The sequence below is a fragment of the Helianthus annuus genome, chromosome 8, assembly GCF_002127325.2.
Source record: "Helianthus annuus cultivar XRQ/B chromosome 8, HanXRQr2.0-SUNRISE, whole genome shotgun sequence".
In the NCBI taxonomy this organism is placed as follows: Eukaryota; Viridiplantae; Streptophyta; class Magnoliopsida; order Asterales; family Asteraceae; genus Helianthus; species Helianthus annuus.
In genome coordinates this window covers 124,557,420-124,629,508 of record NC_035440.2, presented here as the reverse complement: position 1 = coordinate 124,629,508, position 72,089 = coordinate 124,557,420, and the positions used below count along the sequence as shown (strand labels likewise).

Below are 72,089 nucleotides of genomic sequence, written 5' to 3'. Positions count from 1 at the left end.
GGCAAATCGGGGACCAAGATCGGTGTATGTTCACCGCACAAGAAATTGCACAAGGATCGAGATTTTAACGTTGGGCAACGGTCAAATGTTTAAAAAAAAATTCAATTTTAACCAATATAAATAGGGTAATGCTAGACAAAAAACCCTAAAATTCTTAGAAAACTCTGGAAACCCAAATCTCCCCCCATTTTTACCCAACCTCCCGACATTTTTTTTTTTTGAAAAAAATTACACATGTAATATACATGTTTTAGAGTGTTTTGGGCCAAAAAAAACAAAAAAGCGCCGAAGGGATTTTTTTAAAAAAAATAAACAAAATTCAGTGCCTAACATGTGTTAGACAAAAATGCTGAAAGTTGCTGAAATTTTTTTTTTAAATTATCCCTTTGGCGCTTTTTTGATTTTTTTGGCCCAAAACTCTTAAAAACATGTATATTACATGTGTTATTTTTTTCAAAAAAAAAATGTCGGGAGGTTGGGTTTTCTAGGGTTTTTTATATAGATAGGGTTTTCTATCTAGCCCTACCCTATAAATAACCAACTTCAATCTAATTTTTTACCACACCCATTCTCAAACTTATACTCTAAAAATCTATCAAATACAACCCAAAGCCAAACCGAGCAATGGAGAACCAACCCCGCGAAGCCAAGAAAAAATCTAAGGGACGCGGCTCGCAACCGTCTCGTGGTGGTTCGAGCGGTGCAACTGCACAACCACAACCCCCTTTCGGATATACTTCACAACCCCCGTTTTTTTACCAACAACCTTCACACCCCTCCTTTTACAACACCCAACCACAACCCACTTTCGGCTATTTTCAAAATTTGTTATCAATGGATCCTCAAACCCCCGCCTTCGACACGTATGGTTTTCGTTCCCCACAAGTTCCATCTCCACGAGAAAATGTTGAACGTCCTCTACCTATTCACGAGGACGAGGAAGTAGTGCCCGAAACTCAAAATTTGGGCGACTATGAAGATGACACCGGCGATGATGAATATAATGTGGATGAAGACGCCGGCAACGAAGAAGATGACACTCGGGATAAAAAAGGGAAAAATGGAGCGCCAAAATTGGACAAAAGTCCAAGAAGAGGCGTTGGCGAAGGCGCGAGTACATTGCTCTACCAACAAAAAGAAGGGCAATCAACAAACCCTCGATGGTTTTTGGCGTAGGATTTTAGATCATTATAACGCCAGCGTTGGTGGAAGTAACCGGACCATGCATCAAGTACGGTCTAAATGGGGCCCGATGATGACGAAAATAAACTTTTTCAACGGCCTATACCAACAAGCGGTAAAAATTATATTTTTTAACGTTGTATATTTTTTTAATTTTGTGTACTAAGTTCATATTTTTTTAACACTTGTTATTTTATAATATGTAGGATCGCACACGAGGAAGCGGGTGTAGCGATCTCAACGTGATGAAAGTCGCTTTAAAGGAATTTAAAGATAAATATCCGAGCGGTTTTCAACATGTCAAGGCATGGGAGGTCGTTCGAAAACACGACAAATGGGCCCAAGTCCCATTGTTGGGTGAGGAAGGGGAAGGTTCGACACAAAAAAGAAAGCCCATTGACGTGGACCCTTCCATACCCTATATGAACGAAGACCCCTCGCCACAAAGAACACAACGGTGAGACAAGCGTCAAGCGACATCGTCCGAGGGCTCGGCCGAGTTGGCGGCACAATTCAAAGAGTACACCGCCATGAAAGAAGCGAAGCACGCGATGGAATTGGAGGCGATTGAATTGAGGAAGAAAAGAGAGTCGGAGGCTCGCGAGCTCATAACGGAACAACGCGAGACGATGAGAAACTACGCATACGATCGAGATATGAAAACATTCCTCAAGCCGCACGACGATGCTCCGCCAGAAATGTTGCCGTTCATCCTCGCCCGAAAGCGCGACATCGCTAACAAGTACGGGTGGCCGTGCAATTTCTAAAATTTTTATGTAGTATTGCGATGTAATTTTTATTTTATTAAATGAAATGTAGTTTTTTATTTTATGCAATTATGTTTTACTTTTTATAAAAATATTTTCTTAATTAAAAAAATAAAAAAACAAGTCCCCCAAGAGAGGAGTGCCGCCATCAAATTGAGGGTGTGAGGGAAGTTAAGAGGGGAGTTGACATGACGCGTGCTAATTGGGTGTGTAAGAGAGGGGACTCCCCTAAGAGAGAAGTGCCCCTTACACCCTAAGGTGACAAATGGTATTTAAACTCACAAGCTTCATATCACTGCCACACACAATGAACATGAGACAGATGATCAACAATCGTATCAGTTTCACTTATTTTATTTCTTGATCATGAATCAAACTTCATATCTCTTCCCTTTTCACTTATATACATGTTTTTGTTTTTATTTTGTATAAATAGTTTAACAATCCAACTTTTATCTAATGAATTCTCCAATCTTTCTCATAAAGCACGAACTTGATAAATGTTATTGAATAGAGTTAACTTCGTTTATGCTTTATGTGGTTTGATCATTTTAACGCTTTTGCTCCAGTTGTTTAAAAACAACCATTTTCCTCCCTGATGTTTTCATTTTATTGCCAATTTGCTCCTAGGCTTTAACTCAGTTAAAAATCTCAGTTAAAAGTAAGGGTATTTTGGTAAATTTTATATAGATGTTCAATTTCGTTAAATTCTTAAATCTAGTTGTCTTTTATTGATATTAAAAATAAAAATAAATATAATTTAAATCTATTAAGTCATTTATCAATATAATGATCAACCAATTAGTCCATCACCATTCATTGACCAGCAACCTCTCCCCTCCTTCTGCTGTTAATCGACCACCATCACCATCCCGCCGCCACCACCTGCCATCACCACCATCCTCCACCACTTAATTTTCTGTTTCTTATTAACCTAAATATTCATCTTTATCTACCTAATATCCATTCCTTCCTATCCACAAACCACCCCACCTCCACACCACCACGAAATCGACGCTAGAACCATTACACAACACCGCCTGCCACTATAAATTAACTGGCGCCACCACACATCGACCATGTCGTGAGTTATTTCATCTACCTACTACCTCCGGCTCTACCATTTTCCGGCTACCATTTTCGTTTTGTCGGATCTATAGTCCCAGCTAGATTTAGGGTATTTTTAGAGTGGGAGGCGATGGGGAGTTAACATCGGATTTGGGTCTAGAACTTTTGGATCTAAACGTTCAAACTCTAGCCGTTCGATTAGGGTTTCAAACACGATGGCGATGAAGGTTCTTATCGAGAGTTGAGTGGTTGGTTTGAAGCAGATAGGGGTTTCAAAACAGCAGGTGGTTGTGGTTGTTGGTAGTCGACGACAAGTGGTTGTGGTTGTTGGTAGTCGGCGGAAAGTGGTGGTGCTGGCGGAAGTGAAGGTTGTGGTGGCGGAGGTGCTGGTTGCAGGTTATGGTGTGTGTGAAGTGGCGGGTGGTGACTGGTGGTGGTTGGTGGTGGAGTAGAGAAGAGAGAGGAGAAGGTTTGTGAGAATCTGTCATGTGTATATATAATAATAATAATAATAATAATAATAATAATAATAATACTTTTGCATGTAAATTACCATAATACCCTAGGTTTATTCTTGAAATTATCAAAATACCTTTCTAGTTAACTGCTATTTTAGATGGGGTTAGGGCCAAGGAGTTGATTGGAAAAAATTACCTAACATCAGGGAGGAAAATGAGTGTTTTTAAACTATTGAGACAAAAACGTTAAAATGATTAAACCATAGGGAGCAAAAACGAAGTTAACTCTTTTGAATAAATGACATAACTTTTAAAACAATCAAGTTTAATATAAATAACTTGACTTTTAAAACAATCAAGTTTAATAAAAGTACGTTTGAAATGTGTAAAAATATCAAAGAGAACAGTTTAATCATATGAATGTTTTAAATATTTTAATTTAAGGTGGTTAATTTAGAAAGCTGTAATTGTTTCAGCAAAACCAATTCTAAATTACATTCATGTATAAACAATAAAAGATTTTAAAATGAGTTTAATTAATTTTAAATCTAAATAAACAACTTTTATAAGACTATAATAAATAAATAAATAAAATATAAAAACAACTAATCTGAATTTATCTTAAATATTAAATACATGAAGTGAGAGAAATAAAGACTATAATTAATGAGCTAATCTATACTTTCTATAAAAGGAGAAACTGAGCTGATATAAGAAAAGCTGATGTGGCAGCAATAGAGGTTGTCCAACAATGCCTTTCTTTTGTCATTATTGCATCATAAGTCTTAATATATAAAATCACTTTAAAATACATTTAAAACTCTGCCATCAAAACCTCTGCCCATATTGATGTATTCATGTATACAAAATTCAAACATCTGTCATTAAAATCTTTTTCTAGATTCAAAATTCAAAATCCTGGCTCTAGGTTCAAAATTCAAACCATATACATATACATATATAACATACATGATTCTAACTCCACATTCAAATTTCAATTCATCTCTCCCACTCATATCCGTGAGCAATCTCTCTCTCTCAAATGCAGAGCTCCCATATTCAGCCGGTTAATCTCCGATTACAGATCTTTGTACTTCACATAATTGTTCCAACATCGTCGAAAGTATGTTTTTTTTGTAATTTTGAATTTTAAATTTTGAACTGATCTGCTCTAATTCTCGCTTTATATTTCAGCCTAATCAGAGTTGTTTGAAATTCATATAATTGTCTGCGGGTCATTTTAGGTTTGTGGATTTTTTTTAAAGTGTTGATAATGTTGATAATTTTTATTTTAAAGTGTTGATATATTTCAGCTCTCTTTTCTTCGAGTGCCCAGTGGTAGAAGCATCTGTTTGCCATCTAGATGTTAGAATATGTTAATATGGATATTGATAGTATTAAATTAAAATAAATTAGATACAAAGAAAGATTACACGCTACAATTAACACTTGCTAGGATTTCGTAGACTCTCGCCTTTTTCCATGCAATTTCATTCTTTCTTTTGTTTTGCAGAACCGCTAGCATGTCGCAGATTTTCTGATTCTGTTTCAGCATTTGTGTGATATACTCTTCTGCATTATTCTTGAAGTCTGATGTAGGAGCATGGAGGACTTCATCAAGCAATCCGATGCTGCTCCAGGTTTTCTTATAATTATTATCACTGATGATGCCGATTTTTCTGTTTAGTTCTTCATCAGCTCTGTTTTCTTCGAGCGACCATTTAGAGAATTGCATTTTAACATCGTTGGTGTCTGACCAATGGTAGAAGCATCTGTTTGCCATATAGAGTATTGTTGGTGTTGCTGATTTTGATTTGGTTTCAGACAGTTTTTTAAAAGACAATTTGTTGATGTTTTGAATCAAACTAATGATCAGTCTTTCATAGCGTTTAAATGTATCTTTATGGTAAACAAAGAGGTTAATCATAATTATGATAACCTGTTTTTTATTTTTTTTGAAGGTTTCAAATTTGTCCTTTTGGTTTCTTGACATTTAATTTTATAGTTTTCTCATAAAAACTTATTTTTGACAAGTTTTGCATTAAAGGGTTGATGTTTTTAAATACAGATTTATATGTTTATATTAACTGTACACGTTTTTCCCTCCTAGATTATTAAATGTACAATGAATTTAAATCTGACATTTGGGCTGTTACAATATTTCACTATATAATATCATTGACAGTTCACCTGTTTTTCATCACGTTTTACTACCAACATATCCTTCCTTCACATCACTTGAGTAATATATAACTTAAAATGTCATCATACATTTCTGCAGAGTCTGATGATTTAAAGCAGCGCTTTATCAAGCAAGTTAAGGATTAAGTATATGAGTATAGGGCTACTCTTCGAGAGCTGAAGAGACGTTTTGATGGACTGCATCTTGGTTTTTTCACGAGAGACCAGGTTTCTAGAAACCTGATGGCGATGCCTTCGACTTCCGTTCGTGACCTTTGTGTTGTCAGTAATATAGAGTGCGGTGATAGAGACGTGGAGTTCATGGCGATGCTCAAGGATATACATCGAGAGGTTTAGCACTCGATGGAGTTGAAGCTAAAATTTCTTAATTCTTGCTTTAGATTCTTAAATTTCTGGTTATTGTTAGATTTTAAAGTTTTGTTGTTCACTACTCGATGTAATTGTTGATCTTTTAATGTCATAAATAAATTCTAATCCTACTAATCTTTGTGGAGCATTTTACTTTTACTTATTTTAGCAAGCATAAGTATTATTATATAGTTTTTAATATCATATGAGGATTGCAGATCGATATTGATGTAGATGTGAAATTGTCTCTAAGTTTGATTTAGATTATGTTGATGTTGAATTATGCCTGAACAGATGTTTGGTAAGTCAACAGAGGTTTAAATCTCTCAGGTTGGTTTAAGACTGAACAGATGATTGCAAAGCCAAAATATTCTAGAATATCTGATCATGAATAACAGTTTTTTTTTGAAGAATTTGCTCCTCCAAATTAGAAAGAATCAATATCTGATACTGTAAAGGTCTGTCAAAGCTAAAGTCAGCCAAAAGAGAACATCTGCTTGAAGTGATCGTCTGCTGATGAAGAAAGTCTGAAAAAGCAAATGTCTGCTATGGGTCAAAAGATGTTAAAGAACAACAGATGATACTCAACATATGCTGCTCAACAGAGGTTTTCATACTAACAGTGCTTAGGCTAATAGCAGATGTTTGGAGTTTGTTAGGCTAATAGCAGGTTTTCATTGTAATTGCAAACTTCGTAAAAGCATGGTGATGAAAGCATTAAAATGTCTTCGGAACATCAAAAGTCCATTTTTAAAAAATAGCTATTTTTGAAAACTTTTTCAAAAATCCTTAAAAGTCTGTTGAAAACAATTGTTTTCGAAACCTCTGTTTGGCTAAAAATTCATCCGCTGCTGAAAGGTATCGTCTGTTCTCATAAGTTCTGTTTATCCTAACGACTGTTGACTTACCACTGTTCCCAACCTCTGTTGTTGCCCAACAGAGGTTTCCAAACAACTGTCATCCATTATCACAACAGAGGTTCTGACGTGGACAAATGTTAGCCATCAGATCTTTGTAACTTCTACCACACCAGCATTCACTTTTTCATTTTATAAAACCATGTTTCATCCTCAAACAGAGCTTTGAGAAATTAGGAAGTACTAACACAAGGGAAGTGGATAGAGCCTGTTAAGATTTTCAAATACCATTTATGCCTCCTCACCCCATATGAAAGATTCTTTCTTCAACAAGTTAGTTAATGGCTTAGCTATACCCCCAAAAGCTTTGATAAACCTTCTATAATATCCTGACAACCTAAGGAATCCTCTTAGCTATTTAATTGTTTTTGGTGTTGGCCAAGAAATAATAACTGCTATCTAAGATGGGTCAGTAACTACTAGTACAACATGAGATACAAAAGAACTGGTACTTTCTCTAGTGTCTAACAGTTCATGTGTCATGTTTACAATAACATCTTTTTGAGCTGAAATCAATAAGGTTTCCATGTAATAGGTTGAGTAACTTCTTTCAAGATTATCTTATGATCACACTGCCTTTCCGGTGGCAGTATAGTAGGAATAACAAACACATCTTTATACTTTATTTATATCAATTTCTCCACTTCATCTTTTGTACTTCCAGGAATAACATCTGGAGTATGTTGTTGTACATTACTATCATTAGGTTGCAGACTAAACGATTGAGCCGAAGCTACTTGATTACTCATAAATAACAATTCATGACGTTTCTCAGCTGAGCACATAGTGACACCTTTATTTTTTTCCCCTTTTTAACTCAAAAATCACTCCATTAACTAGGAATTTCATAGTTAAATTCCTAAAGTTCCATGTAATATCATTCAGACTATGTAACCATTGAATGCCTTACACCATATCATGATTGGATAAGGATATTAAAAACACATCAGTCTTAAACCGATCACCTTGCATTGCCCATTGTAAGTTGTCACACATCTTGTTAAATTTCATTTGATCTCGATCAGCCACTATGATATCCATTGCTTTAATATCCTTAGTGTTGAGACCTAACTTTAGGGCAAGTTTTTCATCTAAAAAATTATGAGTAGACCCTAAATTAATCAAGATCTGTAAGGGTTTGGTTCCAATAGATCCTATGACTTTCATAGTTGAGTATGAGGTATTCCCATGATTGCATTCAATGAAATTTGGTTCTTGAATTTCCTTTGACTTATCATTTTCAAACTCATTGCCCAACTCATGTTATTCTTCCAAATCTAGTAATTTAATAGAAAATAAGTGTTTGTTTTTACACTGATTAGTGGTGAAAATCTTTCATTACAACCAAATCAATTTCTTTAGGACTCAATCTTCTAATTGGTTTAGCCTTAATAGGTGGAGTAGGTAATAGTGATAAACTGGAAGAACCGCTACTGTTAATACTTTCTTGACCATATTCACTGCTTTTCTAAGGAAAACCGGAACCATAAGATCTACTATATTTACCATTGTTTTAAAAACCGGGATTTTAGATCCTGTCGGATTGGGCTTAAAGATGGTTCAACCAGTTGACTAGCTAACTATATAATTCCATAAATTACAACATCAACTCAAAAAATAATCCAAACATGCATGATTACATATTAAAAGATAATCCAAAATTATATAAACATACTACATAACAATTAACAACACTCCTACATCATTTATATAAACATATCGTGTTACTATCTTTTCTAAAAATTACAAATAAATAATTTGTACATTAAATACGAGTATAAAAATCACCATCAACCTAATAATTCAATCCTAGGAGATGAAATGATGATGCTTTTGAATTTTGATTGCTCATCGATGGGTTTTACGTGAGGTAAGACTGAAAGGCGTTTTAGCCTCCTAAACGGTTTAGGGTTAAAAATCCAAAGTTTCAAACTATAAAATTACCTTAGGCCAGTATCGGTATTACGATACAAACCGGTATACCGGATTTTGCCGTCGGTATAACACTTGTGCCGTTTCACTAATTTACTGGGATGTTTCGTATCGGAGTTACATCCAGTACCGGTGTTACCGGACGGTATTTACCAGCTTTTAAAACATTGATATTTACTACCATTAGCAGCCTGAATTGCCATATTAGATTCATCATGTAGTCTAGCTAACATATAAGCCTCAAGTATGTTTCTTGGCCTTAACAATCTAATAGGATACCCAATTTCAGGCTTCACAGTCCTCAAGAACAAACTCACAACATATTCATCACATATTGTTATCTTTGTCAGGGCCAACTCAAACTGTTGACACAAATCATGTAAGGAACCTATTTGTTTTGAAGCTAGGGCCCCCATTGCATCTTGTATCATCACTTCTGCAAACCTTGTAGAAATGAAGTTCTTGTAATCTTCCCATAACATGCCCTCAATTAAACCACCCCTTGACATGACAAAGGACTGATGCCAAAGCAAAACAACATTTTCAAGATGGAAAATGACATATTTAACCTTCAATCTTCTGGAGTTCCATCCAATGAAAAGTAGTGTTCCACTCGACAAAACCAACCCTCAACATTTGTGCCATTAAATTTAGAGAAATCCATCTTTGTCAGCCTGTTATTACTCATGTGATACAATTATCTTCTAACTCATCACCGCTGGTACTGGTTTTGTATCCATTTGTGTTCAATTGATTGTTCTCAGTACTTGTAAATTCTTCAGAATTTTGGCTAATTGCGATCTCATCTCTTTCATATCGGCTGCATTCTTAGTGGTAGCAGACTTAATGAACTCTAATTCTGTCAAATTTTTACCCGTTGCTATTTCTAAAGAAAGTAATGAAGCATCATGATCCTGAACTCTTTGTTCTAGAGTTTGATTTTTGGTTGTCATGCTGAATCGATCGAATAATGATCAGGTCGTAAGTGAAATGAAATCGGAAGGAATTTGTCCGAAAAAAGATCAAATTCAATGAAAAGGGATCGATTGTTGTTTGAATGAACTGGAAATTCGAGTGTGTGCCGAGAATCGACAGCTCTGATGCCACTTGAGAGAAAGAAACAAGTGTTGGGTTTCCATGGTGATCGGTCAAAATTTTATTTATCAAAAACCCGGTTCAATAAACGGTTAATTAATTAAGCGAGTTAATTAATAAAACACAACGGAAAAATAAACAAGTGATCAACAAAACGAAACCCGAAAGGATCCGGTTACATGCAAATACGAGCACAATGAAAAAGTATATTTAACTACCGATGAGAAAGATATACCACGGTTAATGACTAACCGGTTGAGACACCGAGTTTCAACGAACAAGTGCTAGTGATACGAATTAACGAATGCGAGTGCGAACCCGTATAGCGGCGGTGGTGACCGGTGGCGGCAGACGGGCGGTGGTGAGCGGCGGCAGCAGGCGGGCGGCGGCGTCTGACAGCGGCAGAGGCGGCGATGGCGGCCCGTGGTGGTGGCGGTTGTGTCCGGTTGTGGATGTGGGTGCTTTGAGAGTTTTTGCAAAATCTTCCAACTTCACAAAGCTTGTCCATACACTCCTTTAAATAATATATGGAGATCCATGCATGTGCGACAAATGGCGGGCATGCATATGGAAGATGGACAAGTGTCGAGAAGCTTATTCATGTCCAACAAGTGGCCATGCAAGATTGCACGCGCGAGAAGTGGCGGTAGGTTGGTGCATGTGCGAAGCAAAGGTGTATGCGCGACAAGTGGCGTAGGATGAGTATACTCGTCTCACCCGGTCCATGTACCTGTCTCTCAGTTAATACCCGCAACAAGTTTATCAGTTAAGATAAACAATTATATTATTAATAACGAGTATTAATAATATAAATCCGCTCATGATCATAAATATAATTATGATCTGTTTCATATCCTTCGTAATTACCAGTTAAACCAGTTAAGTGGATTTTAGTTCGTTGCCCAAGGTGTAACTCTTACGGGTCAAGACCCGGTCGGCAACGTTGACTTATCGAACCGGACATAATATCCAACAGCTCGCACTTGGACGGTCTCTGATAAGATCTCAATGCAGACAGCCAGCGGTGCTCTAGCAACACATAGCTGCCCCCAACAGGTCATGACACTTTAAAGTCATTAACCAAGGTATCTTCTCTTTAGCAACGACTTGCTACATGAAGACAGTAGACTTATGGCAATCTTCGTCATCTATCCTTTTTGTAAAAGACATCAATTGAACAATGAGACATGGATCAAATTCAATCTCACATGGCGTTCAATCATTATCATTCTCGTTCATAGAATCAAAGTGGTCCAATCAAACACATAGTAAGTTTGGGTAAGGCCTTACACTTCACTAGTTTGAATCAATGAGGGCGCCCCGATGTCTAACTGTTACATATAATGTAAGAGTACAGAATTCCATCTTGACTACATACAACTCCCATTGAACTTCAGAACCACTTCCAACCAATGCCTTTATGACTGGCAGTTATGCGACAATGTTTGACATTGATCAAAGAATAGTGTTTGGACCCAGTATGGCCTAAACAACTTCTTTTCACGTACAAGACCTACAGAATTATCAAGTTTATATCACTTTGAAACAAAATAGTTTACAAGGTGATTGTAAGATTATTATCTAATACAAATGAATCTTGAATTATGTGGGTGAGAAGGGCAATGGAATTTGTGTATTATATAGGAATGCTAAGCTTCAAACTCAATTTTCTTCTGCTGGTTGAGCCTTCTATTTATAGAAGGTTGGGTACATGAATAAACAATAGTTTATTCATGCAATAAGTCCTGCAAAAAGTAGCAATTTGACATATTCATTGAATCCAACGTTCAAGTTGCCTTTGTAATCATGATATCCAATAATATCAACTTGCTTCGGTCATTGTGGCAAGATAGAGTTGAGTTTTAGACAAGTGGGGTATTCATCAGAATTTCTGATAAACCACTTCATCAGAAATTCTGGTGAAAAAATCATCAGAAAATCTGATGATCAGAATCGTCAGAAACTGATGATATTTCATCAGAAATATCATCAGATCAATCAGAAATGACCTTCTCTGATAATCCAAATCAGCTCTTGATCAACTTGTGATTTTTTGAAGTAGATGTTGTGCATTTCAGTTGTCCTATCTGATCTTCTTTTTCTTCTTGTGATCTTCAGGACTGTTATCTCTTCATAGATCCAGTTGATTGTGATTTTCTTCAACTTACAAATAAAGTTTCCTAACAAATAGTCTTTAGTAAACAAAAGTTCTAGTATGTATCTCAGGTCAGAGGATACTAAATGAGTATACCTAAATCAACTACATCTTATGACCAAGATCCATGAAGATGATTTGACGCGAGTTACATCCAACATCACTTACAATGAGGTTTGTGAGTTTGGAAGTCAACCCAATAACATAAATACATGGGCAAGGCCCAATAGCATAAAAGACATAGGCAAGGCACAATGATATAAAAGACATGGGCAATGCCCAATAACATAAAGATATGGGCAAGGCCCAATAACATAAAAGACATGGGCAAGGCCCAATAACATAAAGACATGGGCAAGGCCTAATAACGGACACTCAACTGTGTTGTAGTGGCCGCACCACAGATCTCCAGTGACGGAACAAAAGATGTGCTTGTGGAAGAGGAGATAGGGAGAGTTAACACTGTGGGTTACGACTAGACAGAGGAATGGTACCCTCTATATTTAACTAAAGATGTCCCGGATGATGCGCCTTTGGGTTTGATTGTTTTTTATTAACAAGTTGTCTTGTATCGTGATAGGAATGGAGACCTTCAGTGTTATGAGGATCGTTGTCCTCACAGGTGGTAATTTTATTAGTTGATGTTAGTGATGGGCGTGAAGTGTGTATATATTTTAGGTGTATATTTTAAGCCCTTTTTACACTTTTTAGCCAAGTTTTAAATTTATAAACACGATATTCACTAACACTAAACACACATATGGGCAAGTGCACCCATCGTGGACGTAGTATAGTGTTGGTTAGATATCGAGGTCGTCCAAGGACACAAGAGCTTTTAGTACCGGTTTATCCTCAACGTCTAATCAAATCAAAATGTTAGAAAAAGGTTTTTTAAATAGAAAAATAAAATTAACTAAAATGCTGAAAATAAAAATAAAAATAAAAATAAAAACAAATAGACAAGATGAATCACTTGGATCCGACTCGTGTGTAGTGTAACCTTTGATTATTTTCACACTTTTGCACTTGTTTAAGAGATTATCTTAGTTATTGTAGTAGGCCAATCTTTTGAAGGTGACGTTACCCTCAACCCAGTAGTTTGAGTCAGCAAGGATACAATCCTAAAAGGTCGGATTATTGAAAGATAATTAATTAAGTTATTAATGCATAATGTGGTAGGCCCCTCTTTTGAAGGCGACGTTACCCTCGGCTAAGTAGTCTGAGTCAGCAGGGATACAGTCCTAAGTAGCTGGGTTAAAGTTTTAATAGTAGTTTGACTTATGAGGGGATCAAAGAGTTTGGACCCCCGCCATCCAATACCGGTGGGTATTAAAGGAGGTCCTACTAAATTTGACCCAGGTCCTTTGCAGGATCTATACACTGAACAATGGCAAGACTCTTACCAAACCGTTCCCTTAACCCCCGACCAGGTAGCCAACATACCTCCATATAGACCGTGGAGATATGAATGGTGAAAATCTTTTATTTTATATAGACAGTAAAATAATGCCAAGACACCACAGACAAACGATAAGGAAGAATCACCTTCAACATAAGAAACTAGTAATTAAAGTCATTAATACATAACCAATTAAAAAGTGCAAAAGACTAAAAAATAAAAGTATTACACTAAACACTTGTCTTCACCAAGTGATGTAAGAGACTTAGGCAAACATGGCCTTTGATTGTCAAGAACTCTTACGATCAATCTTGGATCCCGAGACGACTCACACACTCTATGATGGACAGTGGATGATGGTGGTGGATGATGGTGTTGTGATGGTGGTGGGTGGTTGTAACACCTTGAAAATTTGTGTCCAATAAAGTATAAACACGTGTCATAAGCTCTGAACGTGAAAAGAATACTTTGGAGGGACTAAAGTTGACAAACGGGGAAACTATGTGAATATAAGGGTCCAAAGTGTCAACAATGGATAAATATATTCTAAAATAGCCCTACATAATGTTTATACCTTCCAACGAATAAATCATGGATCATATGAAGCGAAACATAAAGGAAAGTGAGGAATTACAAACTACAGAGGCTAAAAGTGTCAACATGTGCAAAGTATACCTCTGAGTGACCTTTTGGCAGACCCGAAGCTTTGTAACGATAAAATATACTCACTAGAATATGTGGTTAAAATTTCATAAAGTTTCGTTATCGTATGAGAAAGTTATGATCAAATTCGCGTTCGAGGGGTTAAAAGCGTCAACTTTGAATTCTATGGCCTTATGAGTGGTTACAAGGTTAGTCAAGGACTTAACCAAGTTAGTAAATGTCCCAAGGCCCTTAAAAATCAAGTTTGGAGGCTGAGATGGCAATTTAGAAGCTCAAAACCACGTTACAAAGGACCAGGGACCAAAAGTGCAAACTTTGAAAACATGTTGACTGATCAGACAGGTCAGGTGGCCCGCGTGAGAATCCCTGGTAACCCCAGGCGGGCCGCATCAGGCTCCCAGTAACAGAAACTCGTGGACAGCTGCCATTCAGGCCTGTTAACCGACTTAGTAAGCTTGTTTTATATACCAGGGGCTGCCCCAATGGTATTTCATGCATAGGGGGCACTTGGACTCATCTGGGATCACCTATAGACTTGTTTGGCACCATCTTGTTGCATCAAAACATCTATATAAGAGCCACTAGTTGTAACCATTTGTGCATTCATTTGCAAGTGTTCACAACCCAACTCCTGGAGCTCTCTGGACAGCAAGCACTCTTCCTTAGGCTCTCTAATCTCAATTAGGACTCTTGTAAGTGTCCTTAACCCTTCCTAGTTCGTTTTAGCTTAGTTAATTAGCTAAAAGTCAAACCGTCGTAATTAAGGTTTGACTTCGTGATTAATTAAAATGTGCTCTGTCAAATCACGAATTAAAAGTACCTTTAAGTAGGTAATTATGTGGGTAACAAACCCTTAAAAGGGTATTTTCAGATTCCCACTCTAACTATGTTAATTGTCGAGTCAAAGCTTATTATAAAAAGTCAACAGAAAGGTTATTTGCGAATTAATACATAATTAGCAATGTAGGATGCATGCAACCTGTTTAATCATTAAAATAACTTGGTAATTAATGTAAGAACATGTTCCAACATGTTCAACTCGACAATTTTCAGTTTAGGCTCGGTTTGGAACCGAAAGTCGCAAAGTTTGACTTCTGCTTTGACTTTCAGTTCTGACCCGTTTAAGCCAAGATTAGGATTGCCTTAGAGCTTCTTTTGAACCTATTTACATGTTAGTATAACTCTCTGAGATTATACAACTTGGTTCATTAGATATCCTATTCACATGCATGTTTCCGTTAATCGCTTATATGTTGACCATTATGCCCATTTGACCTTAAAACGGGATTTTTGAAAATGTAAAAGGGTAAGCACCTTAGCTACTGATTTACAAACTTGCAACCAAAATTTGAAGTCAGTTTGAGGTCTAGATTAAGAGTTATGCTCAATAGCGTAATTAAGGGCTTCTTTGATAATTAAACGGCGTAAATTATGTATAGCCTATCAAAACCCAAATTTTTATACCAAACTTTTTACCCACTGTTATAAAATAACATTTTGGGATTTTTGGTGATTTTTATTTATTTTTATGCTAAGCATAACTTAGTGTTCTAAGATTATTTCGGTTTATGCCGGTTTTGCCCTTTTTAGCCATAAAATGAGTTTTACAAATCCTTTTGACCTCAAACCGATTTCTAATGATTTGTTATGATAAATAAATTATTTTGAGCCTTCTGGAATATTAAAAATATCAGCTTTTTACAGAAAACCCGGAAATGGCTCCAAATCGCCTTTTTAGGCATTTTTATCGCATAAGTGTGCACTAGAACCTTATTAAGCATAAGGGTTTGAACCTATTGATGAAATTAGTAACTTTTTATACTCTAAACAGTAGGCAAATGTTTTGAACTCAAAATTCCAGAATTGACCTTTTAGGCACATGTGAAATTACCAAAATGCCCCTATGGTGCATAGTAAGGTTAAAGATAATAAATTTCACATAAATTGGATACCCTACTGTTATAACTTAGTAAATTAAACATATTTACTAATTAAATCAGACCTGTAACTCAGGTTATCCTTTTAACCCTTTTACACCTTATAAAATGACCAAAACGCCCTTATGAGGCATAGTTTTGGTTTAAAATCATTTGGGGCATAATGGAAGATATCATTCTGATATCACAACATATTTTAAGCATATTGACTTCAGAAACTTGTATTTGACTCTTATGGTTACTCGTTACGCATTATACGCGTTCGGATCGGCTTAAGTGACTAGTTTGGCCATTTTAGCCGAAACGGGTCAAACCATATCTTTTCGGTCTCAAAATCCAGAATGTGATTATGTTACCCATATAAAACAAGTGCGCAAGCTTGTTGGGACAAAACCACATTCTAAAACGGTTTTCGCCTTATTGTGCGTTTAAAACCGTAATCTTTATATAAAACTAACCGGTCTAAGCTTAAGACTCGTTAGGATTCTAATAGGTTATTAAAACCTTAATTTCCAGATCTAGGAGCCCAGTAAAAGCTACTTGCACTCGTTATATTTGGTTTATACTTGCTCAGGTAAATACGTTTAACTTATTTTCCCTATACGGGCTTGGGGTACGGTATATAAAATACCGCTTGGTCGGGAAATTGACCATAACCGGTCTTGGTTATGTGCAGTCAAATGAACCCGTTTGAAAATGCTGTTTTGTTTGTTAAACGCCTTTGGGGGCTTAATGACCGTGTCCCGGATATCCTTGGCATCATTCAAAGAATGGCCACGACCTTAGCACTCGGGTGTAGGCGTACACCCGTAGCGCTGTATAACATGTATAATCGTCGGTACGAGAGAAGTCTCGCGGCGGAATTATATTAAGTGGTGTGTCTATTAATCCTTAACCCGGAACGAACCCGGGCTACTGAACGCAGAATGAACATGTAATTCTTTTACAAGATTATTAAGCAAATAATTATCCCAAGTTATAAAAAGTTTTATGCCACGTGCATTTAAATCAATTTTAAACATTTTCAAAATGAGTCAGTTAAATTGTATTTACCAGTGTAAACTGACGTATTTTCCAAAAAGACTAAGTGCAGGTACTACGCGTAATAGGCTGGTCACTCCTTAAGCATCCATAGAAGTCTCGCAAGCTTAGGATGCATGAAGTCTGTTGAAATGAAGTTTCCTGTTTATTTGATTCTGCATGTGGATTCTATTTCGACATTTTGTGATACTCGAATATTACAATAATTTAAGTTGAAATGAATCTATCTTTGCTTCCGCTGTGCATTATAATTTGTGTTGTTTGACTATGATGATATCAACTACGTCACGTTAATCCCCCACCGGTGACACGTGGAAATTAGGGGTGTGACAGGTTGGTATCAGAGCCAACACTGAGTGAATTAAACACTAGCCTTTTGTGTTTAGTCTCAGTGCACGAATTGTACATTCTTCGAGTTCCGAGTCTAGAAAAAGAACATAGGACAAATTCTGTTTTTTGTTTTATTTTATTTTTGGGGTCTTATTATTATATGTTGTTGTTATCTAAAACTTGTATGCAGGTCAACATGCCACCAAGATTTCTTCGTGGTCGAGGCAAAGGACCAGTCACGGTTCACGATCACGAAGCCGGGCCTTCGCACCGGCGTACCCCGTCCATCACCATGAGCACTAGTCCACAAGAGCCGTGGAGGCTCTATGTTGAACCCGGGAGACGGTCAGTTTCCCTCAGCTCTTCACCTTCTTACCAGCACTCCTTTGAGCCCCAATCGGAAAATGAGCCCAACGAACAACCACCCTCTTTCATACCTTTGCAGAGATCCAACTCTCACCACTCCTTTGGTGACCCAACCCCAACCTTCCAGAGCCGGTTCAACCCGGCAAATATCTTTCCAGAACTCGTGGGTCATAACCCACTAGGGCCTGAGGATCACTTCCCAGGTGACCACGCTGATGACATGGACGAAGACACGGACCCCGTGGAGCCCGCGTCTGGAACACCCAACCACCCGATAGAGATCTCTGACGGGTCATCTTTTCACGGATCGCCTTATCGCGGTCCAGACAGCTACGAGGAGAGGTTCCGGAACATCGACTGGTATTTTACTCCCTCACACCACTCCTCTCCATATCAGCAGCAGCAGCAGCAGCAACAGCAACAGGATCCTTCTCAGGATTCTCGTTTTGTGGCAGTTACTCCGCCACCACCACCACCAGTGGAACAGCAGCCGCCTCCGGAGCCACTGAGGCGGAGGAGGTCAAACGCACGGATGTCCGTGCGAGGGGATGTCCGCATCAGCACCCCCAACCATCAAGTGGCAGCCATTATCCGCCACTTCAGGAGGAAGAAGAAGAACCACAGATGGGGGTTCCATCAAACCCCATTCCAGATGTCAACTCAGTGCCTGGGGCGCCTCCGTTGGGTTTTGACAACCCAATTCCTGCTTATTCTGCGGCATACAACCCGTTTGAAATGCCGGGCCACAACAGCTTTAATTATGCGGAGGTCGGTCCATATCAAGTGGCTCGGGACTACAATGCTCTTCACCCTGAAGGGCCATACGGAGGACCATGGACCACTGTTTACCCAACTTATGGGTACCAGCATCCACCTATGTACCAGCCGCCGCAGCCACAGCTTATCCCGCCGGAGCGTCAGCAGGAGGTTCTTGATAGATTGAACCAGGTCGAACGAGAAGTTCGAGAAGACCGTAGAGAGCGGTAAGGCTTCTTCAAGGGTCTGTCAGACTTGCTAAAGGGGAAGTCCAAGAGGAGGGGTCACTGAAGACCTTGATGTTTGTTGCTTAGTTGTAATCAGTCCCTGCGTGGACTTGTTGTTTCTGTATTCAGCTCATGCGCGAGTTTTTTTTTTTTTTTTTTTTTGTATTCTGCCCCTGCGTGGGCATGTCTTTCAGTTAACCCCTGCGTGGGGTTGTTTTGTTTATTGTTTGATTGTATTTCGCCCCTGCGTGGGCATGTTATTTGTAGAAGTCCCGTTTAGGGCAAGTATTGTACTGTTGAATCTTTATTAGTGAAATGTTGCATTTAAATTTTCATGATTGTTGTTATAAATAAGTATATAAACTTAAAATAAAAAGGTAAAAATGAAAATAACATTTCCTAAATTAAAGAAGACCTACCATTAACATATAATGGCAAAATCTAAAAAGGGACAAGACCTAGCCACATGTCATTTTAAGACAAGGCCAAGATGGTATCTCCATAATTAGATTCAGGTCCATAATTAACGTCTCAACTTAGGATTGATCTGCGTTATAAAGAGAATCTAAGGGGTAAAACCTAGCCACGTGTCGTTGCAGACATGGCTAAAATGGTAGAACCTGTCTAGAAGATTCCAAATTCTGTTAACATCTGTAAGTATGTTAACATACTGGGCAAATTGTGACACAGTAAAAGTCACATAAGCCATCATTGAAAATTGGGTTAATTTAAAATTCCCTGTAAGTAAATGTCCATTCCTTGAGAATGAAGTGCCTACGGGTAATAATTAGTGTCCTAGGGACTAAGAGACAGTTTGAGTCTGCAACTCACTGTCTAGAATAAGGTAATGAACTGTGATTCAGACCCTAATACCTTGATTCTATAAGAATCCGGGTTATAAACTAACACTGTCCTTGTGACTAAGTTAAATGTTAATTCTTAACTATAATATAGGATTATAATACAGATCCTGAATTATTATTTGATTAATAAATTAACCTGCAATGGCTATTTAAAACCATGGTTAATAAAATATACAAAATACTGTATTAGCTATTAAATAAAACCTTGCCCATTATTGTTATTATGTAGCAATTGAAGCTACATGGCGGGGTCGGATGAAGTGAATAGTCGTCCGGTGGAGAACCACGATAATGCAAAGATACAGTTAACTGGTGCGGAGTTGAAAGCACTGGTGGATGATGCGGTTACAAAGGCATTAGAAAGACAGTACAGTGAGTACAGTGGGACACACAGTAGAACCCTGTCTACACCGCATAATAAGTCTAAAACTCATTCTGAGGCTCACAGCAAGCCACCTTCTGTCCAACCCAAGTCTAAAAAGGAGGAATCCAAGAAGGAGGATGATAGACACTCTTCGAATGAAAATGATAATCATTCCAAGAAGATTGTGCTTTATGATGCTCCACGTGCCAAGGGTTGCACGTATAAATACTTTGTGTCTTGTAAACCCCGGGATTTCACTGGGGAGAAGGGGGCAGTGGACTGTAGGACTTGGCTTGATGAGATGGAGACAGTAGTGGATATAAGTGGCTGTGCTGAAAAAGATATTGTGAAGTTTGTGACACAATCTTTTAAAGGTGATGCACTGCAATGGTGGAAGTCGCTGATTCAAGCCACCGGAAAGATACCGCTATACAACATGTCTTGGGAACAATTTGTTGCCCTAATCAAAGAGAATTACTGTCCCCAGCACGAGGTCGAAGGAATAGAGTCTGATTTTCTGTCTTTGGTGATGAAGAACCTGGACTGCCAGGCTTGCCTCACAACCTTCAATAACTTGTCAAGGCTAGTTCCCTACCTTGTAACACCTGAACCAAAAAGGATAGCCCGTTTCATTGGGGGTCTGGCCCCAGAAATTAAAGCAAGCGTCAAGGCCTCTCGGCCCACTACTTTTCGATCTGTGGCTGGCATATCTATGTCCCTTACAAAAGACGCAGTTAGACAGAGATCACTGAGAGCCGCAGATGCCGAGAAACGAAAACGCGAAGATGATGGTTCGCGACGCTCGGATAAGAAGCGTAAGGGCAATGACGACCACAAGAAAGGGCCGGGATTCAAGAAGGGAGATCATCAGTCGGGTGAAAAGCCTAGGTGCAAAGTTTGTAAGAAGCACCATTTCGGGAAATGCAGGCAGGAGTCTAGATCCCAATCTCAGCAGAAACTATGTGGGATTTGCAAGTCCCCGTATCATAAGGCATTAGACTGCAAGAAGCTTAAGGATGCCACCTGCTACAATTGTAATGAAAAGGGACATATTAGACCCAACTGCCCGAAGCTTGCCAAGAAAACGGAAGAGGGAAAGAAGACTAATGCAAGAGTCTTCCGCATGGATGCAAAGGAAGCTATTCAGGACGATAATGTCATAACAGGTACTTTTCTCATTAATGATATCTACGCAAGGGTATTATTTGACTCAGGGGCGGATAGGTCCTTTGTAGATAATAAGTTCTGTGAACTGTTGAAATTACCTGTTAAAGTTCTAAGTATGAAATATGAAGTGGAATTAGCTGATGGATCGATAGAAACAGTTTCGACTGTATTAGATGGATGTGTCCTATCCATTAGGAACCACTCTTTTCCTTTGTCCTTGTTACCCTTTAAGCTAGCCGGTGTCACACCCCGACCACGTAAAACAACAAAACGTGGCGGAAACGTCGGGGAGTGTTGTAACAGAATCATTGTTTCACAACCATGGAATAAATAGTTTCGTTTTATTGAATTATTGAACTAAATGTTTTGATACAAATTAGATAAATACAACTATTATCCTCCAAGTTTTAAAGTCGCTAAGGCCTTGTCCATTCCTATGTGAGAATACACCAATATCATCATCAAGCATCATCAACTATTGTACCTGAAACACATGTGAAAATAGGTACGTCAGCATAAAAATGCCGGCGAGTACATAGGTTTTGTATGAGTTTCAGATTCATGGCTCGTTTTACATGTTGCAATACTTATTTAAAAACCTTGTTTTGAAAAGTATAGTATTGCGACACAATTAACCAATTCAAATCAAATTGGTTACAGTTTATAAAATCTCGTAGCCATGATTCTTAACCCCAAAACATTTGTTTAATTAAATCCAGATTTCTAAATCGTTTTTGGAATAAAAACTCGAATAGTATAATATATTGTTGGAAAACCTTGTATTACAACTTTGTTTTGTTTACCATTGCCCAAGTGATCTAGATAACGCAACGATATATAATGTATTAAAAGCACTTATATATAGGAAGTACCAGCGGCGTATTCACCATGCTTTTAACACATTACACCCGCCCCGTTACCTAATCACTTCCCTAACCCAACGGTTCAAACAGATTTCAAACGGTTCATGTCAATCAGCGATTACAAACGGTTCACATAGTCAAGTAGTCACAAACGGTTCACATAATCAAACGGTTACTAACGGTTCACATAATCAAGTAGTCACAAACGGTTCACATAATCAAGTAGTCACAAACGGTTCACAGGATCAAACGGTTACAACGGTTCACAGGATCAAACAGTTACAACGGTTCAAAATGTAAAACAATGTGTCCATATGCTGGATGAGCATATGCGACAAAATGTAATATACGGAAATCAATATGCTAGCATATTAAGTGAACATACATAGCAAAACGTAATAAAATCATGTACTAATAGTGTACTATTGAACATAGTAATTATATGATACAAAAACATGGGAAACATGAAAGTATCAAGTAGGCACCTGTGTTCCACCCCAAAACAGTTTGAAAACAGTAAAAGAGGGGACTATGTACTCACCTGAGGGTGCTTAGAAGTCTTGAACAACAACCAATCTAAGCTAGAGGGATCACGGAATCAAACGGCATCCTATATAGGTAACTATGTAAATAACCGGACCTAAATCGGGAGATAGGATAGAATGAGGTTCTATAAATCAAACGAGTAATTAAACTCATATGGTATGATTTAATAGACCTTACATTCTGATTGGAAAGTCTACCTAAGTGCTTTTGACCCGTTTCGACACATTATGGTAACATAAGCTACTATAAGGCGTCGTTAGCATAAAACTATGTTCGGATGGTTAACTATGTGCTATGCCAAGTCTTACATGCCCAATTACCCTTAAACATGTTACTAAATCAGATTATATGTCAAAAATTAAGTTCACATAGGCAAAATACGGATTTTAGCTTCAAAAGGGTATTTTGGTCATTTCCTATGGGCATACAAGCTAACTAGCAAATGACTAACCAATCCTATGTGATCATAAGGTATAACCTCAGTGGTTATTCCCTAAGCAACTATGATCACTAACTAAGCTTGGTCGGATCCTAAAGATCGACCAAACGGGTCGGGTTCGAAAGTCTAAGCGGTTGTTTAGACCGCTTACCTTACGACCCTAAACAAGCACTAAACTAATAGTGTCGAGTTAAACATGTCAAAACATGTTTAACCTACTGATTTGGTATCAAAACAAAGTGTTTTGATACCCTAAAGTAGTTCCGTTGCAAAATGCGTGCTAAAACGCATTTTGACTGAAACTTTGACTCGACACTACACCTAGCGAACGTGGTAATCAGCGGGTATAATCACTAAGGATTATAACCAACGTGATTACAATCACGTTGCAAAGTTCAACCGAACTTTGCATTGACCAAAGGCTGGTCAAACTGAAAGTCAAAGACTGTTTGACTTTTTAAACAAGAAAGTAATAAAAAGAATGAAAGAGAGCTCACTGAAGTCCTTGCTATCTTTTCTACAAAGAAGACAAGTCCCAAATCAGCTTGAGAGAAATCCATAGCAGATAAGAGAGGAGAAATGAGGGAATGAGCAAGTGAATGAGGAAGTGTGGCATGCTATTTATAGTTGTAGCAAAGCTACAAGATCATGCCAAGTTTTGTGTGGCCAACAAGCATTAAATCATGGCCCTACATGTGTTAAAGACTGATTTGTAGCCTTGGTGATCACACAAACTTGCTCAACACACAAGAAATTTGCATAAACAGCCCCTGAAGTTCAATCAGAATGCTAAATTTCATTTTCTAGTCGCTGGGCACTTCACGCGGCCCGCGTAAGGATAGGGAGGATCCTTACGCGCCCCGCCTGAGGAAATTTTGGCAGAAATGTCAAAATAGGTCCCTGCACTTCAGAAACTTGGATTTCGGCTGATTTTTGACACGTTTAAGCCCCGTTAACCTCATTTCAAGGCTCCAAAATAAAGTTAAAGTATTGGGAACTCAAAACATGCTCAAAAATATCTCGGATGTCGGTTCGTTTGGTCGTACGGTTGCGTTGTTCGGTTAATTACGACGGAAGTCGTAACGAACACAAAAACGATCCAAATTGAGCGACAAATGGAATTTTATCATGCCAATCACTAAAATATAATATTTTAATGATAACATAAATTTTTGGGTGTCCGGATATATTCAGAACGTAAGATATGCGCGAAAATGCAAACTTGTGCATTTTTCGACGCTTTTAGTCCCTGAATGAGCATAAAGTTTATTTTAGCACACCGAACCCCTCAAAGCCTATTTCTAAGCTATTAAGGTGTGTTTAACTTATGGTAAAGTTCCGGATTGTTCATTACAGTACAAATCGACATACTTTCGCAGTTTGTCGAATTTAGTCCCTGTAAGCGAATAAACTTGATTTCGGCATACCAAACCATCCAAAACTTATTTCTAAGTTATGTAAAGGTTATTTAAGGTATGTTAGGCCTATGTCACTATTCCGGAGTGTTTGTTGCATTAAACTGGTTATTTTTACACATCAGATTGCGTATAACCTTCAAGAAAGCGATTTAAAGCCCGAAATCGAACAAGAATTGATATGTGCAAATGATACACATATTTTCACAAATCCCAAGTATGAAACACAAAATTTCATTGGTTTGGCATTTGTTTAACGGTCACAGTGACACAGGTGTCACAGCCGGCTTTGATGTAGTATTAGGAATGGATTGGTTATCGCGCAACCAAGCCCAGATAATGTGCAACAAGAAGCAGGTAGTAATCAAGACCCCATCTGGTGAGCCACTCACTATTCAGGGAGATACTCAACACGGAGTGCCAGAGCGTGTGGCCATGCTTAAGGCATCTGGATGCACGAGTAGGGGTTGTGTCATTTATATGGCACGAGTGACCATTGACGAGAAGAAGCCCAGGATCGAAGACATACCGGTCATTTCTGACTATCCCGAGGTTTATCTGGAGGAGCTACCTGGTTTGCCACCACATAGGCAGGTGGAATTTAGGATTGACATCATCCCCGGAGCTGCACCAGTGGCCAGAGCACCATATAGATTAGCACCAACGGAGATGAAGGAATTAAGGACACAGCTAGATGATTTACTAGCTAAAGGTTTCATTAGACCTAGTTCATCTCCATGGGGAGCACCAATTCTGTTCGTCAAAAAGAAGGATGGATCAATGCGTCTATGCATTGATTACCGTGAGCTAAACAAGGTTACTATCAAGAACATATATCCTTTGCCTAGAATCGATGATCTATTCGACCAGCTACAGGGAGCAAGTTACTTTTCTAAGATTGATCTCAGGTCAGGCTATCATCAATTGAAAGTTAAGGAGGAGGATGTACATAAGACCGCGTTTAGGACTCGTTATGGTCACTACGAGTTCCTAGTGATGCCTTTTGGGCTCACTAACGCACCTGCCGCATTCATGGATCTCATGAATCGCGTATGCAAGCCTTATCTGGATAAATTTGTCATCGTCTTCATCGACGACATTCTCATCTATTCGAAGAACCAAGCTGACCATGAGAGGCATCTTTGGTGCATTCTTAAGCTGCTCCATCAAGAGAAGCTCTATGCCAAGTTTTCAAAGTGCGAATTTTGGCTTCGCGAGGTCCAATTCCTTGGACATGTTATGAGTGAACGTGGAATTCAAGTGGATCCCGCGAAGATAGAAGCTATTATGAACTGGCAAGAGCCAAAGACACCTTCAGAGATTCGTAGCTTCCTAGGTTTGGCTGGATACTATAGGCGTTTTATTGAAAACTTCTCAAGGATTGCTGCACCCTTAACGTCGTTAACACGTAAGAACGTTAAGTTTAATTGGGGGCCTAAGCAGCAAGAATCTTTTGATATCTTGAAGCAGAAGTTGAGTAACGCACCAGTGCTGACTCTACCTAAAGGCATTGAAGAATTTGTGGTGTATTGTGATGCATCACACACCGGAATGGGTTGTGTGTTAATGCAAAAAGGGAAGGTCATAGCCTACGCTTCACGTCAATTAAAGGTGCACGAAAAGAATTACACCACCCATGATTTGGAGTTGGGTGCCGTTGTATTTGCACTAAAGCTTTGGAGGCATTATTTGTATGGGACGAAGTGTGTGATCTATTCCGACCACAAGAGCCTTCAACACCTATTCAATCAGAAAGATCTGAACATGAGACAGCGACGATGGATGGAAACCTTGAACGATTATGATTGTGAAATAAGGTACCATCCAGGCAAGGCCAATGTAGTCGCAGATGCTTTGAGCAGGAAGGAAAGAGTGAAGCCGATAAGGATCAATGCCAAGAGCATTGAAATTAAGAGCGGTTTGAATGAAAGGTTGTTAGCTGCACAGAAGGAAGCTGTGTTGGAAGCTAACTATCCCGAGGAGAAATTAGGAGTAACTGAAGAACAGTTGTCCTACGACAAAGACGGAATGTTGAGGTTGAATGGACGAGTATGGGTTCCTGTATATGGAGGACTTCGGGATGTTATCCTCAAGGAAGCCCACAGTTCCAAGTATTCTGTCCATCCTGGAGCTGATAAGATGTACCAGGATTTAAAGGCAAATTATTGGTGGATAGGCTTGAAAAAGTCTATAGCTGCTTATGTAGCTAAATGCTTGACGTGTGCTAAAGTCAAAGCTGAACATCAGAAGCCGTCAGGTTTGCTGCAACAGCCTGAAATTCCCACTTGGAAATGGGAAATGGTAACGATGGACTTTATCACCAAATTGCCTAAGACGCCGAAGGGAAATGATACTATATGGGTCATAGTTGATAGACTGACTAAGTCAGCACATTTCCTGCCCATTAGAGAGACCTTCAGCTCTGACATGCTAGCCCAACTGTACGTGGATAAGGTTGTGGCCTTGCATGGCGTACCAGTATCTATTATCTCAGATCGGGATACTAGATATACATCTCATTTCTGGAAAAGTTTCCAACAGTCTCTGGGCACTCAATTGAATTTCCGTACGGCTTACCATCCTCAAACGGATGGGCAGAGTGAGCGTACCATTCAGACGTTGGAAGACATGCTGCGTGCATGTGTGATTGATCTAGGAGGAAGTTGGTACAGGCATTTACCGTTAGTCGAATTCTCCTACAATAATAGCTACTATACTAGCATTAAGGCTGCGCCTTTTGAGGCACTATATGGTAGAAAGTGCAGAACGCCCATTTGCTGGGCAGAAGTGGGAGATACGCAACTATCAGGTCCTGACTTAGTCTTCGAGACAACGGACAAGATTGTCCAAATTCGCGACCGCCTGAAAGCTGCTAGAGATAGGCAGAAGAGCTATGCGGATGAAAGGCGAAAACCTCTCAAGTTTGAGGTTGGCGATAAGGTTTTGCTCAAAGTATCACCTTGGAAAGGGGTGATGCGATTTGGCAAGAAAGGTAAGGTAAGCCCAAGGTATATAGGACCATTCGAGATCATCGAATGTGTAGGATCAGTGGCTTATAAGTTAAACTTACCTGAGGAGCTCGATGGTATTCATAATGTATTCCACGTCTGCAATCTGAAGAAATGTCTAGCTGACGAGTCGCTAGTCATACCACACACAGATGTGCATATAGACGAGAGCTTAAAATTTGTGGAAAAACCTGTGTCGATTGAGGATCGACAGGTAAAGAAGCTTCGGAGAAAGCTTGTGCCTATTGTTAAGGTGAAGTGGGACGCCCGCAGAGGTCCTGAATATACGTGGGAGCTAGAATCCTCAATGAAAGAGAAATACCCTCATCTATTTCCATAAATCTCGAGGACGAGATTTCTTTTAAGGGGGTGAGGATGTAACACCTTGAAAATTTGTGTCCAATAAAGTATAAACACGTGTCATAAGCTCTGAACGTGAGAAAGAATACTTTGGAGGGACTAAAGTTGACAAACGGGGAAACTATGTGAATATAAGGGTCCAAAGTGTCAAGAATGGATAAATATATTCTAAAATAGCCCTACATAATGTTTATACCTTCCAACGAATAAATCATGGATCATACGAAGCGAAACATAAAGGAAAGTGAGGAATTACAAACTACAAGGGCTAAAAGTGTCAACATGTGCAAAGTATACCTCTGAGTGACCTTTTGGCAGACCCAAAGCTTTGTAACGATAAAATATACTCACTAGAATATGTGGTTAAAATTTCGTAAAGTTTCGTTATCGTATGAAAAAGTTATGATCAAATTCGCGTTCGAGGGGTTAAAAGCGTCAACTTTGAATTCTATGGCCTTATGAGTGGTTACAAGGTTAGTCAAGGACTTAACCAAGTTAGTAAATGTCCCAAGGCCCTTAAAAATCAAGTTTGGAGGCAGAGATGGCAATTTAGAAGCTCAAAACCACGTTACAAAGGACCAGGGACCAAAAGTGCAAACTTTGAAAACATGTTGACTGATCAGACAGATCAGGCGGCCCGCGTGAGAATCCCTGGTAACCCCAGGCGGGCCGCATCAGGCTCCCAGTAGCAGAAACTCGTGGACAGCTGCCATTCAGGCCTGTTAACCGACTTAGTAAGCTTGTTTTATATACCAGGGGCTGCCCCAATGGTATTTCATGCATAGGGGGCACTTGGACTCATCTGGGATCACCTATAGACTTGTTTGGCACCATCTTGTTGCATCAAAACATCTATATAAGAGCCACTAGTTGTAACCATTTGTGCATTCATTTGCAAGTGTTCACAACCCAACTCCTGGAGCTCTCTGGACAGCAAGCACTCTTCCTTAGGCTCTCTAATCTCAATTAGGACTCTTGTAAGTGTCCTTAACCCTTCCTAATTCGTTTTAGCTTAGTTAATTAGCTAAAAGTCAAACCGTCGTAATTAAGGTTTGACTTCGTGATTAATTAAAATGTGCTCTGTCAAATCACGAATTAAAAGTACCTTTAAGTAGGTAATTATGTGGGTAACAAACCCTTAAAAGGGTATTTTCAGATTCCCACTCTAACTATGTTAATTGTCGAGTCAAAGCTTATTATAAAAAGTCAACAGAAAGGTTATTTGCGAATTAATACATAATTAGCAATGTAGGATGCATGCAACCTGTTTAATCATTAAAATAACTTGGTAATTAATGTAAGAACATGTTCCAACATGTTCAACTCGACAATTTTCAGTTTAGGCTCGGTTTGGAACCGAAAGTCGCAAAGTTTGACTTCTGCTTTGACTTTCAGTTCTGACCCGTTTAAGCCAAGATTAGGATTGCCTTAGAGCTTCTTTTGAACCTATTTACATGTTAGTATAACTCTCTGAGATTATACAACTTGGTTCATTAGATATCCTATTCACATGCATGTTTCCGTTAATCGCTTATATGTTGACCATTATGCCCATTTGACCTTAAAACGGGATTTTTGAAAATGTAAAAGGGTAAGCACCTTAGCTACTGATTTATAAACTTGCACCCAAAATTTGAAGTCAGTTTGAGGTCTAGATTAAGAGTTATGCTCAATAGCGTAATTAAGGGCTTCTTTGATAATTAAACGGCGTAAATTATGTATAGCCTATCAAAACCCAAATTTTTATACCAAACTTTTTACCCACTGTTATAAAATAATATTTTGGGATTTTTGGTGATTTTTATTTATTTTTAGGCTAAGCATAACTTAGTGTTCTAAGATTATTTCGGTTTATGCCGGTTTTGCCCTTTTTAGCCATAAAATGAGTTTTACAAATCCTTTTGACCTCAAACCAATTTCTACTGATTTGTTATGATAAGTAAATTATTTTGAGCCTTCTGGAATATTAAAAATATCAGCTTTTTACAGAATACCCGGAAATGGCTCCAAATCGCCTTTTTAGGCATTTTTATCGCATAAGTGTGCACTAGAACCTTATTAAGCATAAGGGTTTGAACCTACTGATGAAATTAGTAAATTTTTATACTCTAAACAGTAGGCAAATGTTTTGAACTCAGAATTCCAGAATTGACCTTTTAGGCACATGTGAAATTACCAAAATGCCCCTATGGTGCATAGTAAGGTTAAAGATAATAAATTTCACATAAATTGGATACCCTACTATTATAACTTAGTAAATTAAATATATTTACTAATTAAATCAGACCTGTAACTCAGGTTATCATTTTAACCCTTTTACACCTTATAAAATGACCAAAACGCCCTTATGAGGCATAGTTTTGGTTTAAAATCATTTGGGGCATAATGGAAGATATCATTCTGATATCACAACATATTTTAAGCATATTGACTTCAGAAACTTGTATTTGACTCTTATGGTTACTCGTTACGCATTATACGCGTTCGGATCGGCTTAAGTGACTAGTTTGGCCATTTTAGCCAAAACGGGTCAAACCATATCTTTTCGGTCTCAAAATCCAGAATGTGATTATGTTACCCATGTAAAACAAGTGTGCAAGCTTGTTGGGACAAAACCACATTCTAAAACGGTTTTCGCCTTATTGTGCGTTTAAAACCGTAATCTTTATATAAAACTAACCGGTCTAAGCTTAAGACTCGTTAGGATTCTAATAGGTTATTAAAACCTTAATTTCCAGATCTAGGAGCCCAGTAAAAGCTACTTGCACTCGTTATATTTGGTTTATACTTGCTCAGGTAAATAAGTTTAACTTATTTTCCCTATACGGGCTTGGGGTACGGTATATAAAATACCGCTTGGTCGGGAAATTGACCATAACCGGTCTTGGTTATGTGCAGTCAAATGAACCCGTTTGAAAATGCTGTTTTGTTTGTTTAACGCCTTTGGGGGCTTAATGACCATGTCCCGGATATCCTTGGCATCATTCAAAGAATGGCCACGACCTTAGCACTCGGGTGTAGGCGTACACCCGTAGCGCTGTATAACATGTATAATCGTCGGTACGAGAGAAGTCTCGCGGCGGAATTATATTAAGTGGTGTGTCTATTAATCCTTAACCCGGAACGAACCCGGGCTACTGAACGCAGAATGAACATGTAATTCTTTTACAAGATTATTAAGCAAATAATTATCCCAAGTTATAAAAAGTTTTATGCCACGTGCATTTAAATCAGTTAAATTGTATTTACCAGTGTAAACTGACGTATTTTCCAAAAAGACTAAGTGCAGGTACTACGCGTAATAGGCTGGTCACTCCTTAAGCATCCATAGAAGTCTCGCAAGCTTAGGATGCATGAAGTCTGTTGAAATGAAGTTTCCTGTTTATTTGATTCTGCCTGTGGATTCTATTTCGACATTTTGTGATACTCGAATATTACAATAATTTAAGTTGAAATGAATCTATCTTTGCTTCCACTGTGCATTATAATTTGTGTTGTTTGACTATGATGATATCAACTACGTCACGTTAATCCCCCACCGGGCCCACCGGTGACACGTGGAAATTAGGGGTGTGACAGTGGTGGGTGAAGTGTGAGAGAGGTGGTGTGCCAAGGGATGAGTTGCAAGAGCTCCAAGCACTCCTATTTATAGGCTGACCAGAAGCTCGGGCACGGCCCCGTGTCCATCCTCCTCTCTTTCTTCATTAAATGCAGTTTGTCTGCATTAGTTGACCACGCCCCCGTGTCCGCTGAGCACGTCCCCGTGTGCAGAAGCATATCTGTACTATCAAGATTTTCCTGGATTCCGCGAATCTTATAGTTGACCACGGCCCCGTGTCCGCTGAGCACGGCCCCGTGATGTGTCACAACCCCCGATCCCTAATCCCCGGGAACGGGCGGCCGTGATCCAGTTTCGGTGGTATCGGGTATTGTCTAATTTGGCAGCGGAAATTTTCATCAGAACCGTAGTTAGGAAATATGTTATCAGAGTAAACCACCATACTTTATAACATTAAACACATGGGTAAAGCCCAAGTTTTCAGTACACACATTTTCATAGGAATAAATACTATTTTGTTTAGTAAAAACATCTATTTTATTTTAGGTAACTTTATTGCCACTTTTCCAAGCCTTCAGTGCTCTCCAGCTGGCTTTTATTGGCTTCACACTAAGTTACCTGAAACACGTGTTTAAAACATTTTATCAGCAGGAAATACTGGTGAGTGAATCCCAATTTAATCAAGTTGAAATACCAATCATTTTACAGTATTGAGGGCACATCCGCAATTACATTTGTTTCCAAGAAATAACAATTAACATCAGTGGTACGGTCATACTCAACTTATGGGATGTTACCACGCCAGTAACCAATTTTGTATACAAAACCCCAACATACCCACTATAATTGTATTCTTTACAAATACTCAATAACTGCTTTTTATATATTTAATTTAGTGAGGTTTTGTAAAAACATTTAACAAAAAGAGGATTACTCACAAAAATGAGTATATAAAAAGAGGATTAACTCACAAAAAGATTTACACAAAAAGAAGGATCACTCACATTGCTATTATAGGGCTTTCCTTTGTGACTTCCTAGTTATAATCTAATTAAATATACAATGCACACGTGTTAGTATAATAACCCATTTTAACATTAGTAATACCCTCCCCGAGACGGCATTCCAACGACTACGTCGGGCAGAACCACGACAGCCGTTACAGAACCTTAGATCAATCAGGCAGAGTATCTAATACGTATCCAGGGGTTATGATACTTACAACGAGGCAGAGCTTCGCTAATTAGGGGGTATAATACCCGAGTATTATTTCTACTATTCAGAAATTGTGATTGAGAAACGAAGAATGAACGAATTCAAATGAAATCCGATGCGTTCTTTATATAGGTGCTGAAACTGGTTCCCACGCGGCCCGCGTAAAGAACAGGCAAGGCTTACGCGGCCCGCGTCAATGCTGGGTCAACGCGTAGCTTGTCCTGGTCATAATCTAGCCTCGCCACGATGATGACACGTGTCATCACCGGGCTGCGCCACCAATTGGGACACTCGCGGCCCGTGTAAACTAACGGTGTGGCTTTACGCGGCCCGCCTGAACTAAAGAAATGAACGAGATCAGGTTTCAACCCTCATACCGCCCGCGTAAGAATTGGGGTGGGTCTACGCGGCCCGCCTCAACTTACTTTTTCTTGCTATATTGTATTTCGGGCTTGGTTTTCACGTATGGGATGTATTTTAGAAAGTGTAGGGTGCCAGGGGTGTTTTAGGAGGGTTGTTATATTTTGGGTATCACTTCTGGGTTATTTAATAAAATATATAGTGCACTCACGTTAAGTATAGTGAGCCAATTTCACTTTATCCCTACGTCACGAGACAGAACCCCAACGGATTTAGGCAGAGCCTTAACATACGTTACGGGGCCCTACGTCAGTCGGACAAGGTATCAGTGATCAAGGGTTAAAACACTTAAATCGGGGCAGTACCTTTAGAGTATTAATAATTGAAAAGTTGATCATAAAAGGATTAGGGTATGCAAGAGAAAGCAAGGAATGATCAATTTTTCCTACGAATGAATGTTCCTATTTATATTAGAAATTGAAACTTGAAAACTAGTCTACCTGACTCCACGTACCCTGCTTTCATTAAATGTTAAATTTGATTCTATCTTTTCAAAAGTTGATATCTGTACATCAGGGCAAAAGTGTAATTTTTCAGGACTAATGAGCCAGTGTTATGCAGCTAGAGTTATGCGCCGCCTGCGTTGCAGGGCGCTAAACCGAGTATTTCTTAGGTTAATAAGATGTACGCCTTTATGTCGGTTAGTTATACATGCTATCTATAACACGATATCAAAAAAGATACATGAAGTTAACCAATTAAAGGAAAACAGTACTATAGTTATGATAAAAAAAATTAACTAAAACGATGACAAGCGTGTAATTTAGAGTTGGGGGCAAAACAATAATTTGTCAGGACCAATTAGCGAGTGCTAGGCAGCTGTTTGACATGAATAAAAACAAAATTAAGTGAACAAAGTAAAATAAAACACTACCATGGTTTTGCCAAAGGAAAAAAAACCATGGCAAGATTGCAATTTTTAGCGGAGGTAAAATCGTAATTTTAAAATGGAGGTAAAATAATATTTTGAACTGATGGCAAAAACAATTTTTTTTATTTTGAAATGGGGGCAAAATCGTAATATTTTAGCTGCGGGCAAAATCGTAATTTTTAGCTGGGGGCGAAATCGTAATTTTAAACTGGGAACCAAATCGTAATTTGGCAGGACTCTAACTGAGGGCATAATCATATTTTTATTTTGAACTGGAGGCAAAATTGTATTTTTTTCAGTGAGGGCAAAATCGTAAATTTAAGCAAGGGACAAAAACAAAATTTTATTTTGAATCGATGACGAAATCGTAATTTTACATCTGAGATAAAATTGTAATTTGGCATCACATATAAATCACTATTATATGAAAAAAGAAAAAGAAAAAAAAAACAAAAGTCGCCGCCCAAAAGTGGCCAACCGTTTACCAACACTATTCCTTGATAACGTAATCAATATGAAAATGTATATGTTCAAAATTAAGGTATACTTACGTATACATTACATAACATATGATTTCATATGTAATATTTTAAATATTATTTTATATATTATAATTAATTTAACTGCTTCACTTATTTGGTGCTTATAACTTCTAAAATATGATGTTTTATAAAATGATGAATATGTCATTAGGACGAGCATATTTTTATCTACATTTTGAACCAAGTTTCAATAAAAACAGAGTAGGTTCAAATATAATGTATTTTTATAATTTAATTATTAAATGGTTCCTGCGCTTGCCCAAAATACCTCATATTTCCCTTGGTCAATTACCCATGATGCATTCTTTTAATAACATAAGTTTTTATATATTTTATATAAATAAAATTTTGGGAATGTTACATCCTCCCCACCTTGTTTTAAATCTCGTCCTCGAGATTCCCTGAAATATGGATGAATACTTAGTTAGTTTAGTTTCTAGGTATATTCTGGTCTTTATTTTGAATTCCACTTTACTTTGACCGGACTATTTTCTATGCTTTGAGATTCTTACCTTTAATTTGTATGATCTTTTAATGGATTTAAATTCTTCATTTACCTCTATAACTTTGAAGAGGTACAACTAAAGATTTATTAGTTAGGTATGTATTCCTGTCATTTCAAATAAATTTAAGGTTTCCGAATGGTAAATCTTAGTAGAATTATAAGGAAAAAGAGTTCTTGTAAGTATATCTAGTCGTGGTTACTCTTATCTTCTCAAGAGGTAAAACGACTCTTTATAAGTTTTTAGATTTTTTGTGTCTTAGCACATCTTTTGGTTACAGGCTTCATAATGCATTAATAATCGCAAAGAGAAATCTTATACTTTCCATGGCGTCCCAACTTATAGGGTTCTCGTCGTTCATCTTGTCGTACGAGTTTCAAGACTGATGATCAAACGAAATAGTGTTTGATATCGGATGTATACGAGAGATTCCTGATAAATCTAAAATTACCATTGACACACTTTGTTTGTGATTTATCCCTAATTGTCAATCAATATGGTCTTTGGATTTTCTCATAGATATACATATCTATATAATCATATATTTCACATACTGTAATATATACACCATTCATCAGGTCAATGTATTTAACAGATTCATATTTCCAAAACAGGTCAGACATCAAGTCATGGTACTATTTAGGGAATTCCATTATCATAACATATACCCCATCTCACCCGGTTTCGCCGGAGAGGTACCCCCATCTTACCCGGACAAGCTAGAGAGTCTACCAGTCTTGCCGGAGAGGTAATTATCATTGTATTTCCCTTAAATAGAATTTCTCTCAAATCATGATTTTAAAAGCGCATCATTTATTTTGACTTATATCAAGAAACAAGGAAATTAGTATTCTCATGATGGATCATATTCTAAAACCGAGTAGTATCAATAAACAAGAAATAACAGTGGCCAAGTGTTATTGCTTATTTATCATACAGACACTGTTCTAGTCATCATCCTCACGGGATACCAATAACCATCACACTTTATCTACGCAAGTAATTGGCTTATCTCAAAGCTTTATACTAAGGCATGTTTCTTAGATTCAAGTCTAAATACTATCCTGGTTGTTACCAGTGAATATCAATATCCAATTTTTTCATTTAAGCATAGATATTATTATGGTTGTGGTTTTCTTTTGGTTGGAGAATGGAGTTTCAAATATATCATTGTCTCCATTGATACTATAACTAGGTTCAATGTAATAAATATGCTTACAGCCAACTCTATTCATGCTTATATATATTATGAGATTCCGATGCACGGAATATTTTATTGAAACAGATGGTATTTTAAAACATAATAGGTTTCATGATTTATTCTTATAATGACTTTATGTCTTTATAAGAATTACCAGTGCTATTTTCTCTTATCTTTATCTTCAGAAGATATTTGATTATTATATTGTGTATACCATCAACAGATTGTATATACATGTGTATATTTATTATTTAGAAACAAACGAAATTTTCAAATCTCCATTTAAACTTTCGAAATATATATACACACATATAAAATAATAACTATACATCACATGGTACCAATCATCAAGCTTATTTCCATGACTTTATTTTATCCTTTTATAAAAGTAGAATATTGAAATGAATTTCTTGTCAAATATACTATTTTGGAATTAAAAGTTTAGGGAAATAATTTACTCCAATTATAAATTTTCTGGACTCATAAGAACAATTTCATTTTTAACTAATGGGTTAAACTATACCAGGCTTACTATTTATATTACCTTAATAATTTCTCCTCAAGTAACCATCTATATATTTATTCCAATTATCACATTCCTACTTTTTTCCTTTTGAATCAATCATAATATACATTTAAGATTGAGAGGCATTATTTAGAAGAATATGTGCATATGTGACCCATGACATTGCAATTATGGGTTACCAAGAGATATATATACTATACATACATCACTTTCTGTAATTGAAACTTTAGTTATAAAATATTAATATATAGTATAAGCTTACATAACATTAATTTACGATTTTACCCTCTGTTCAAAAATGTGATTTTTTTTTTATATAGAAATCACACTTAGAAAGGGTGGACAATTAGCTAGAGCAGCGGGTAAACCTTTTGTAGCGTACTTTATCCCATACTATCAAAGTATGTCTATTTTATATTCAAAATATGTTAAGATTAATACTTTATTTCGTACATATTTGAGATCTATTTTTCAAGTATTTAATTAAATAGATCTTTTATAGATTCACGTAACTGACTTTATAAAATTTATTTGTGTCACGGTTACATCAATGGTATTTTATTACTACAGTTATTTTATGAGCATCTCCATCTCCATTATTTAACCAATCACAATTTAATCTCATCTCTTTTATCTTCATTATAATCTTTTTAAAGTATGAGAACTTCGAGATTACTTAAGGTAAATTTAACATCCAATTCATCAACTCAACTCATTTACTAATATTGTATTATTTAGCTATTATACATCAGCCAGCTGACTTGAATACTTTTCTTTATAATTTAGGATACACAATCCTATAACCAATATGACTGGTTAATCTTGTAATCGTATATTAATTATTTCCAAGCATAAGACCTATTCTGGACATACCTTAATATTAGAGATTTGTAGAAACGCTTTCAACGTTTAGTTAGGCCTTTCTACATAGTCTAACCAACTCAAATCTCAAAAAAAAAAAAAATTAAATGATTTTATTTAATCATGAATATCCATCATATTCATTTAACCATTTATTTTATCGTTAAGTATTTTGATAGAAATCTTTACAAGTAATCCCAACATCAGTTATTTCATAAAACTATGAAAGTATGAAGTCTTATGGTCAATTGGTTACAAACCAGAAGGGATAAAATGGAGTGGTAAATTGGTACACCTGGGTTTCAAAACTTGCTTTGGTTCAATCTACTAAAGCAATCTTTTAAATTTTATTAATTCTTAAAATCCTTTCGGTTAATTTAATAGCTTTGGTTTTTTTAAAATTAATTTGAAACAATATTATTAAAACCACAAAGTTTTAAAGCTTTATACCATATATTTCAATATCAAAGTAAATGATTGGTTTCAAAGAGAATAATAAACATGACTGCTTTGTTAATAACTAACTTAGTTTGATATATATTATAATATTATAATATTATTTGAGTAGGTGGTATTAATTATCACAGACAAAATTTCTAGTATAAACATTTAGGTACAATCATAAAAATAGATTGATTAAAAACGGCGAGCATTGCAACTTATATATATGTATTTATATATATAATTATTACAAGCTACAACTGGAATTCAAAACATACTAGTGATTATGCATCCGTGACTTATTTTAGTTTATCTAGGTTATAAAAGTATTATGCTCAACATGCCTGTAAGGTTTATTCTATTTTTTTTTAGGTTGTTTATTTAAAGGGGCAAAGTTTCTTTAATGTTTCTAGCTCATAGGTGGCATGGGTGCTGGTACTGGTTTGGCGGTTCAATTATTTAATATAAGTTAGCATTTACTGCTGTAGTGGCTAACATATGGAGATTTACCCATTGTTTATCTAATTCATCTTTCCATAGTAGGTCATAATGAATAATGGTACCTTTGATCATGAGGAGTATTCAATCATTGTATCATATAATTATATTCCACAATATAATTTTGGGTTTACCTACTATAGCTATAACTAGGGGATGTAATTTAATATTAACATCAAGTATCTATATGAGGGATATACCATTTTTATTTTGCATAACTGCAATATAGTGCGCTTAAAATAGTCACAAATAATTCAATAGTTTATATTGAAACAAAACTATATTTCATTTCTGTTTATGTTTTGTGTTAACTATTTATAAATTACAGATAGCTGTAACACTTCTATTTGATATCAAATAATTTAAGTTTGTATTCGTTGTTTTATAAGTAATTAAATAAAGTTTTATATCCCTAAACTGTGATATTTGAAATGTGGCTTTGACAGTATGATATATATATATATATATATTTCTAAAATATGGAATAAATGGTTTCTTATTAATTACTACAGTATCACGGTGCAATATTCAAAACTATTATTAAATTGATAGAAAAATTAGTTTTATTTATTTTGAATATCATTATATAAATGACCTCATGCTTTATGCATTGATGAACTCCCACATCTCTTCTCTAGTCTTCTTCCTAGGCATTGATGGCTACGAAGTCTCACACCGTCATTCATCTGCTAGTTACTATTATCGTATATATATATATATATATATATATATATATATATATATATATATATATATATTATATATATATATGTTTTTATGCGTGAATTTTATTTTTAATTACTAACAAAATTTCAACTTATAAATATATTATGTAAATTGAGGCACTTACCTACTTAGGGAAAAATGACGATTGTAAACTTAATGCAATTTATCAGTACGGCATTCCTATTAGAGACTTAATACATCTGCCTATGTAGCCTATGGGTACATTTAATCATATCGATTACTCATACTGTAGACTAACAAATAGTCAAATAACATAAAGCACATAATTACATAAGTTATTTCCTAACACATAATTTAAAACTTAAGTGTCAGCAGAACACTTCTTTGACTTGAACCAGTGGCATAGCTCTGATACCACCTTCTGTCAAAACCCCCAATCCCTAATCCCCGGGAACGGGCGGCCGTGATCCAGTTTCGGTGGTATCGGGTATTGTCTAATTTGGCAGCGGAAATTTTCATCAGGACCGTAGTTAGGAAATATGTTATCAGAGTAAACCACCATACTTTATAACATTAAACACATGGGTAAAGCCCAAGTTTTCAGTACACACATTTTCATAGGAATAAATCCTATTTTGTTTAGTAAAAACATCTATTTTATTTTAGGTAACTTTATTGCCACTTTTCCAAGCCTTCAGTGCTCTCCAGCTGGCTTTTATTGGCTTCACACTAAGTTACCTGAAACACGTGTTTAAAACATTTTATCAGCAGGAAATACTGGTGAGTGAATCCCAGTTTAATCAAGTTGAAATACCAATCATTTTACAGTATTGAGGGCACATCCGCAATTACATTTGTTTCCAAGAAATAACAATTAACATCAGTGGTACGGTCATACTCAACTTATGGGATGTTACCACGCCAGTAACCAATTTTGTATACAAAACCCCAACATACCCACTATAATTGTATTCTTTACAAATACTCAATAACTGCTTTTTATATATTTAATTTAGTGAGGTTTTGTAAAAACATTTAACAAAAAGAGGATTACTCACAAAAATGAGTATATAAAAAGAGGATTAACTCACAAAAAGATTTACACAAAAAGATTTACACAAAAAGAAGGATCACTCACATTGCTATTATAGGGCTTTCCTTTGTGACTTCCTGGTTATAATCTAATTAAATAAACAATGCACACGTGTTAGTATAATAACCCATTTTAACATTAGTAATACCCTCCCCGAGATGACATTCCAACGACTACGTCGGGCAGAACCACGACAGCCGTTACGGAACCTTAGATCAATCGGGCAGAGTATCTAATACGTATCCAGGGGTTATGATACTTATAACGAGGCAGAGCTTCGCTAATTAGGGGGTATAATACCCGAGTATTATTTCTACTATTCAGAAATTGTGATTGAGAAACGAAGAATGAACGAATTCAAATGAAATCCGATGCGTTCTTTATATAGGTGCTGAAACTGGTTCCCACGCGGCCCGCGTAAAGAACAGGCATGGCTTACGCGGCGCGCGTCAATGCTGGGTCAACGCGTAGCTTGTCCTGGTCATAATCTAGCCTCGCCACGATGATGACACGTGTCATCACCGGGCTGCGCCACCAATTGGGACACTCGCGGCCCGTGTAAACTAACGGTGTGGCCTTACGCGGCCCGCCTGAACTAAAGAAATGAATGAGATCAGGTTTCAACCCTCATACCGCCCGCGTAGGAATTGGGGTGGGTCTACGCGTCCCGCCTCAACTTACTTTTTCTTGCTATATTGTATTTCGGGCTTGGTTTTCACGTATGGGATGTATTTTAGAAAGTGTAGGGTGTCAGGGGTGTTTTAGGAGGGTTGTTATATTTTGGGTATCACTTCTGGGTTATTTAATAAAATATATAGTGCACTCACGTTAAGTATAGTGACCCAATTTCACTTTATCCCTACGTCACGAGACAGAACCCCAACGGATTTAGGCAGAGCCTTAACATACGTTACGGGGCCCTACGTCAGTCGGACAGGGTATCAGTGATCAAGGGTTAAAACACTTAAATCGGGGCAGGACCTTTAGAGTATTAATAATTAAAAAGTTGATCATAAAAGGAATAGGGTATGCAAGAGAAAGCAAGGAATGATTAATTTTTCCTACGAATGAATGTTCCTATTTATATTAGAAATTGAAACTTGAAAACTACTCTACCTGATTCCACGTACCCTGCTTTCATTAAACGTTAAATTTGATTCTATCTTTTCAAAAGCTGATATCTATACTTCAACTAGTAGATGTCCCGCCTGTCACACCCCGCCGAAGGCGGAAACGCAAGGTGCGACCATGAAAGGATTTCAAGCATACGATAAGCAAACAACTAATATGATTAAGCATCAACGATACCGAAGTTTAAAGTTTACAAACCATAACAATATATTTAGTTTACACAACTTCCAGTTTCAAAAACACATACGACCAAAAGTTATATTGTTTATAAAGTTCCTAGGATTTGTCAAGTATATTTCCGATACGTTGAAATATACAAGGCAAAACCCCCAAAAGGTATCGTCCATGATGCATGCAACTTCTTAAAGCCACGAACCAAATTTCACTTACCTGAAAATCATGCTTAAAAATGTCAACATAATGCTGGTGAGTTCACAGGTTTAAATGACACAAATGAAACTTAGACTCATTTGATAAAAATTTAGTATGCGTAGTTAATGAAATCACGAAAGTCGAATCATGGTCTTGCAAAAACCGTGATACATGTGCCGACATAAGCCCGTAACCAAACCATAACGATGATGCCTCGCCACATCGTGCACCATGACGATGTCTAAGAATATTTGGACACAATTGCACTCCCACAGGGTCACGACCGACCAGGAGCGGGGCTCGTTAAACCCAATAGATCTATTCGACTGTTCCGCGGTCATTACCACGACTAATGGTTACTAAAGAAACAATAACACGAGGACTTCCGAGCTCTAAAACCAACCAACTTATGCGCACAAAATAGGCAAAAATGGATTTCATTCCCACTACCATACCCCGTAACCAAGCATGATTTTCCCCCGATTTAAATAAACATTTAAATAAGTAAAAGGGGCCGTGAAGACTCACAAACTGCGTTCCGTGCGTATGCTAGCAAAACCAAATGTCCAAAATAATTCCCGACCTACACGTGTCCTAATTCAATAAGACACTAGGTCTAAATATGTGTCTACTCGACAAGTCGTTCACCAAACTTGTTTAGACAAAATGAGATGTTAACCTTTTTATTTAAAATGTTAACCGTTATGACGCGTTGGTGGGTGATTATCCAAAAGTTCACATGTTAATATATATAAATATATATATATATATATGTGTGTGTGTGTGTGTGTGTATATATATATATACCACACATTGTCACACAATGTCGGGACCTAGTCCTGAACTACGACCATAACCAAATAAATATATATTTCACTAACAAAATACTATATTTATTTACGTGGAACGACGTCCATAAATCCTGTCGATAAAAATATATTTTACGACGAAAATACTATATTACTCATGTGGAGTGACGTCCACAAAATATGTAAGTCGATCTTGCCAAAAAAATATATATATGTATATATATATATATATATATATATTGTATTTTAAATTACTTGTAGGCGAAAATATATATAGTTTTCATGACGACGTCAAGACTTGGTCGTTTATATTTAAAACTCGATTTTTATAAGAACAATATATTTTATACTAAAATACTTATTCGCGTTGGAAAACCTGAATTTATATTCAACGTCAACTTTTACTAAAAATCTCTCAAGTCTTGTTATTAAATACAAATTTTTGTCACGAAAGCCTTGATGATTCAATCATGATCATCAAACCATAACTTCGCCTAGTTAGTGATCTATACGTTAAAATACCATTTTAACATGCCAAAACCATCATCTTACATATACAAGTCACATATCACTAAGTATGCACTTAACATATAAAATCAAGTGTTAGCATGCACTACATCATTTAAAACCATATTATGCCAAATTTATCAAGAAGCATAATATACACTTTAAAATCTCTTCTAACTGTTTTTCACTTTTTTTATTTAACTTCTTAATCCATTTTTTTATATTCCAAAAATCTAACATCCAGGATTTACCATTAACATGTTAACACTTAAACATCATCAACAAGTTCCATACCCACTTTTATCTTTCTAAAACCCCATTTTAGTAAAAATAATCTTATGAACCTTTTTCATATTCATCCAAAATCATCATCCACATGACAGGCAAACATTTAACATTTACCCTAGCAAATAACAATCTCACATAAAATACTCATACAAACTTACGTTTGTATACATACATATATATGTATATAGGAATAAAATTCCATTTTTAACTTTAGTTATTTATTTTAACAAAACACTTATTTTAACATCTCATTTTGTGACAACAATATGAACTCATAGACATTAATAGTATATAAACAATAAAGAAAGAAAAAAAAAGGGACAAGATACATACCACTAGTCTTAAACTAGGGAAGATTACTTCTTGAAAATAGATATAGAAGTTTATGTGTTGAGATATTGCTCCAATCCTCCTAATATCTCAACACCTAGGGAAGTTCAAGTGTATTTTTAGTGTGAAATGGAAGTTTGAAAGAAAAATGATAGGGGAAAATAGGGGTGTTCGGCTGAGAGTTCAAGGGAGGAAGTAAAAGTGAGTGTGGTGTGTTTGTATTGATGCATAAAAGTTCTGTATTATAATTTTTTTTTACTTGCAATTATACTCAAGACCACACCATACTTTTGCCTCACAATTCTACTAAAATCACATCAAAAAGGGACAGGGAATGGGGGTGGTGTGTTAGACGTAAGGGGAGGGGTAAGGTTTGGTGGTTTGGTGTTGACTTTGTAGTAACTTTTGATATGATATGGAAAGATATTTAGGTGGTTAATATAATTAGGATGTTTAGTGTTTTGTTAAAACACAATTCTAGTCTCAATATTACTAGACAATCATAGTTATACAATAGCATTTTTGTGTGGTGAAAATGACTAGTATAAATGTTAAAATGTAATCGAACCAAACTCTACACAATAAACCGAAAGAATACGGTACCTTCTTATCCGTAAAAAGTTTTATCTATTATTCACACAAAACATATAATAATGCCATAAATTTTAAAGTTACAGGCATACTGGAACCATATCAATTATATAATTTTTTATAGTGTACAAGATAATCCACCAACGCTCGTTCTTTTTTTTTTTTTTCTATATATACTCTTATCGCTACACGATAAGATGATACCAAATGACATCAAATGTGAACCCATGCATTTACCCGGATATCGCTAGACTTTATGGACTCAATTAATTATATAATTAAGTCTAAAGGCACGTAATTTAGTAAATAAATAGTGATTAGATCGTGCGGATTAACCTGAAATTTTGCCGGTTGTCACATTCTCCCCCCGTTAAAAGAATTTCGTCCTGAAATTCAACCCGAGTCATCCTGAACAGGAGTCTTCTCAAACAGGTGGGGATACTTCGTCTTCATTTGATCCTCGCGTTCCCATGTAAACTCAGGTCCGCGCTTGGAGTTCCAACGAACTTTCACCAATTTAATACGACTCCTCCTCAACTTTTGGACTTTCCAGTCCGTAACCTCGACCGGTTCTTCAATAAAGTGGAGTTTGTCATCGATACAGATTTCATCTGGAGGAATGATAAGCGTCTCGTCGGCTAGACACTTCTTCAAGTTTGACACATGGAATGTGTCATGAACGCCACTTAGCTCATCGGGCAACTTTAGTTTGTACGCGACGGTACCAACCTTGTCTAAAACCTCGAACGGCCCAATATACCTCGGATTAAGCTTACCACGCTTACCGAACCTTGCAACACCCTTCCAAGGTGAGACTTTTAGCAAGACTTTATCTCCGACCTCGAAGGTTAAGGGTTTACGCCCAACGTCCGCGTAACTTTTCTGACGATCACGAGCCGCCTTGATACGGTTTCTGATCTGAAAAATCTTGTCCGTGGTTTCTTGAACCAATTCTGGACCAATCAACTGTTTCTCACCGACCTCCGCCCAACACAACGGGGACCGACACTTCCTTCCATACAAAGCCTCAAATGGAGCAGCTTTGATGCTCGTGTGATAACTATTATTATACGAGAACTCTACTAATGGTAAATGAGTATCCCAATTTCCACCGAAATCCATCACACATGCACGGAGCATGTCCTCCAGTGTTTGGATGGTCCTTTCACTTTGGCCATCCGTTTGAGGATGATAGGCCGTACTTAGATCTACGCGAGATCCGAATGCCTTTTGGAAGGAACGCCAAAACCTTGAAATAAAACGGCCATCTCTGTCAGAGATTAGAGAAACAGGCACCCCATGACGTGCCACTACTTCCTTGATATACAATTCCGCTAACGTTTTCATACTGTCCTTCTCGCGGATAGGTAGAAAGTGTGCGGACTTTGTCAAACGATCCACGATTACCCAAATCATGTCATTACCCTTAGATGTTCTAGGTAACTTTGAAATGAAATCCATAGAAATTTGTTCCCATTTCCATATCGGGATTTCAGGTTGTTGTAACAAGCCAGATGGCTTCTGATATTCGGCCTTAACCTTTGAACAAGTCAAACACTTTCCCACGTAGGTCGCAATATCGCCTTTAAGATTGGGCCACCAATAAAATTCCTTCAAATCATGATACATCTTATCAGCACCTGGATGAATCGAATACTTCGACTTTTGAGCTTCATCTAAAACTAGATTACGTAACCTGCCAAACAATGGAACCCAAACACGACCCATGAAATACAGCGTTTCATCTTCCTTAGGTTCCAATTGTTGTTCCATACCACGCAAAGATTCTTCCTTAATAAACTCCGGTTTAAGAGCTTCACGTTGTGCGTCACGAATTTGAGTGGTGAGGCTCGTTTGGATTGTTAATCCTAACGCACGAACACGTAAAGTCTTAACCCTTTCTTTCCGACTCAAGGCGTCCGCAACAACGTTGGCCTTGCCCGGGTGATACTTTATCTCACAATCATAGTCGTTCAACAACTCCACCCAACGACGTTGGCGCATATTTAATTCCTTTTGATCAAATATATGTTGAAGACTTTTATGATCCGTGAAAATGGTACACCGTGTACCGTAGAGATAATGTCGCCAAATCTTCAAAGCGAACACCACCGCACCCAATTCCAAATCATGGGTGGTGTAGTTCTTCTCATGGACCTTTAACTGACGCGATGCATAAGCGATGACTTTGTCTCGTTGCATCAACACACAACCTAGACCTTGATGCGAGGCATCACAATAAACCACAAAATCATCCGTACCATCGGGTAGAGACAAAATTGGAGCACCGCAAAGTTTCTCTTTAAGTAACTGGAACGCTGATTCTTGTTTATCTCCCCAATCAAACTTTTTATCCTTTTGGGTCAAGGCGGTTAGAGGCTGTGCTATCTTTGAAAAATTCTCAATGAATCGTCGATAGTACCCCGCCAATCCTAGAAACTGGCGTATTTCAGTTGGAGACTTTGGTGCTTCCCAGTTCTTTATAGCCTCTATCTTGGACGGATCGACATGAATCCCTTTCTCGTTTACTACATGACCGAGAAATTGTACCTCGCGAATCCAAAATTCGCATTTCGAAAACTTTGCGTATAGCTTCTCGTTCTTCAGCAATTCGAGAATAAGCCTTAAATGTTGCTCATGCTCTTCCTTTGACCGCGAATATATTAATATATCATCAATAAAAACAATCACAAATTTGTCCAAGTAAGGTTTGCACACGCGATTCATTAAATCCATAAATACGGCCGGTGCGTTAGTCAAGCCGAAAGGCATGACAAGAAACTCATAATGACCATAACGGGTTCTAAACGCTGTCTTGGGAATACTCTCCTCCTGAACTCGCAACTGATGATAGCCCGAACGCAAATCAATCTTCGAATAGAAACTAGAACCTTGAAGTTGATCAAACAAGTCATCGATCCTTGGTAAAGGGTACCTATTCTTGATAGTGAGCTTGTTCAACTCCCGGTAATCTATACACATACGGAAGGTTCCGTCTTTCTTTTTCACGAACAAGACCGGTGCTCCCCAAGGCGAGAAACTCGGTCGGATGAAACCTTTGTCTAGCAATTCTTGAAGTTGGTTAGATAATTCCTGCAACTCTGACGGAGCTAAACGGTAAGGCGATTTAGCTACAGGGGCAGCTCCTGGGACCAAGTCGATGCGAAACTCGACTTGCCTTTGTGGGGGCAATCCTGGCAAGTCTTCAGGAAAGACTTCAGGGAATTCCCTCACAACAGGAATATCCTCAAGTTTAGGCTCCTCTGTCTTCTTATCAACTACGTGCGCCAAGAATGCAAAGCAACCCTTCCGTAGACATTTTTGGGCCTTCATGCAAGTAATAATTCGCAATGGGGTTCCACGTCTTTCTCCATGGACAGAAAGCGTCTCACCATCGGATAGAGGAATACGAATTATCTTTTCATGACAAATCACTTCGGCATGGTTTTTCGACAACCAATCCATGCCGACTACGACATCGAAGCTACCCAGTTGGACCGGTAGAAGATCTATACTAAATTCTTGATTGCACAAGACCAACGTGCAACCCTTAACAACCTCACATGACTTAACCAACTTTCCATTGGCCAATTCAATAGAGTAGGGTATATCTAGCTTGCTTGACTCTAAATTCAACATACGTTTAAAGTCGGTAGATACGAAGCTAAGGTCGGCACCAGTATCAAAAAGAATTGAAGCATAATGATTATTGAGAAGAAACGTACCCGTAACTACGTTCGGGTCCTGACGAGCATCCTTAGCTCCAATCACGAAGGCTCGACCCTTAGCTGGGTTCAACTTAGGACATTGCCGCTTGAAATGATCCTCGGCACCGCACTCGTAGCATCCTTTGTCCTTCTTTGGTAACACCACCCTACAAGTTTCCATTTTGTGTCCCACCTTTCCACACCTTTTACATTTGGCACTTTCACAAGTGCCCACATGATGGTAGTTACATTTGTTGCACTTGGGTAGAGGACCCGTATACTTTCTTGGACCAGAGCTTGTTGCGTTCGCAGTAGCAGAGAAAGCTTTCACATCTTGAGTTTTTGCAGTTTGGTTTGTAGCGTTGTTACCCTTCTTGAAGTTAGACCATTTCCGCTTACCCGAACTCTTTGATTCATCGACTGAATCCTTCTTGTCACTTCCCTTCCTAGTTAGGGTCTCCATGCGCACCGCATCTTCAGTTAAACTAACAGCTAGGCTCACTGCACTTCGAATTGTAGCAGGGTGAGACGAGGTAACCATGCTACGGATTTCAGGTGCCAAACCCCATATATATCGTTCAATTCTCTTGAACTCCGGTGTCACAAGGTATGGAACTACCCTGGACAAATCATGGAACCGTTGCGTATACCCCGCAACATCAGCGCCGATCATAGTTAGATTCCAAAATTCTGTCTCTAGTCTTTGGATTTCAGCTCTCGAGCAGTACTCTTCTCGCATCAATTCCCGAAGTCCTTCCCATGTCATCCCATAAGCGGCCTCATCACCTAATGTTTGAACCTGAAGGTTCCACCAAGTCAACGCCTCATCCAGAAAGAGGCAAGTAACATACATCACCGTTTGTTCCGGGGTACATTTGCTGATACGGATCACCGATTCCGTCTTCTCCACCCAACGTACAAACCCAACGGCTCCCTCGGTACCATTGAAGTTTAGAGGCTTGCAGTCGAGGAACGCCTTATAAGTGCACCCTGGAATGGTAGTACCTCCTGAATTATCAAGATATAATTATTATAAGAATAACATAATCAAGAAAATCCATAGTTGCCATGCAAAACCAACTATTACCAATCACAATGTTCCCACCCGTTCCTGATCCTCCAGGTCCAGAACCTCCGGAGCCTCCAATACCGCCGCTGGAATCGACACGGTTTGCTTCATACTGTGCAATGGCGGTAGCAATGCGCTGTTCCAACAAAGCTTCCAATTCTGCCTCCGGGGTGGGAAGTTGGTAATTCGGTTGTTTACGAGTATTTCTTCGTTTCGGCGCCATGGTATTCTGATGTAAAATATCAAAAGAATTTTAGACATATATTTCAACAAATATTGCCAACCATGTACGAATATAAGAATACAACCAATTGTAATAACCATATGATGACATTGACAAGTATCACCGACAATCATGAGTGCACGAGTAATAACAATTATATGATTAATCACCATCATAATAATTGCAGTGTCATAAAAGTACCACACCATAACAACCACAACATCATAATAATCATGAAAAGAACAAAATACAACGCATCAAAAGAAAATACCATAATTTACATATCATTCAAACTTGTTACATTGTTTCGTGAAAGATCCAAAAGAGCTCAAGGCTACATCACCTTGGCTTACAAGTTTAGACAATATACAAAAAGGTAAAATTTCTTCCATGAGCAATCTTCGTAACCAAAAGTAAGATCATCACACCACTACTACTGAGGTGGGGGGTGGGGTGGTCGTGTCTCGAGTGCCGCTCTGACTCTAGCTAAGTCCTCCTCGATAACTCTCATCCCATGAGCGAGTGTAGTCACCCTAGCCTGAACCTCTGAAATATTAGAATCCGTCATACCAAAAGTGACATCGTGGCGTGCTGAAGCTGAGGTGAGGATAATCATCTGTTCGGCATCGTTGATTCTTCGCTGTCGTATAACATCCAACTCCCTATCAATCCTATGCATAAACACATGTAGGAGCATCTCAATAGAATCTATCCTCTCCTCGAGGGTGGGTGGAAACATGGGAGAACGGTAGCAAGGATCGGAAGGCGACATGGTGGTTGGGGGTCGAGAAGGTCCGCCCGTCTCGAGCTTTGGGGGCACAAGAAAGCCAGCAGCTCGGAATCTCTCAATGAAAGGGCTGGCTGTAGCGGGACATGAAGGTCCTCCAATCTCAAAAACAGAAGGAATCTCCCTCCTGGGCTCGCTAACTCTCTCATCATCGACTTGAGCAAGAATAGCGCGAGACGGTCCACCCATCTCGAGAGTAGTGGGAGCTATAAGCTCTGCAGCAGTGCCACAGTCCGTAGCGTGAGCACTAGGACCTACGGCTCTAAGAGCAGAAGAAGATACACTATCAGTAGTGTCGGAAGATGAAATGTCCATGACGGACACAACTGGGGAAGAGACCTCTAGAATCGCAATATCAAACGCCTCGCCCACTCCTATGTCATCGTCGACATGATCAACATGAAACACTAGAACCTTGTCCCCACCAGCAGGGACATCAACACGAGGGACCTCAATCGCAAGGGGAGGGATGTCAATAATAAGGTGTCCATCGGGGTGACCTACGACAACTACACCAGGGACTAGAACATCCCCCAGATCGAGAATATCATCCATCAGCACAGGGCCACCTAAGGCTATTATCTCCCCCTCACCACTAACGCCACTCAGCACTCGACAGACACGTAGTCCGGATCCTCCTCCGGCTCAGAATCCGTCTCCGGCACTACTTCCATAGCGGGCTCATCATCCGACTCCAACTCGATCACCTCCTCATCGGACACGAGGTCAATGATCCCCTCGTCTGAATCTGAAATGTCGATAGGATCTGAAGCTGACGACATCGTGACCTGGCAAGAAAATCCGTACAAACACATGTATATATAAATTATATATATGTATATAAATCACAAAACCCTCCACATGAACCAAATAACTTGCCTATACAATATAGACCAAACCATGTATACCCAAAACTCCTTTCTACACTAAGTAGACTAAACCATGAATCCCGCCTACGACTCGTAGACCCAACCATGAACGTGATGCAATGCAATGAAACTTTTCAGGCAAGTGAAAACGTTTAATGCGTGGCACCTAGATATGAGATTATAGTCTAGACTCGAGACCGAATCCTAGTTCGCTATAATCGAGGCTCTGATACCAATCTGTCACACCCCGCCGAAGGCGGAAACGCAAGGTGCGACCATGAAAGGATTTCAAGCATACGATAAGCAAACAACTAATATGATTAAGCATCAACGATACCGAAGTTTAAAGTTTACAAACCATAACAATATATTTAGTTTACACAACTTCCAGTTTCAAAAACACATACGACCAAAAGTTATATTGTTTATAAAGTTCCTAGGATTTGTCAAGTATATTTCCGATACGTTGAAATATACAAGGCAAAACCCCCAAAAGGTATCGTCCATGATGCATGCAACTTCTTAAAGCCACGAACCAAATTTCACTTACCTGAAAATCATGCTTAAAAATGTCAACATAATGCTGGTGAGTTCACAGGTTTAAATGACACAAATGAAACTTAGACTCATTTGATAAAAATTTAGTATGCGTAGTTAATGAAATCACGAAAGTCGAATCATGGTCTTGCAAAAACCGTGATACATGTGCCGACATAAGCCCGTAACCAAACCATAACGATGATGCCTCGCCACATCGTGCACCATGACGATGTCTAAGAATATTTGGACACAATTGCACTCCCACAGGGTCACGACCGACCAGGAGCGGGGCTCGTTAAACCCAATAGATCTATTCGACTGTTCCGCGGTCATTACCACGACTAATGGTTACTAAAGAAACAATAACACGAGGACTTCCGAGCTCTAAAACCAACCAACTTATGCGCACAAAATAGGCAAAAATGGATTTCATTCCCACTACCATACCCCGTAACCAAGCATGATTTTCCCCCGATTTAAATAAACATTTAAATAAGTAAAAGGGGCCGTGAAGACTCACAAACTGCGTTCCGTGCGTATGCTAGCAAAACCAAATGTCCAAAATAATTCCCGACCTACACGTGTCCTAATTCAATAAGACACTAGGTCTAAATATGTGTCTACTCGACAAGTCGTTCACCAAACTTGTTTAGACAAAATGAGATGTTAACCTTTTTATTTAAAATGTTAACCGTTATGACGCGTTGGTGGGTGATTATCCAAAAGTTCACATGTTAATATATATAAATATATATATATATATATATATATATATATATATGTGTGTGTGTGTGTGTTTGTGTGTGTGTGTATATATATATATATACCACACATTGTCACACAATGTCGGGACCTAGTCCTGAACTACGACCATAACCAAATAAATATATATTTCACTAACAAAATACTATATTTATTTACGTGGAACGACGTCCATAAATCCTGTCGATAAAAATATATTTTACGACCAAAATACTATATTACTCATGTGGAGTGACGTCCACAAAATATGTAAGTCGATCTTGCCAAAAAAATATATATATGTATATATATATATATATATTGTATTTTAAATTACTTGTAGGCGAAAATATATATAGTTTTCATGACGACGTCAAGACTTGGTCGTTTATATTTAAAACTCGATTTTTATAAGAACAATATATTTTATACTAAAATACTTATTCGCGTTGGAAAACCTGAATTTATATTCAACGTCAACTTTTACTAAAAATCTCTCAAGTCTTGTTATTAAATACAAATTTTTGTCACGAAAGCCTTGATGATTCAATCATGATCATCAAACCATAACTTCGCCTAGTTAGTGATCTATACGTTAAAATACCATTTTAACATGCCAAAACCATCATCTTACATATACAAGTCACATATCACTAAGTATGCACTTAACATATAAAATCAAGTGTTAGCATGCACTACATCATTTAAAACCATATTATGCCAAATTTATCAAGAAGCATAATATACACTTTAAAATCTCTTCTAACTGTTTTTCACTTTTTTTATTTAACTTCTTAATCCATTTTTTTATATTCCAAAAATCTAACATCCAGGATTTACCATTAACATGTTAACACTTAAACATCATCAACAAGTTCCATACCCACTTTTATCTTTCTAAAACCCCATTTTAGTAAAAATAATCTTATGAACCTTTTTCATATTCATCCAAAATCATCATCCACATGACAGGCAAACATTTAACATTTACCCTAGCAAATAACAATCTCACATAAAATACTCATACAAACTTACGTTTGTATACATACATATATATGTATATAGGAATAAAATTCCATTTTTAACTTTAGTTATTTATTTTAACAAAACACTTATTTTAACATCTCATTTTGTGACAACAATATGAACTCATAGACATTAATAGTATATAAACAATAAAGAAAGAAAAAAAAAGGGACAAGATACATACCACTAGTCTTAAACTAGGGAAGATTACTTCTTGAAAATAGATATAGAAGTTTATGTGTTGAGATATTGCTCCAATCCTCCTAATATCTCAACACCTAGGGAAGTTCAAGTGTATTTTTAGTGTGAAATGGAAGTTTGAAAGAAAAATGATAGGGGAAAATAGGGGTGTTCGGCTGAGAGTTCAAGGGAGGAAGTAAAAGTGAGTGTGGTGTGTTTGTATTGATGCATAAAAGTTCTGTATTATAATTTTTTTTTACTTGCAAATATACTCAAGACCACACCATACTTTTGCCTCACAATTCTACTAAAATCACATCAAAAAGGGACAGGGAATGGGGGTGGTGTGTTAGACGTAAGGGGAGGGGTAAGGTTTGGTGGTTTGGTGTTGACTTTGTAGTAACTTTTGATATGATATGGAAAGATATTTAGGTGGTTAATATAATTAGGATGTTTAGTGTTTTGTTAAAACACAATTCTAGTCTCAATATTACTAGACAATCATAGTTATACAATAGCATTTTTGTGTGGTGAAAATGACTAGTATAAATGTTAAAATGTAATCGAACCAAACTCTACACAATAAACCGAAAGAATACGGTACCTTCTTATCCGTAAAAAGTTTTATCTATTATTCACACAAAACATATAATAATGCCATAAATTTTAAAGTTACAGGCATACTGGAACCATATCAATTATATAATTTTTTTATAGTGTACAAGATAATCCACCAACGCTCGTTCTTTTTTTTTTTTCTATATATACTCTTATCGCTACACGATAAGATGATACCAAATGACATCAAATGTGAACCCATGCATTTACCCGGATATCGCTAGACTTTATGGACTCAATTAATTATATAATTAAGTCTAAAGGCACGTAATTTAGTAAATAAATAGTGATTAGATCGTGCGGATTAACCTGAAATTTTGCCGGTTGTCACATTCTCCCCCCGTTAAAAGAATTTCGTCCCGAAATTCAACCCGAGTCATCCTGAACAGGAGTCTTCTCAAACAGGTGGGGATACTTCGTCTTCATTTGATCCTCGCGTTCCCATGTAAACTCAGGTCCGCGCTTGGAGTTCCAACGAACTTTCACCAATTTAATACGACTCCTCCTCAACTTTTGGACTTTCCAGTCCGTAACCTCGACCGGTTCTTCAATAAAGTGGAGTTTGTCATCGATACAGATTTCATCTGGAGGAATGATAAGCGTCTCGTCGGCTAGACACTTCTTCAAGTTTGACACATGGAATGTGTCATGAACGCCACTTAGCTCATCGGGCAACTTTAGTTTGTACGCGACGGTACCAACCTTGTCTAAAACCTCGAACGGCCCAATATACCTCGGATTAAGCTTACCACGCTTACCGAACCTTGCAACACCCTTCCAAGGTGAGACTTTTAGCAAGACTTTATCTCCGACCTCGAAGGTTAAGGGTTTACGCCCAACGTCCGCGTAACTTTTCTGACGATCACGAGCCGCCTTGATACGGTTTCTGATCTGAAAAATCTTGTCCGTGGTTTCTTGAACCAATTCTGGACCAATCAACTGTTTCTCACCGACCTCCGCCCAACACAACGGGGACCGACACTTCCTTCCATACAAAGCCTCAAATGGAGCAGCTTTGATGCTCGTGTGATAACTATTATTATACGAGAACTCTACTAATGGTAAATGAGTATCCCAATTTCCACCGAAATCCATCACACATGCACGGAGCATGTCCTCCAGTGTTTGGATGGTCCTTTCACTTTGGCCATCCGTTTGAGGATGATAGGCCGTACTTAGATCTACGCGAGATCCGAATGCCTTTTGGAAGGAACGCCAAAACCTTGAAATAAAACGGCCATCTCTGTCAGAGATTATAGAAACAGGCACCCCATGACGTGCCACTACTTCCTTGATATACAATTCCGCTAACGTTTTCATACTGTCCTTCTCGCGGATAGGTAGAAAGTGTGCGGACTTTGTCAAACGATCCACGATTACCCAAATCATGTCATTACCCTTAGATGTTCTAGGTAACTTTGAAATGAAATCCATAGAAATTTGTTCCCATTTCCATATCGGGATTTCAGGTTGTTGTAACAAGCCAGATGGCTTCTGATATTCGGCCTTAACCTTTGAACAAGTCAAACACTTTCCCACGTAGGTCGCAATATCGCCTTTAAGATTGGGCCACCAATAAAATTCCTTCAAATCATGATACATCTTATCAGCACCTGGATGAATCGAATACTTCGACTTTTGAGCTTCATCTAAAACTAGATTACGTAACCTGCCAAACAATGGAACCCAAACACGACCCATGAAATACAGCGTTTCATCTTCCTTAGGTTCCAATTGTTGTTCCATACCACGCAAAGATTCTTCCTTAATAAACTCCGGTTTAAGAGCTTCACGTTGTGCGTCACGAATTTGAGTGGTGAGGCTCGTTTGGATTGTTAATCCTAACGCACGAACACGTAAAGTCTTAACCCTTTCTTTCCGACTCAAGGCGTCCGCAACAACGTTGGCCTTGCCCGGGTGATACTTTATCTCACAATCATAGTCGTTCAACAACTCCACCCAACGACGTTGGCGCATATTTAATTCCTTTTGATCAAATATATGTTGAAGACTTTTATGATCCGTGAAAATGGTACACCGTGTACCGTAGAGATAATGTCGCCAAATCTTCAAAGCGAACACCACCGCACCCAATTCCAAATCATGGGTGGTGTAGTTCTTCTCATGGACCTTTAACTGACGCGATGCATAAGCGATGACTTTGTCTCGTTGCATCAACACACAACCTAGACCTTGATGCGAGGCATCACAATAAACCACAAAATCATCCGTACCATCGGGTAGAGACAAAATTGGAGCACCGCAAAGTTTCTCTTTAAGTAACTGGAACGCTGATTCTTGTTTATCTCCCCAATCAAACTTTTTATCCTTTTGGGTCAAGGCGGTTAGAGGCTGTGCTATCTTTGAAAAATTCTCAATGAATCGTCGATAGTACCCCGCCAATCCTAGAAACTGGCGTATTTCAGTTGGAGACTTTGGTGCTTCCCAGTTCTTTATAGCCTCTATCTTGGACGGATCGACATGAATCCCTTTCTCGTTTACTACATGACCGAGAAATTGTACCTCGCGAATCCAAAATTCGCATTTCGAAAACTTTGCGTATAGCTTCTCGTTCTTCAGCAATTCGAGAATAAGCCTTAAATGTTGCTCATGCTCTTCCTTTGACCGCGAATATATTAATATATCATCAATAAAAACAATCACAAATTTGTCCAAGTAAGGTTTGCACACGCGATTCATTAAATCCATAAATACGGCCGGTGCGTTAGTCAAGCCGAAAGGCATGACAAGAAACTCATAATGACCATAACGGGTTCTAAACGCTGTCTTGGGAATACTCTCCTCCTGAACTCGCAACTGATGATAGCCCGAACGCAAATCAATCTTCGAATAGAAACTAGAACCTTGAAGTTGATCAAACAAGTCATCGATCCTTGGTAAAGGGTACCTATTCTTGATAGTGAGCTTGTTCAACTCCCGGTAATCTATACACATACGGAAGGTTCCGTCTTTCTTTTTCACGAACAAGACCGGTGCTCCCCAAGGCGAGAAACTCGGTCGGATGAAACCTTTGTCTAGCAATTCTTGAAGTTGGTTAGATAATTCCTGCAACTCTGACGGAGCTAAACGGTAAGGCGATTTAGCTACAGGGGCAGCTCCTGGGACCAAGTCGATGCGAAACTCGACTTGCCTTTGTGGGGGCAATCCTGGCAAGTCTTCAGGAAAGACTTCAGGGAATTCCCTCACAACAGGAATATCCTCAAGTTTAGGCTCCTCTGTCTTCTTATCAACTACGTGCGCCAAGAATGCAAAGCAACCCTTCCGTAGACATTTTTGGGCCTTCATGCAAGTAATAATTCGCAATGGGGTTCCACGTCTTTCTCCATGGACAGAAAGCGTCTCACCATCGGATAGAGGAATACGAATTATCTTTTCATGACAAATCACTTCGGCATGGTTTTTCGACAACCAATCCATGCCGACTACGACATCGAAGCTACCCAGTTGGACCGGTAGAAGATCTATACTAAATTCTTGATTGCACAAGACCAACGTGCAACCCTTAACAACCTCACATGACTTAACCAACTTTCCATTGGCCAATTCAATAGAGTAGGGTATATCTAGCTTGCTTGACTCTAAATTCAACATACGTTTAAAGTCGGTAGATACGAAGCTAAGGTCGGCACCAGTATCAAAAAGAATTGAAGCATAATGATTATTGAGAAGAAACGTACCCGTAACTACGTTCGGGTCCTGACGAGCATCCTTAGCTCCAATCACGAAGGCTCGACCCTTAGCTGGGTTCAACTTAGGACATTGCCGCTTGAAATGATCCTCGGCACCGCACTCGTAGCATCCTTTGTCCTTCTTTGGTAACACCACCCTACAAGTTTCCATTTTGTGTCCCACCTTTCCACACCTTTTACATTTGGCACTTTCACAAGTGCCCACATGATGGTAGTTACATTTGTTGCACTTGGGTAGAGGACCCGTATACTTTCTTGGACCAGAGCTTGTTGCGTTCGCAGTAGCAGAGAAAGCTTTCACATCTTGAGTTTTTGCAGTTTGGTTTGTAGCGTTGTTACCCTTCTTGAAGTTAGACCATTTCCGCTTACCCGAACTCTTTGATTCATCGACTGAATCCTTCTTGTCACTTCCCTTCCTAGTTAGGGTCTCCATGCGCACCGCATCTTCAGTTAAACTAACAGCTAGGCTCACTGCACTTCGAATTGTAGCAGGGTGAGACGAGGTAACCATGCTACGGATTTCAGGTGCCAAACCCCATATATATCGTTCAATTCTCTTGAACTCCGGTGTCACAAGGTATGGAACTACCCTGGACAAATCATGGAACCGTTGCGTATACCCCGCAACATCAGCGCCGATCATAGTTAGATTCCAAAATTCTGTCTCTAGTCTTTGGATTTCAGCTCTCGAGCAGTACTCTTCTCGCATCAATTCCCGAAGTCCTTCCCATGTCATCCCATAAGCGGCCTCATCACCTAATGTTTGAACCTGAAGGTTCCACCAAGTCAACGCCTCATCCAGAAAGAGGCAAGTAACATACATCACCGTTTGTTCCGGGGTACATTTGCTGATACGGATCACCGATTCCGTCTTCTCCACCCAACGTACAAACCCAACGTTAAACACCATACTTTATAACATTAAACACATGGGTAAAGCCCAAGTTTTCAGTACACACATTTTCATAGGAATAAATCCTATTTTGTTTAGTAAAAACATCTATTTTATTTTAGGTAACTTTATTGCCACTTTTCCAAGCCTTCAGTGCTCTCCAGCTGGCTTTTATTGGCTTCACACTAAGTTACCTGAAACACGTGTTTAAAACATTTTATCAGCAGGAAATACTGGTGAGTGAATCCCAGTTTAATCAAGTTGAAATACCAATCATTTTACAGTATTGAGGGCACATCCGCAATTACATTTGTTTCCAAGAAATAACAATTAACATCAGTGGTACGGTCATACTCAACTTATGGGATGTTACCACGCCAGTAACCAATTTTGTATACAAAACCCCAACATACCCACTATAATTGTATTCTTTACAAATACTCAATAACTGCTTTTTATATATTTAATTTAGTGAGGTTTTGTAAAAACATTTAACAAAAAGAGGATTACTCACAAAAATGAGTATATAAAAAGAGGATTAACTCACAAAAAGATTTACACAAAAAGATTTACACAAAAAGAAGGATCACTCACATTGCTATTATAGGGCTTTCCTTTGTGACTTCCTGGTTATAATCTAATTAAATAAACAATGCACACGTGTTAGTATAATAACCCATTTTAACATTAGTAATACCATCCCCGAGATGACATTCCAACGACTACGTCGGGCAGAACCACGACAGCCGTTACGGAACCTTAGATCAATCGGGCAGAGTATCTAATACGTATCCAGGGGTTATGATACTTATAACGAGGCAGAGCTTCGCTAATTAGGGGGTATAATACCCGAGTATTATTTCTACTATTCAGAAATTGTGATTGAGAAACGAAGAATGAACGAATTCAAATGAAATCCGATGCGTTCTTTATATAGGTGCTGAAACTGGTTCCCACGCGGCCCGCGTAAAGAACAGGCATGGCTTACGCGGCGCGCGTCAATGCTGGGTCAACGCGTAGCTTGTCCTGGTCATAATCTAGCCTCGCCACGATGATGACACGTGTCATCACCGGGCTGCGCCACCAATTGGGACACTCGCGGCCCGTGTAAACTAACGGTGTGGCCTTACGCGGCCCGCCTGAACTAAAGAAATGAACGAGATCAGGTTTCAACCCTCATACCGCCCGCGTAGGAATTGGGGTGGGTCTACGCGTCCCGCCTCAACTTACTTTTTCTTGCTATATTGTATTTCGGGCTTGGTTTTCACGTATGGGATGTATTTTGGAAAGTGTAGGGTGTCAGGGGTGTTTTAGGAGGGTTGTTATATTTTGGGTATCACTTCTGGGTTATTTAATAAAATATATAGTGCACTCACGTTAAGTATAGTGACCCAATTTCACTTTATCCCTACGTCACGAGACAGAACCCCAACGGATTTAGGCAGAGCCTTAACATACGTTACGGGGCCCTACGTCAGTCGGACAGGGTATCAGTGATCAAGGGTTAAAACACTTAAATCGGGGCAGGACCTTTAGAGTATTAATAATTAAAAAGTTGATCATAAAAGGAATAGGGTATGCAAGAGAAAGCAAGGAATGATTAATTTTTCCTACGAATGAATGTTCCTATTTATATTAGAAATTGAAACTTGAAAACTACTCTACCTGATTCCACGTACCCTGCTTTCATTAAACGTTAAATTTGATTCTATCTTTTCAAAAGCTGATATCTATACTTCAACTAGTAGATGTCCCGCCTGTCACACCCCGCCGAAGGCGGAAACGCAAGGTGCGACCATGAAAGGATTTCAAGCATACGATAAGCAAACAACTAATATGATTAAGCATCAACGATACCGAAGTTTAAAGTTTACAAACCATAACAATATATTTAGTTTACACAACTTCCAGTTTCAAAAACACATACGACCAAAAGTTATATTGTTTATAAAGTTCCTAGGATTTGTCAAGTATATTTCCGATACGTTGAAATATACAAGGCAAAACCCCCAAAAGGTATCGTCCATGATGCATGCAACTTCTTAAAGCCACGAACCAAATTTCACTTACCTGAAAATCATGCTTAAAAATGTCAACATAATGCTGGTGAGTTCACAGGTTTAAATGACACAAATGAAACTTAGACTCATTTGATAAAAATTTAGTATGCGTAGTTAATGAAATCACGAAAGTCGAATCATGGTCTTGCAAAAACCGTGATACATGTGCCGACATAAGCCCGTAACCAAACCATAACGATGATGCCTCGCCACATCGTGCACCATGACGATGTCTAAGAATATTTGGACACAATTGCACTCCCACAGGGTCACGACCGACCAGGAGCGGGGCTCGTTAAACCCAATAGATCTATTCGACTGTTCCGCGGTCATTACCACGACTAATGGTTACTAAAGAAACAATAACACGAGGACTTCCGAGCTCTAAAACCAACCAACTTATGCGCACAAAATAGGCAAAAATGGATTTCATTCCCACTACCATACCCCGTAACCAAGCATGATTTTCCCCCGATTTAAATAAACATTTAAATAAGTAAAAGGGGCCGTGAAGACTCACAAACTGCGTTCCGTGCGTATGCTAGCAAAACCAAATGTCCAAAATAATTCCCGACCTACACGTGTCCTAATTCAATAAGACACTAGGTCTAAATATGTGTCTACTCGACAAGTCGTTCACCAAACTTGTTTAGACAAAATGAGATGTTAACCTTTTTATTTAAAATGTTAACCGTTATGACGCGTTGGTGGGTGATTATCCAAAAGTTCACATGTTAATATATATAAATATATATATATATATATGTGTGTGTGTGTGTGTGTGTGTTTGTGTGTGTGTGTGTATATATATATATATACCACACATTGTCACACAATGTCGGGACCTAGTCCTGAACTACGACCATAACCAAATAAATATATATTTCACTAACAAAATACTATATTTATTTACGTGGAACGACGTCCATAAATCCTGTCGATAAAAATATATTTTACGACCAAAATACTATATTACTCATGTGGAGTGACGTCCACAAAATATGTAAGTCGATCTTGCCAAAAAAATATATATATGTATATATATATATATATATATATATATATATTGTATTTTAAATTACTTGTAGGCGAAAATATATATAGTTTTCATGACGACGTCAAGACTTGGTCGTTTATATTTAAAACTCGATTTTTATAAGAACAATATATTTTATACTAAAATACTTATTCGCGTTGGAAAACCTGAATTTATATTCAACGTCAACTTTTACTAAAAATCTCTCAAGTCTTGTTATTAAATACAAATTTTTGTCACGAAAGCCTTGATGATTCAATCATGATCATCAAACCATAACTTCGCCTAGTTAGTGATCTATACGTTAAAATACCATTTTAACATGCCAAAACCATCATCTTACATATACAAGTCACATATCACTAAGTATGCACTTAACATATAAAATCAAGTGTTAGCATGCACTACATCATTTAAAACCATATTATGCCAAATTTATCAAGAAGCATAATATACACTTTAAAATCTCTTCTAACTGTTTTTCACTTTTTTTATTTAACTTCTTAATCCATTTTTTTATATTCCAAAAATCTAACATCCAGGATTTACCATTAACATGTTAACACTTAAACATCATCAACAAGTTCCATACCCACTTTTATCTTTCTAAAACCCCATTTTAGTAAAAATAATCTTATGAACCTTTTTCATATTCATCCAAAATCATCATCCACATGACAGGCAAACATTTAACATTTACCCTAGCAAATAACAATCTCACATAAAATACTCATACAAACTTACGTTTGTATACATACATATATATGTATATAGGAATAAAATTCCATTTTTAACTTTAGTTATTTATTTTAACAAAACACTTATTTTAACATCTCATTTTGTGACAACAATATGAACTCATAGACATTAATAGTATATAAACAATAAAGAAAGAAAAAAAAAGGGACAAGATACATACCACTAGTCTTAAACTAGGGAAGATTACTTCTTGAAAATAGATATAGAAGTTTATGTGTTGAGATATTGCTCCAATCCTCCTAATATCTCAACACCTAGGGAAGTTCAAGTGTATTTTTAGTGTGAAATGGAAGTTTGAAAGAAAAATGATAGGGGAAAATAGGGGTGTTCGGCTGTAAAAGTGAGTGTGGTGTGTTTGTATTGATGCATAAAAGTTCTGTATTATAATTTTTTTTACTTGCAATTATACTCAAGACCACACCATACTTTTGCCTCACAATTCTACTAAAATCACATCAAAAAGGGACAAGGGAATGGGGGTGGTGTGTTAGACGTAAGGGGAGGGGTAAGGTTTGGTGGTTTGGTGTTGACTTTGTAGTAACTTTTGATATGATATGGAAAGATATTTAGGTGGTTAATATAATTAGGATGTTTAGTGTTTTGTTAAAACACAATTCTAGTCTCAATATTACTAGACAATCATAGTTATACAATAGCATTTTTGTGTGGTGAAAACGACTAGTATAAATGTTAAAATGTAATCGAACCAAACTCTACACAATAAACCGAAAGAATACGGTACCTTCTTATCCGTAAAAAGTTTTATCTATTATTCACACAAAACATATAATAATGCCATAAATTTTAAAGTTACAGGCATACTGGAACCATATCAATTATATAATTTTTTTATAGTGTACAAGATAATCCACCAACGCTCGTTCTTTTTCTTTTTTTTTTTCTATATATACTCTTATCGCTACACGATAAGATGATACCAAATGACATCAAATGTGAACCCATGCATTTACCCGGATATCGCTAGACTTTATGGACTCAATTAATTATATAATTAAGTCTAAAGGCACGTAATTTAGTAAATAAATAGTGATTAGATCGTGCGGATTAACCTGAAATTTTGCCGGTTGTCACACCGCCCGCGTTGCGGGGCAATGGCCGAATAATTCTCAATCAATTAAAAAAAGACTACTATAATTTTGCTACGAAAAAAAACGATGATAAGACCGTAATTTTGGGCTCAGGGCAAAAGTGTAATTTTTCAGGACTAATGAGCCAGTGTTATGCAGCTAGAGTTATGCGCCGCCTGCGTTGCAGGGCGCTAAACCGAGTATTTCTTAGGTTAATAAGATGTACGCCTTTATGTCGGTTAGTTATACATGCTATCTATAACACGATATCAAAAAAGATACATGAAGTTAACCAATTAAAGGAAAACAGTACTATAGTTATGATAAAAAAAAATTAACTAAAACGATGACAAGCGTGTAATTTAGAGTTGGGGGCAAAACAATAATTTGTCAGGACCAATTAGCGAGTGCTAGGCAGCTGTTTGACATGAATAAAAACAAAATTAAGTGAACAAAGTAAAATAAAATACTACCATGGTTTTGCCAAAGGAAAAAAAACCATGGCAAGATTGCAATTTTTACCGGAGGTAAAATCGTAATTTTAAAATGGAGGTAAAATAATATTTTGAACTGATGGCAAAAACAATTTTTTTTTATTTTGAAATGGGGGCAAAATCGTAATATTTTAGCTGCGGGCAAAATCGTAATTTTTAGCTGGGGGCGAAATCGTAATTTTAAACTGGGAACCAAATCGTAATTTGGCAGGACTCTAACTGAGGGCATAACCATATTTTTATTTTGAACTGGAGGCAAAATTGTATTTTTTTCAGTGAGGGCAAAATCGTAAATTTAAGCAAGGGACAAAAACAAAATTTTATTTTGAATCGATGACGAAATCGTAATTTTACATCTGAGATAAAATTGTAATTTGGCATCACATATAAATCACTATTATATGAAAAAAGAAAAAGAAAAAAAAAACAAAAGTCGCCGCCCAAAAGTGGCCAACCGTTTACCAACACTATTCCTTGATAACGTAATCAATATGAAAATGTATATGTTGAAAATTAAGGTATACTTACGTATACATTACATAACATATGATTTCATATGTAATATTTTAAATATTATTTTATATATTATAATTAATTTAACTGCTTCACTTATTTGGTGCTTATAATTTCTAAAATATGATGTTTCATAAAATGATGAATATGTCATTAGGACGAGCATATTTTTATCTACATTTTGAACCAAGTTTCAATAAAAACAGAGTAGGTTCAAATATAATGTATTTTTATAATTTAATTATTAAATGGTTCCGGCGCTTGCCCAAAATACCTCATATTTCCTTTGGTCAATTTACCCATGATGCATTCTTTTAATAACATAAGTTTTTATATATTTTATATAAATAAAATTTTGGGAATGTTACATGATGGGCGATGGAAGCTTCTACAACTTTGTCTTTTCTGCTGACACATGGGCACGCCCCCGTGCTCACTGCGCACGGGGCGTGTTCAGTCTTCTGTCTTCTTGTTTTGCTTGGGAAGATGCTGTCGGGAGGTCGGGCATGCCACGTTTGCTCATTTTCTTGTATTTATGTTAGATTTAGCTGCCTTTTTGCTTCTTTTATTTATTTGAGCTCATTTAATCCTGAAAATACAAAAGGAAGACAAAAGCACACTTTTTCCAACATTAGTACTAAAAAAAGGGTTAGTTTTATGCCACAATTGATGTAATTTATATGTTGCATTTTGTGCACATCAGTTAGATTGTATGTGATATATTTTGTTTGCAGGAATCTGTTTTGGGATTTATGTGTAGCGTAGGGTTTTAGTTCATTTTTCTTTTCTTGAAGAAATTTGTGTTTGTTATTGCTTATCTGAAGTTAATTTTGATTTGATTGGCAATTGTGTTTTTGGCATGATCAGGTAGAGATGGGCATATCGGGTATTTTTTTGGTACCAGGAACCGGTTCCTACCCTGACCCGGTTCTTGTTATAGTGTAGGGTAACCGGTTCTTGTAGGAACCGGGTCCAGTTCCTAACCGGGTTTAGAGCTTGAATACTGGAACCGATAGTAACTGATCCCGGGTAGGGTTGGAACCGGGTTCTCTGAAAAACTGGTTCCACCGGGTATTTCTAAAAAATCGCTGAAATGATACTGTAACCGGTTCTTTAAAAAAATCCTTATATTGATCAAAATACTACAATTTTAAGGAACATACAAACATATTAAAGAAATTACAAACATATTGAAGCCGGTGTATTAAAATTTGACCGTTTACTTGTCGATGTCGTGGATGCTTCCATTTGACTTGCGGCTCGCTTTGGTGGTGCCACTTCGGTACAATCGTCTTCCGAATCATTAGTTTGTACTTCTTCATCCTCCTCTTCATCAACTATCTTGTTCTCTAATTCCACTTCGTCTTCTAGACTTGTTTTATCTTGAATACGGTCCACGGCATCCAAATGATCCCTTAGGAAAATTTCCATCTCTATTGATTCCGGTGTTAGCCTTGTTCTTCGTATGGACAATACCCAGCCACTAAGAGAAAACACACTTTCCGAAGCTACGGTGGAAGCTTGGACCGTTAGTATATCACGAGCCATGGTGGCTAGAATCGGGAATTCCGATTCTTTTGATTTCCACCATGACAAAAGATCAAACTTTTTATATTCCTCGGCGGTCATAGTACGCGAATAACATGTTTCTTTATATATACCAAGTTCACTTGATGGGGCGTTACCTCTTTTTTGTTTAGCCATTTCATCTCTAACGACATTCAACATCGTTATGATTGGGTCTCCATCAGTAGTCGTTCGACTAGTGGCCGACGAACGAGACTCAAACACATTACTAGCATTATTTTCCCCATATTTTTGTAAATAATGATCATAATGTTTTGATAAATTAGTGTTAACATTCTTTTTGATTTTTTCTTTTAACCTTGGATCCTCCTCATGCATATCCAACTTGTCGTATATTTCTTCAATCAAAGCTTCCACACCCGGCACATTTAAAATTGGATTTAAAGCGGCGGCACATAGAAAAACGGGTGGTAGATCCAAAAACTATTTTTTAAACTTTTCAATCATCGGTTTCATCGTCACTTGAATTTTCAAAATTTTTAAAATTCGTAGTGATCATATACAACTCCGAAAGAACAAGAGAACTAGTAGGGTAATAAACACCCGAAACATTAGTTGTTGCCGTTTTGAAAACTTTTAATAAAGTACCTAGTTTTCAGTGTTTCCCCAAGCCATATCGGGTAAAGGGTCGACTAAGTAATCATCGCTTAGTGATGTATGAAAAGTTTTTAACGTGCCCATTTGTTTTAAAGCCATTTCGAACATAAAACAAGTAGGATTCCAACGAGTTGGTATATCCCAATTAGGTCCAATTAATTTTTGATTAACATCCTTACAAAGGTTTTTATATTCTTGATATCGTTCTTTTCCACTTTTGAAAATGTCATGAAGCATAATTCGAAAAGCTTTAACAGATTCCGAAACAAAAGTATCCTTTAGCCCCATTTGCATAACTAAATTAATAATATGTGCAACACATCTTGTGTGATAAAACGCCCCATCAATAACCGGTTTCTACTTTAATTTTAATTTATCAATCGTCGTTGTGTTATTTGAAGCATTATCAAATGAAATTGAAAAAATTTTATCCTCTAAACAATATTTAATGATTGTGGCATTTATAATTTTAAAAATATTTTCACCGATATGAAGAGAAGGAAACTCGTCAAACGTAATCGTACGCTTCATCATTTGCCATGTATGGGGATCAACCCAATGAGCGGTGACACAAATGTACGATTCGGGTAAACCATGTGGAGCCGACCACACATCACTAGTTAAGTTAACACTAGTTTTAAAATTTTTAAAAAATTCAATCAAGTCTTTTATTGCATTTTCCCATAAATTTAAACAATGACGTTTTAAAGTGCGACGACTTACATGTTTGTAGCGTGGTTGAAGAGTCTCTCTAATAACCTTAGTTAGTTGAGGGTTTTCGAAGTGTCCAAACGGCAATGATTGCTGAATCACCAACTTAGCCATCCTATCCCAAGCTATCATGTGATCATAACGAAATATTGAACAATCCTTTGAGAGTTGTACTTGACCGGGCGTAACATCTTTCAAAGCCTTGCAATATTTGTTCTTTATATGTTTCGTCAAAGTTGAATTGGAGTCCTTGCTTAACAAAGCTCCACAATGTTTGCATTGAGCCTTTTGCGAGCCGTCACTCATTTTCACAAAATCCCAATTGCACCATACATCTTGATTCCGATTATGTGTGAGTGTCCCAACGACATATGGAGCTGATTGAGGAGCCTTGTTGACGGATGGAGAGTTGGTGGTTTTGGAATTATTGGTTGCCATAGTATAAAATGAATAAAGAAGTAGAATAATAATCAAGAAGTAGATCAATGTGGTGTGTGGAATCGATTCTGATCACTATTTATACATGCTGTAATCAGTTCCAACGGTCATATACATTAAATGGGCAACGGCTAGTAATTGATTCCAACGGTGATAAAATAAAAAAGGTAAGAATTTAATGCACCGGGTATTGTTTTGTATACGGAGGAACCAGTTCCGGGTAGGAACTGGTTACGACCCTATTTTTTTAATAAAATGTGGAACCGGGTAAGAACCAACGGGTATTTTGAACCCGGACCCGGTTCTTATATACGGCAGGTAGGAACTGGAGCCGGTTCCACATAGGTTCTACCGGGTTAGGTTTGGAACCGGGTATTATGCCCATCTCTATGATCAGGTGAGATGAGGCAAGGAGGAAAGAGTCAAACCCTTTGATCATTTGTTGATTGTGGTGGTGGATGGATGAGGGAGGAGGTAGTGGTGGTGGAGATGGGTGGTTGTGGTGATGAATGGCGGTGCCAGTGGGTGTGTTTATATTATATATATATATATATTAAAAGTTTATGCATTAAAGACTTGTTCTTTGTACTAATGTGTATATAAGACTTGTACTTTATGTGTAAATGATCAAATTACCTTCATAGTTAACAGACTTGGTGAATGATGTTAGAAATTTGGACTCAAATGATTAAGAAAAGTGACTATAAGGACTCAATGCATTAAACATTTTAATTTTAGACTCAAGTGATTAAAAACCCTAAAACACAAAAACTCAAAAAGTAATTTACCCTTTTTTTTTATAACGGGTGACTCATACACTCTCTAAACGTTCTTCTAATTCTATAACAATGTCTGCCAGGCAACTAAAACTTTCAACTAAGAAGCTCTTTGATCGAAGTTCATTCACCCACTCAAATCAAAGCCTTATCAATTATAAACATGGGCTACATACTAATATTGGGCCACACCAAAATAAATTAGGGCCCCATTGTTTTCAACAACCCGAACTCTAGCTTTATATGCATGGGCCAGCCCAGTCATTAAGTTGAACATCGACTCAAACCATTTCAAATGTTTCAATCTCGATATGTCATCGACACAAGCCTTTCCTTTTGAACAGAGATGCACAAACCAGGTCAGGTTTGGATTTGACTGCTTCGGGCCAGGTTTTACTGGGTTCAAATCGATTTCAAAGTAAAGGGTTGACCGGATCTCAACCCTATGGCTGAGCTGTTTTTTTGTACACCTACTTTAGAATATATACAACAAACGGCTCGTTGCAGTAAAATGATTAGATAAAAACGTAAAACGAACATTTCAAGAACTAAAACCAGTCTAAAAGTTGTAATTCATCCATGTAAGCATTCTCAGACAATTAAACCAAAGATTTACAAGAGTTACAACTTTGGGCATTACTCTTCTAAGCTGTTTTAATTCAAAGAAATGCAACAACTTCATAGATTTTTGTAGCACAAAAGATCGAAGTGCCACTCATGGGCGGTCACCCCCTTCAATCATATCTTCTTCATCCTTTAAGTTGCATAATCCCTAACAATGGTTGTAGTTTCCAAATCAATTAAAAGCATGATGACATCAAGTAATAGGTTTAAGAGGTGTTCACGGTCCGATTCAAACGTTTTGACAAAAATGGGCGCCAAACCATTGACTACAATTTTTGAAAATAACAAACCAAACCAGTCAGTTATAGCGGTTTGACGGTTTGGTTTTTACAATTTGAATATAATTTTATTCTTTTTTCAAAATCACAAGCCTGTATAAAATATTTTAGATAATACGCTTCATGATTTTTGTGACCGTAAATGAAGTTGGTTGACTAAAAACACATTTTCAGAATTTATGGTAACGATTAGTGTGTCAAACATTATTACAAACATCCTACCACATCAATAATATTAATATTTTACTTAGGGGCTGTTTGGCAACATCTGAATGGTTAAGTACCGAACCAGTAAGAGGTCTGAACCATTAAGAGCCTGTATAATGCTTAACTGTTCAGAGGCAAATGTCTGACCAATTCAGATTAGAGGTCTTAACCATTCAGACTCTGTATAAATCTTAACCATTCAGAAGCAAATGTCTGAACCATTCAAACATCTGCTGGTGAAATAAACAGTCTGAACCATTAAGTGCTGAACCAGTAAGAAGAGGTCTGAACCATTAAGAGGTAAACAAACAACCCCTTACATGATTTAGGAGGCTTTATGCATTAAAAATACACTCCTAACTTTTGACCCATTCGATTTGATTATACTGTTGATCCGTTAGAGATAAAACATTAACCAAAACCTAATTCTAATCAACTGTCACATCTAGTTTATATGTTAAATCACCATTTTGATATTTGTTACAGAAAGTATGCATATCTCTTCATAATTAAAAGATTTATAGAAAGACTATGAAATATACCTTGTACTGTTATTATTTGCATTGAAGCTTTGACGTCGGGGCTTCTCATCTTCATCGACATCAGAATCATACTCTTGGCCACTCCATATGCGAGGTTTTGGGCGTTTCTCCATTGGCTCCTCTACCTGTTTATTTATTTACATTTCAAATGAAATAAACACGAAACAGTTATGTGAATATTGTGCCTAAAACATTAATGTACTTGCCTCTTCAGGGACTTCGGTGACAGGTGGCGTTATCTGAAATGGCACACTAGGAGAATGCGGTAACCTAGACAGTTGCTCCAGCAGCATGTTCCTGTGATATTTTAACATACGTCAAAATTAGCTTTGCAAACAAACTCATGTGTTCGTACGGTTTCATAGTTACAAAGTTTCAGGGAATTCCCTTTCTGCGACATTATTGAAGGGCATTTTAGACATTTGGTTTAGTCAGATAACTCTTTCGAGCATGGTTGCAAAAGTCGCTAGGCGCTCCCTAGTCGGATTCGGGAGTACTCGGGAAGTACTCGGCTTAGGCGGAGATTACTCGGGGAGTAATTGGCCTGGGAGACCAGTACTCGTGCCTCGGCAGCCTACCTTGTAGCGAGTACTCGGAGAGTACTCGGAGCCTAGGCGGGACTTTTACAACCATGCTTTCGAGGCAAACCCATCAAACAAAGCTATCTACAGATGTCTTAAGCTATAGAAGTTTCCGATACTAAGTAGCATTGTAGTAACTACAAATCTGTTGCATAAATTACTTGTGAACAAAATTAATAATAAAAAATAAATGTCATCATATAATATGTAACTTGTAATTACTAAAAGATAATAATAATAAATAAATAAATATTAAAAATTACAGCTTTGCTATTGGTGGGATTTACTGAGTCTGATGATGACAATAATAATAAATGTCATCAAATAATATGTAATTTGTAATAACTACAAATCTTTTACCCAAAGTACTAGTGAACTAAAACCGGTACCTATCTATATTTATAATTGTAATAGCGGCTTTAAGCCACCCTACATATATCATTCATTTCTAGAAAAGGTAAAATAAACTGTCGGACGCTGTTAATTTAGTGTCTTTAATTTTATTTCTTCTGCAATTTTAGGTACCCGGAGAAACAAAAAAAAATACGAAAAAACATTAAAAGATTCACAAGGTACTGAAGCTACTTTTGTACTAATCAGTAATCATAATATAGCAAATGTTTTTTCCTTAAACAAGAAAGCATGGAAATATAATACTGAAATCAGCATACAGGGTCGACCTAGTTAAGTACAATATAAATAATTATTATATTCTCTAAGAAAACTATTGAAACAAGCCTAGTTATTATAGATGTCCCATGACTTCAACAAATGTATACTTATTGCAAGCATAAATGTATATGAACTACAAATTTAATAGGAACCAAACATAACCTATCCCCTTGACTTTATTAAGATATAAACAAACTATGGTCATCAAAACAAGTAATATACAATGGCAAATTATTATACAGGCTCAAGTTAACCTGCATGTAATTTATATATATTGTCATACTGATTTATATTTACATGGAAATCATGAGGGGCACAGACATTGTGGTCCGCAAATTCCTACAAGGCTCAACACATCAAATAAAGCTCTCCTAAAACACATATATACAAATACTATTTTCTGACGGATTTTACCAGGAAGCAACCAAGAAAGACTTATTTGTTCATAAAA

General features: G+C 37.5%; 1 protein-coding gene and 3 long non-coding RNA genes across 4 annotated transcripts in view; all 4 read right to left on the bottom strand.

Moving 5' to 3' along the window:
• Positions 1–41,558: 41,558 nt before the first annotated feature.
• On the bottom strand, positions 41,559–42,459 carry LOC110871472. The gene is made up of 2 exons (XR_002553765.2): positions 42,317–42,459; positions 41,559–41,806 (listed from the first exon to the last, which is right to left on the bottom strand). It is a non-coding gene; the product is annotated as an uncharacterized LOC110871472 (long non-coding RNA).
• Positions 42,460–51,270: 8,811 nt separating this feature from the next.
• Positions 51,271–52,171, bottom strand: LOC110871473. The gene is made up of 2 exons (XR_002553766.2): positions 52,029–52,171; positions 51,271–51,518 (listed from the first exon to the last, which is right to left on the bottom strand). It is a non-coding gene; the product is annotated as an uncharacterized LOC110871473 (long non-coding RNA).
• An 8,326-nt stretch (positions 52,172–60,497) lies between these two features.
• On the bottom strand, positions 60,498–61,398 carry LOC110871474. Its single transcript, XR_002553767.2, has 2 exons — positions 61,256–61,398; positions 60,498–60,745 (listed from the first exon to the last, which is right to left on the bottom strand). It is a non-coding gene; the product is annotated as an uncharacterized LOC110871474 (long non-coding RNA).
• A 7,851-nt stretch (positions 61,399–69,249) lies between these two features.
• LOC110873717 (histone deacetylase 6) overlaps positions 69,250–72,089 on the bottom strand; it is a 5,828-nt gene continuing 2,988 nt past the window's right edge. Inside the window, exons 4-6 of the mRNA XM_022122722.2 lie at positions 70,592–70,682; positions 70,386–70,510; positions 69,250–69,506 (exon numbers count right to left, since the gene is read on the bottom strand). Coding sequence (XP_021978414.1) covers positions 69,491–69,506; positions 70,386–70,510; positions 70,592–70,682 — 232 coding nt within the window. The 3' untranslated portion in view covers positions 69,250–69,490. The remainder of the gene's footprint in view (positions 69,507–70,385; positions 70,511–70,591; positions 70,683–72,089) is intronic.